The following is a 71,861-nucleotide window of genomic DNA, read 5'->3' on the forward strand; positions in this document are numbered from 1 at the left end:
TCTAACCATGTCAATATCAATTCTAAGTACGTTGTGTTTATTGGTCTCTCTCATTGTGAACCAATGTCCAATCTTTTGTTGAATTTGATTGAGAGCCTATCGTGGCGCGTTAAAAATCAATGTATGTACTTCAAACATTCAATGCAACGAACATTTGATTCCAGTGTCGTCAGTATTCTTGTATATGTTCACTCTTGGATCTAATGTTAATAAACAAATTAAGACACCCTCCTCGGACGAGGATGCCGATGAAATTCTCCTCGAGATTTGAAAGATGATCAGACGAGAGGAAGAGCGTCGAGCAAAGCCACTTGAAGATGAAATCGATACCGTGGATAGTGGTATCCAAATCCGAAACTCGGGAAATAAGGATTGGCAAAATCTCCCGAAGAGCGCAAAGAATCGATAAACCTATTTAGAGGGTTCAAATAAGTGTTGTTTGGTCCTATGAGGATAAACCGGAAGCGTATCTTGACACTATTCAACGTGAGTCACCCTCAGCTTCAGACATCAGGTCGAAAAAAGCGAAAATTTCAAACGAAGAATACCAGACATCAAGTGAAGTTAATGAAAAATTGAGAGAAGACTTTCGGACAACAAAGTCATGAGCATAGAACATGAACCCCAAAAAGAATACTTGGGCTATACATTCCGATGGAATTCTAAGTCAAAGTAATCAAAGAGTAAGGGCATTCCAGCATTTCAAGTGAAAAAAGAAGAAAAATGAACAAAGAGAAAAGAGGATAGAATCCAGAGAAGAAAGGAGAAGGGAGCATGCCCCACGTCAACTCCTCAAGAATGTCAGAATCTCAAAAAGCAGAGCTGATAAATAGACTAAAAGATTTCAAAATCTTCAGCATTTAGAGAAGACCCAGAGTCGTAGAATCCCGAATATCAGTGCGAGATCCCAAAGAAAAAGTGGGAATTCAATCAGTCTAGCTTGCACAGTGCAGATGAAGTCTTGCCAGGAAATGCCGCCAGACTCCTCAAAAAAAAAAAAAAAAAGAGAAAGAGAAAAAGTTCAAAGCCATTGAACCTTAGCCATTCAAGAAGCTTGTATGCCAAAACACCAGAAGGCCATCCTTGGACGCCTGAGCCTTAAATGCCAAAATCCCAAGTTTTTAAAAAAAAAATCCTTTTGCAAACACCTTCGAGCCTCAACAAAATCAAACATTATTTTCAAGCACCCACAAACCAGGGGTAGTTCGTTCCGAACTACGTCTGACCTGATCCCTTTCTACAGGGTACGTAGGCAACCTGATCAATTCAGGTTCGGTCAACCTTTGGAGTAAAAGTCAAATTATTCCCTTTCAACCTTTGAACTTAAAGCCAAATCATTATGTTCCAAACCCCAGCGAACTACGCGGACCTGATCCTCCATTTTGGAGTACTTAGGCAACCTGACCAATCCAGGTTCGGTTGAAACTTTGAAATCCAAAAGAAATATCCAACCCTTTTGAACCCAAGCCCGCCTAGAAAGTCTTTCTGGTGAACAAGCAGAGGTTCAAAGTCAAGAAGAAAAAATGATGGAGTCTGAAGACCCGCTAGGCTGAAAACTCGAGAGGGCGGTCTAGGCAAAATTTAGGGTCATTCACCCGCTAAGTTGACAACTGAAAAGTCGGCTTAAGCAAAAGTTAGGGTATCAAGCCCGCTGGATTGAAAACCCGAAAGGGCGAACCAGGCAAAAGTTAGAGCAAGCGTTCCGTTAGATTGAAAACCTGAAAAGGCAATCTGGTCAATGGCAATGACTTCCAAAAAAAAAAGAAAAAAAAAGCGAATCATTGTGATGGAGAAACAGTCTTCAACCAGGGTAAAATCTCGGAGTCCAAGTAGTGCCAGCAAGCTTACTTTAACATTCCTCTAAACTAGGGGCATTGAAACCGAGCAATCCGAAAGGGATAATGACCATGACATAAACACCGAAAGAGGAGAGTAGTGCCTCTTGACACGGTCTTCGAAATACTCTAAGAGTGGCTAAGCCATACCCTTGAAAAATAACGCATCAGATCCAAGAGTGAGTCGAAAGCAAGTCGAGTCCTTCGAACAACAAGAATCTTCTTTGATTGAGTCCTTGGGAATCTTTTCCTCGTTCACATTTGTGTTCCCTTTCCTTGCAAAGTCCAAACTGTCGGGTGCTGGAAGAATGGGAGTGTGTCCTCCAAAATGCAAAGAAAATTCAGAGTAAATCCTGGTTTAGGTATCAGAAGGGGCGGGAGACATCTTGTTCAAACCTACCAGAGACCTTAAGCCTCTAAAAGTGAGCAATGCGAAATAAGGGATTCTCAGACTCAGCCATCATGGTAATTGTCCTACTCTCTCCATACAAAAAAAAACTGTGCAACCTCAAGCCTTCATGAAATGAAGCATCTTTTCTTCAACCATCATTGTCCTGCCTCCTTAAAACTCTTGTCATGGAAACACAATATACTAGGGGCATCTTTTATGACTTGCGTCATAAAAGATGTCAAGCACACAAAGGCAATCAGTAAACAATGTCTCCAACAAGTTAAGATAAGAAGGGTACGAGCACATCTCAAGCCAAGCCTCTAAACTCCTCAGTTGAGTCCACTCTTCGGAAGAACCAATTCTCCAAGAAAATCAGTTTCCCTAGCGGAGTCTAGAATTTGCTCGCGCGGCCTTCAATCCCCGGCAAAATTCAGTTCTCTCAGAAAAAATGGTCAATACTCAAAACCTCAGCAGGTTACATGTGTCTGGTTCTCAACAGAGATCGCGCACTCCTAAAGTTCTCGGCAAGAGACAATCAATCCTGTAATGGAATCGATCGAAATCTCAATTTCTTGAATCAAAATTGTTCCTCCTTGAGTTTCGTGTTCTTGATTCCTAGAGTGGTTTGATCATGATGCTGTCTAATCATTCCGCTGTGTTCATCTGTCAAGATGCTGTCTTCTCAGATCCCAATTTAGGTTTGATCATGATGCTGTCTAATCATTCCGTTGTGTTTTTCTGTCAAGATGCTGTCTTCTCAGATCCCAATTCAGGTTTGATCATGATGCTGTCTAATCATTCCGCTGTGTTTATCTGTCAAGATGCTGTCTTCTCAGATCCCAATTTAGGAATGATCATGATGCTGTCTAATCATTTCGCTTTGTTCATCTGTCAAGATGCTGTCTTCTCAGATCCCAATTCAAGTTTGATCATGATGCTGTCTAATCATTCCGCTTTGTTGATCTGTCAAGATGCTGTCTTCTCAGATCCTAATTCAGGTTTGATCATGATGCTGTCTAATCATTCCGCTGTGTTCATCTGTCAAGATGCTGTCTTCTCAGATCCCAATTCAGGTTTGATCATGATGCTGTCTAATCATTCCGCTGTGTTCATCTGTCAAGATGCTGTCTTCTCAGATCCTAATTCAGGTTTGATCATGATGCTGTCTAATCATTCCGCTTTACAATCTCCAAATCCCTGAGTGGCTTAATTAGATGCTGTCTAATCATTCCATTCTGCAATTTGTGAGAGTCTGTCTCACTCCCCGTTGAGAGTCCATCTCAGTTTTCTTTTCGAGATTCTGTCTCGTCAATCCATCTTATCATTCCCTCTCGATGAGAATCTGTCTCGTCGCGTCAATCCATCTTATCATTCCCTCTCGATGAGAATCTGTCTCGTTGATCCATCTCGTCGCCCCTTGTATCCCTTCCGCTTGAAACTTTGGGCCAGTCAAAATGTGTTGTCTGTTCGGCTTTGGCTTTAGTGCGACAAGCGCACTCTGCCAAAGAGGGGCATCTGTAGACACCCCATTTTGACCAAGCCCCAAAAACAAAACAAAAAAAAAAACAACAAAAAAAAATTGAAAAATCCCTGAGCAGCTGGACCCGGACAGGTCCTCGAGAAAAAAAAAAGAAAAGAAAAGAACTAGATAATAATAGCCTATAAATTAGCATCTTAAGGCTCCGGGGTTAAATCTGGGATAGCTCGAGACCGTCAGTGGGCCCCCATGAAGTTTCAACGAGATTCAACAGAATTTACCTGGGTAATGGGGTTCATTTCGAAAAATAGTGCAGAAGGGGGTCGAATTATTCAAGTCAGGAGGTGCCCTGGGCAGAGAAAAGCGAGTGAAAAAAATCCAAAAGAGGGTTGTTCTGGGAAAGAAAGGGTACTGAAAATTCGGTTGCTTCTTGGTCAAGAAAACCTCAGCCCACCTATAAAATGCCATTCAATTAGGGTTCTGTGGAGGGAGGCCTCATTTTGAAAAGAAAAAAAATTAAGAAAAGAAAACAGAGAGAGGGAGGAGGAAGAGCCGCCGACCGAATCCACCCACAGCCACCTCCCTTCTTCACCTCTACCTCCACCTCCCTCCATGGGAACCCCACCTCACATGACCATTCTCTGCATCTTCTTCTCCATTTCCTCTTTACCAGCCACCACCCCCAAAAAAACCCCCTTCTCAGCCACCGCAACCACCCCCATCTCTACCCAAAACCCATTTCCAAACCCACTTCGAAGAAAACCAAGATTCGGCCGACCCATTCTCAGCCGCCATCCCCATCTCCTATACCCTCAAAACCCCATTAAAACCCATCTCTGTCAAAACCTCCTCTATTTCATCTTCTCCGGCGGGTCTTGCCGGAATCCGGCAAGCCCATCACTGTTTTCTCGACCACCATAGCTGCCGGCCGAGCTCCACCACATCGAACCCATTTCACGGCCATTACATTACCCATCATCTCCATTTAAAACCCATACCCCACCTCCTCTGCCACCCAAAACCCATTTTCAAGATCAAAACCCATTTCAAAAAAAACCAAAAAACCCAGCCACCGTACCCCATCCGAACCATCTCCTCCACCCTCTCTACGTCTCCACCTCTCCTCTCACAGCCACTATCAAACCCCTTTCAACCATCCCCAAACCCTCTTCTCCGATCCCACTCCGCCGGAGCTCCGGCCAAACCACCATCTCTAACCCCCATCCACTACCTCCGCTATTTTTACCAAGCCCATTTCGGTTTCATCTCCACCATCTTCACCTCCCAAAAACCCACTTCGATTTTCTGCCCAAACCCATTTCAACACCCTAATAGCAGAGAGGGATAGATAGAGGAAAGCTGAGATTGAGAGAGAGGGAGGAGCTTCAGCTCTGTAGTCACCGCCACCATCACTTCTTCGATCTCCGGCAAGACCACCTCCTTCTCCGGCCAGCCGTCTCTCTTGCCGCCGGCAAACCCCCACCCATCCACCATCATCTCCATCTCCGTTTCATCTCAGATTTGGGATTTCTTTTTTATTAGAAAAGCAGAGAGAGAGAGAGAGAGAGAGAGAGAGAGAGAGAGAGAGAGAGAGAGAGAGGGGGAGAGGGGAGGAGCCCCATTTCTGTGAGCAGATGAGAGGTTCTCTCATTTGTTTTTATATGTAGAAAAAATTAGAAGGGGAGCTCGAGCTCCACTTTCCGGGCGCTCTCCGATCAACCCTGTTTCATCCGCCGAGGCTCCGTCTCCCCCATTTCGTTGACACCCCATCTCCGATCCAACCCAGCAACTACCGAGATTACCTTCATCGATTCCGGCAATTTTGCCGGAATCCGACCGTTTCCTCTCCTCTGATCTTGGATCTTTCATCATCGTCATCGCTGGTCTTGCATTCAACCCAAGAGAGGTTCTGTACATGCATTGCGTCCTCGCGGCGCGGGGATCGTCTCCGGATCGGCAACTTTGTGCGGCACCGGCAATGGAAAATTAAAGAGTAACTAGCCCAACTCAGGTAATTTCTCATCCTCTTAGGCATTTTGGTCTGAATTCGAAGTAGGGATTAGTTGTCTGGTTACGTTTTGAAGTTTATTATGATCTCTGGAAATTCTTTTGGCTTATTTCTTGAAATTCAGTTCTCAGGCTTTCTCTTTGTCACATCTATTCTCAGTGCTTTATGATCCAATGCACCTTGATTCATAAGCTTGAGCTTATAGTAGTCATCTTCAGATGGTGATTTTCTTTATTTTAGTTGGAAATCTATCAAATGGCTCATCTCAGGGCATTCCTTTTCTCTGCATTCCTGATGATCAACCTTTATCTTCATGTTTCCTATCTAATGAATTTCAGCATTTTAGTAGTCTTCGCGACTCAGTTGAATATTTTGATTAAGCCCAAACAGGTTCTGTTCGTGGTTCAGATCGCACATTAACAAAGGTCTCAATTGAATTGTTATGTTTTTGTTTTATTGCAAAAGAGAAAATTCCTTGTACAGTGGCAGCATGAATCAGTCTTTTTCGGGGGTTTTAGAACTCTTCGCCTCAGGGAATTTGTCTTTTTCGGGCGCGGGCTATGACGGAATGCTTCTTGAGCCAACCCTTTCCCTTCCTGCCTTAGAGTTTTCGCAGGTTAAGGGATTCCTTCTTCCTTTTTAGAGTCTGTCATAGAGAGTTTAGGAGTCTGTCCTTTCATCTTTCAGAGTCTGTCCTTTCATCTTTCAGAGTCAGTCTTCAGCATAGGAGTCAGTCCTTCAGTCTTTCAGGAGTGAGTCCTGTCATCATAGGGGTTAGGATTTTGTCCATTTCCTCATCAAATCACGTGATTTTTATCCGCTCCTGCAAGGTATAGGATGCTGTCCAACCCTTGCAGAGTTGTTATTCTGTTCATTCCCCCCGCAAAGCATAGGATGCTGTCCAACCTTTGCGGGACATCAGGAGTCTATCCTACCCTTATGATGATAGGATTCTGTCCTCTTGTGTCGAAAAAAATCAAAAACATCTAAAAAATAAAAAATCTCAAAAATATCGAGTCATTAGAGTGTAGTTAGGAAAATCTGGTCCAAACTACGGATGGCTTGATCCCTAGCTGAGGGGTACGTAGGCAGCTCAGGCATGCAGCTGGCATCCTGAGTTCAGTCACAATTTCCGCAACTTCACAACTTCACCATTTTTTGATCACCCTTTCTTTTTACACTATTTTCACACACCATTTTTGCACCCTTTCACCTTTTTTTTACATCACCATTTTATAAATATTTCTCACATTTTCGTCCACCCGAGTTCAGTCAAACCTTTTTAATAAATATTTTCAAACATTTCAAAACAAAAGCAAAAATGGGCAAGGATGGTGACTGCCAGGTCACTCGGAGCCCTCTTTTCATTCCATTTCCGGTTTTCATCGTGATTTTCGGTTTCCATCGGTTTTCTGATGTTTTATCGGGTTTTGGGACGGGCGATGACGTAGCGTGGCCCCTTTACAGGGATTGCCCTCGCTGAGCCCAACGATAGGTTATGACGATCGCGAGACTTGTCCGATCTTCAGCAGATTAGGATCGCTGGGCTTGATTCCTTTTGAATCTCCCTCTGAGCCTATCGTGTGTTCCATCTTCTTTCCCCTGGCATTTTGGCTCTCACGTGCCGTTGATTTTCCGATTTCTTTCTTTTCTTACACCTTTTAGCTTGTTGTGCGCTTATCTTAGATTTCTTATGCATTCTAGTTTGTTTGTTCTTCTAGCGTGCGATCGATTGCCATTTTCTTAGTCTTATCTCTTGCATAGGCTCGCATGCTAGTGTGTTTACCTTACTGCTTTGATTGCTTAGCTATAGCGTTTATCCATTCGTCTTAGCTTGATTATCTGTCTAAACTTAGATATTTGCTTTCCTTATCTCATTATATCTGTCATTATCTGTTTAGCTGTAGCTATGCATGCGATTGTTTATTGCTTTCTTAGATGTGATGAGTTAGGATTAGATGCGATGAGTTAGGATTTGGATGTTCACTTTCTTTGCCCATCCCCGGGTCATGCATGCTTAGATAGACGTTATCTCGGGGATGATGGTTCCCATTTCACATGATTTTTGCCCAAAACTCTTCAAAGTTAATAATAAATGGCATAAGAGACCAGGTGCTTGCACTTGGGCGAATTGGGGGCGCCTAACCCCTTCCCCATTCGTCATCAGGCACGGACCTTTTGTATCTCTGGTTATCTGTTGCGACGGAGCACAGCATGGGATCCAGGGCCCACTTCCTTGGATGGCGACTCTTTCTTTGTTTAAGGTGCGTCTCGAATCCGGGCCGGTCCCCGAATCGAGAGGTATCTCACTTCACATCGCCGCTCATGCTGTGAGGGGCACTCTTTCGAGAGTTCCTTGGCGGAGCTCTCCTTCACGTGGATGATCCGGAGACTCGCGAGGGGGGCACGTCCCCCCGCCTCTCTCGGATCGGGGTCCACACTGAGCAATCTGAAGAGGGTAATAACCATGACGAAAATCTCGATGGAGGAAATTAGAGCCTCTTGACATGATCTTCGAAATTACTCTGAGAGCGGCTAGCCTTACCATAAAAATATAACACATCAGATCTAAGGGTGAATCAAAAGTGAGTCAAGTCCCTTGAATAATCCGAGTCTTTTTTGATCGAGTCCTTGGAAGTCTATTCCTCATTCATATTCATTTTCTTTCATAGTCCAAAGTTCTCTGTCACTGGAAGAGTGAGAGTACACCTTCCGAAATGCGAAGATAATTTAAAGTAGATCCTAGTTTAGGAATCAAAGAAGGGCAAGATATTTTTTATTCAGACCTGCCCAAGACATCAAAGCCTCAAACAGTGAGCAGTGATAGAAGGAATTCTTAGATTCAACCTTTGCGGAGATTGTTTTACCCTTATGCCAAAGAAAGAACCCATGCAAGCTTAAACTCTCTTACCTATCCTGGTTTTGCTCTCCTATGAATCATGTCATGGAAGTACATCATACTAGGGGTATCTTTTATGACTTGTGTCATAAAAGATGTCAAACTAACAAGAAAATTTAGATAGCTATTCTCAGCAAATAGAGACAAGAGAAGCTTGAACACATTTCATTGAATCAAATTTCTCAATTGAATTCATTCTCCAAAGAGTCAACATTCAGAAAACCAATTTTTTCAGCGGAGTCTAGAATTAGCATGTAGTTCTCATCTTGAAAATAGTCAATACCTAAAAAAACTATCAAGTTACTTGAGTTTGGTCTTCGGCAAAGATCATGCACTCCCAATTATTCTCGGCAGGAGATAGCTATTCCATCAATGAAATCGATAAATCTATCAATTTTCTTCTTAAAAAAATCTCTTTTGATGGCTAGTCGGTGAAGTGCCAAGTAGTGGTGCGTCTAGTCGTCCTGGCAATTAGACAATGAAATACCAAGTAATGGTTTGTCTAATAGTCGCTTGGTGGAAAGTAGTTTCACCCTGGTATTGAATGTTTGGTTGAGAAGTAGTTTTCCCAAATATTTGAATACCTGGATGATTAGCAGTGAAATGTCATGTAGTAACCTGTCTAATCATCGCTCTGCAATGTACCGCTACCTAATGAATTAGGAGTCAGATAGATCTGCATAGATTTATATAGAGCCTTTTCACATGATCATATAAATTTGGGTGATCCGTTGCCATGAAAGATAGGAGTCAAGATTACCTTGATAGCTAGTACAGATGGATTTTAACCAATGGTCTATATAGCTATCGCCTGCTACTTGATATGAAGATTTGGAGAAAAGTAGTTTCTCATGGATATGAAGATTTGGAGAAAAGTAGTTTCGCATGGAGGAAGATTTGGAGAAAAGAAGTTTCTCATGGATATGAAGATTTGGAGAAAAGTAGTTTCGCGTGGAGGAAGATTTGGAGAAAAGTAGTTTCTCATGGATAAAGATTTTGGAGAAAAGTAGTTTCTCATGGATAGAGAGATTTTGGAGAAAAGTAGTTTCTCATTATGATGAAGGTTTTGGGAGAAAAGTAGTTTCTCGTGATTATAAAGATTTTGGAGAAAAGTAGTTTCTCATTATGATGAAGGTTTTGGAAGAAAAGTAGTTTCTCGTTATGATAAAGGTTTTGGGAGAAAAGTAGTTTCTTGCGATTACAAAGATTTTGGAGAAAAGTAGTTTCTCGTGATGATGAAGGTTTTGGAAGAAAAGTAGTTTCTCATGGATCTGAAGGATGGGTGAAAAGTAGTTTCCTCTTGGATTTGAAAGTTTAATGAAAAGTAGTTTCACCAATATGATATGATTGTCAAGTTAAGAGTCAGAGAGAAGCTATCTCACCAATGCTTGCAAAGTTAGAGTTCGGTGACAAGCAGTTTCACCAATATGATAAGTTTTTTCGAGTTAGAGTCCGGGTGAAAGGCTATTTCACCATTTCAAAATAAAAAAATCAAAATATAATCTTTTCAAAGCCAGGTCGGCCAAAATGTGTTGTCTTGTCAGCTTTGTCATTCATGTGACAAGCACACTCAGCCAAATAGGGGCATCTGTAGACACCCCAATTTGACCGACTATACCTCATGTTTTAATAAAAATCCCATTAAATAAATGAATTAGTGTCCCAAATTTTACCCTAAAGTAGTTTAGAGTCCCAAGTACGTCCCTATAAAGTTTTAAGAAAATCGGATAGGAAATGGAGAATAAGAGGAGCGTAGTTAGGCTTGTAGCGCGAAAAGGGTGTCAATACCAATACTATATGATTAGTTAAAAGAGGGAACAAAAAAAACAAGTGGGAGTGCAAGTAACAAAGCAGGGGTGTGTCAATAACATATTTAGGTTTAATAAAGAAGAAAGTGTTATTTGGGCCACCCCAAGGATACTGGGGTGTCCATGGGGGAAAGAGGGGTGAAATATCCAACACAGGAGTGTCACTACCAACCCCATGAGCAACAAAAAAACAAGAACTTAAATACTATCCCTTTTCTTGCTCAGACCACCCCTTATATAATCAAAGAGTTGTTGTAAATACACTATGGGGGGAGTCTGTCTATAGGTAAAAAATGGGGGGGAAATTTATCAGTTCTCTTTATAAGGCCATCGAGTGAGGGATTCAAAGGGGGCTTTTCATTTTCAGAAAAAAATTAGGCGGAAAAGGGGAGAGAGAGAGAGAGAGAGAGAGAGAGAGAGAGAGAGAGAACAAAGGGGGTTTCTAAGTCTTCATCTCCGGCCAGGCTTGCCGGAGCTCCGGCGGTACATTCCACCACATGATTTCATCATCTTCTACCTCTAATACAGTCTAGTTTTCAACGAAGCCACCACTTTCTCTTTGTTTCCTCACTTGAAACCCTAGATCCGAAGCCCAAACCCTAATCATTTAGCCTAAATCCAAGATCCATAGTGTTCTAACCAAGATCTGTGCTGTTTGCCTATTCTAAACCTCGAATTCTTTTTTTTTTTACCTTATTTTGCAAGTTAGAAACCTTTTATGAAGCATATCTGATATTTTTCTTCTAGAAACCCTAATTTCAAACTTTAAACTACCTATTTCACTCAAGATTAGCTGGAATTTGGGAGAACCTCACAAAACAAAACCTAAAATCATCTCTTCAGCTTTCATTGGTTCGTTTTCATCAGGAAGACTCTTTGATTCTGCTTTGAGCTCAGGTTGTATACTTTTTGTTCTTGAATGATGAAGGATTTATCGTAGAGGAAGGAGAAGAAGTAACAGTAATCCTTGCTTCAGCTATAAGGTAATTTTTTTTTTATTATTAGAATTGAATAAATACTACAATTATGTCCTTGTTATCTTCATTTTTTAAGCTAAGAGAGCTCAGAGCTTCGGGAATTTGTAGCATAGATCAGTTTTATTATCTTATCTGATGGATTGATCTATTCATATTCTAAATTTTAATTGTATTTGTCATGGATCTTGAAATTCCAAGGGTGGTCCCTAGTACGGCAACTTATGAGGAGTGAAAATTAATTAGGTTCCTAACAAGTTTTAATCCTTTGAAAACTCAAACCCAATTTGAAGATTAAGAGATCAACAATGACAATGAAGCACACGAGTAAAATCCTAAGTGCAAATGCAAATTAAGAGCATGAGTAAGAAAGAATGCACCCGAGATTTAAAGTAGTTCGGTCCTCCAACGCGAGGCCTACTCCACTCCACCAACCAAACCCGTTGATGGCTTCACTATTCGATCTTCTTAACTTCGGCGAAGATCAATGCCGATTACAATTCCGAATGCCTTTAACCTTGGTGGCAATCTTCACCACGGAGAGCGGGCTCCGCTTCTCCAAACACTTGCCCGAATACAATCTTGATAAAGAAAGAAAGAACTAAAAATAATCCCTCACAAGGGTTTACAAATTGTAGAAGATGTAGAAATTTGAGCCTAATGATCCAAATCCTAATCTTAGAGGATGAGAGGCATAAACAAGCTTTAATCACTCTTTGGATGTTCAAATGAAGTTTTTGAGTGTTAGGATTGATCATTGGGAAGATTAGAATACCCATATATATAGGAAAACCCAATATGACCGTTTGAGGGGCATTGTCGTAAATCTGGCAAAGTTCCCAACGATCAAATTCCTTCCCGTTATAGTGGTCTCGGAATTCCGAGAATTTCTCTCGGAGTTCCGGGAATACAAACAGAAGATTGAAAAATGCTACTAGACCATTTCTCGGAGCTTCGAGGAATCTCTCGGAGTTCCGAGAAGCCTATCTTCAACAGATTTTCAATTTCATGTTTCTTATTCCTTGGGCTTCCAACTCTACACCAAGTTGGGATAGCTATGAGGGTTCCAAAGTGTTGGAACACCACAAGGACAATCTCTTATACATTTAGGGGGTGTGTTTATTTACTTTATTTATGCATCTTAAAATCTAATACTAAGATTGGATCTTATACATTCTAATATGACTTCGATCTTCAATAGATTCTTCAAGTCTTCATGCGTCTTGGATCTCCGATGTCTTTGGCCTTCATAAGTGGTCTAATGAGAGCTTCTTGGCCTCAATCCAAGCAATCTTGTCTTTAAGCAATTATGATCTACAACTTAGACAATTAAACACATTAGTGATCTTAAATCACTTGTGTATTGGAATCATCAAAATAAGATGGGAATTGCCAAGGTGGGAACCATTGGGCTTACAATCTCCCCATTTTTTATGATGACAAGCACAAGAGATTTTCCATTAAAAGCATGCATATATTTCCTTAGACTAGATTTCTCTCCCCCTTTGGCATCTACCAAAAAGATGGGGTAATAGGAAATCAAGGGTGATGAAATTTACAAATTTTAAGCTCCCCCTTTTTCAAGGAAAAAGACAAACATAGAACTCCCCCTATTTGGAAAACAAATTCAATACAAGAGGGGATTTTAAATAACTGTAAAAAGATATTCAAATTTAAGTTTAAACCCCACATATGAATAGAATCATATGGGGGCTTTGGGAACCCAAGATTTCGTGGTTCCACCACAATCCCTAATTTTAGATGCACATTGGAATTGGTAATGACCATTAATTCCACAATAATGGCATCTAACATGGGGGTTAGATACACTAGTCCTATCATAATGATTAGGTCTATGACTAGTCTTCTTCAAGATTATGTCAATAATTTTATTACCATTTAAAAATCCACGGAGACATAATCTTAACCTTTCATTTTCATTATGAAGATGGGTTATTTGATTTAGAAAATCATTAGTTTCATCTTCATAAGATTTGGAAGAGCTTGCCACATTTTGTAATTGGCAAGATTTCTCATCCACATTACCCTTAAGGGTTTCAATCTCAAGTTTAAAATTTTCAAGTTTTACTTTAGCTTGAGATATGGAAGAAGAGGATTCATTTTTCAAAAGATCAAGTTCATTTTCTAATTTTGAAATAGATTTTTTTTTAACTTTATTTTTTGAAATTTGAGAATGCAAGGTTAAGCACAAATCATCATAAGATATTTTTTCACTATCACTACTTGATGAATTACAAGAGGAGTTAGAGTTTACCTCAACTTCATGGGAGAGTGCCATGAGGCAAAGGTCATCTTTATTATCTTCCCCTTCACTTGAGCTCTTTCCCGAGGTGCTAGTAGCATCTCAACCGGCTACAAGAGCCTTTTTTCTTCCAATCCTTCTTTCCCTTGTACTTTGAGGAAGATGACTTAAGAAGTGGACAATCCGGTCTTTTGTGTCCTGTCTTCTTGCAATTGTAACACTTTATTCTTCCTTCTACTTCATTTTCTTCTTTCTTCTTTTTATCCTTCTTATGTTTCTTTCTCTATAAACTTTTAAATTTTCTTAACGCTTCTTCCTCATCACTATCCGCTTCACTTGAGGATGATGAGTCCGTCTTGGAGGCCTTTAGAGCTAGAGATCGACTTTCTCTTTCTTTCTCTTTCGGCTTCTTCTCTTCTTGACGGCTAGTGAGGAGCATCTCATGAGTGATAAGAGATCCTACAAGCTCCTCCATAGTTAGCGTCTTGAGATCTTTTGATTCTTGGATGGCAGTGACTTTTGGGTCCCAATAAGGAGGAAGTGACCTAAGCAACTTACTCACAAGCTCATCAGTAGGATAAGATTTACCAAGATTTGCTAATTCATTAGATATTTTAGAAAATCGGGTATACATTTCGGAAATACTTTCATTTTGACCCATTCTAAACATTTCATATTTGCTCTTTAACAAGTTTATTTTGGAATCCTTGACTTGTGATGTTCCCTCATGGGTAACGGCAAGTGTATCCCAAATAATCTTGGCGGAATAAAAAAGAGCTACTCTATTAAACTCCTCCGTAGATAAGGCGCAAAACAAAGAGTTTATAACTTTGTAATTTAAATTTGCATGCCTTTTCTCTACAGTATTCCATTCTTCAAATGGCTTGGAAGGCAAAATGTATCCATTTTCAACAATATGCCAAAGCTCCACATCTATCGAAAGAAGATAGATGCGCATCCTTGTCTTCCAATGTCCATAGTTGGACCCATCAAAGAAAGGAGGTCTAGTTGTGGAATGGCCTTCCGGAAGTCCGGTTCCATTTTTGTCTGCCATTTCACAATTAGAAAGTTGCCAAAGATCTTATGATCTTTCCCTTGTTGAAATTTAAAAAAAAATTCCAAAGATTTTTAGAAAAGAAAATCTTTTAAGAGCCAAGGCTCTGATACCAAGTGAAATTCCAAGGGCGGTCCCTAGTACAGCAACTTATGAGGAGTGAAAATTGATTAGGTTCCTAACAAGTTTTAATCTTTTGAAAACTCAAACCCAATTTGAAAATTAAGAGATCAACAATGACAATGAAGCACACGAGTAAAATCCTAAGTGCAAATGCAAATTAAGAGCATGAGTAAGAGAGAATGCACCCGAGATTTAAAGTGGTTTGGTCCTCCAACGCGAGGCCTACTCCACTCCACCAACCAAACCCGTTGATGGCTTCACTATTCGATCTTCTTAACTTCGGCGAAGATCAATGCCGATTACAATTCCGAATGCCTTTAACCTTGGTGGCAATCTTCACCACGGAGAGTGGGCTCCGCTTCTCCGAACACTTGCCCGAATACAATCTTGATAAAGAAAGAAAGAACTAAAAATAATCCCTCACAAGGGTTTACAAATTGTAGAAGATGTAGAAATTTGAGCCTAATGATCCAAATCCTAATCTTAGAGGATGAGAGGCATAAACAAGCTTTAATCACTCTTTGGATGTTCAAATGAAGTTTTTGAGTGTTAGGATTGATCATTGGGAAGATTAGAATACCCATATATATAGGAAAACCCAATATGACCGTTTGAGGGGCATTGTCGTAAATCTGGCAAAGTTTCCAACGGTCAAATTTCTTCCCGTTATAGTGGTCTCGGAGTTTCGAGAATTTCTCTCGGAGTTCCGGGAATACAAACAGAAGATTGAAAAATGCTACTGGACCATTTCTCGGAGCTTCGAGGAATCCCCCGGAGTTCCGAGAAGCCTATCTTCAACAGATTTTCAATTTCATGTTTCTTATTCCTTGGGCTTCCAACTCTACACCAAGTTGGGATTGCTATGAGGGTTCCAAAGTGTTGGAACACCACAAGGACAATCTCTTATACATTTAGGGGGTGTGTTTATTTACTTTATTTATGCCTCTTAAAATCTAATACTAAGATTGGATCTTATACATTCTAATATGACTTCGATCTTCAATAGATTCTTCAAGTCTTCATGCGTCTTGGATCTCCGATGTCTTTGGCCTTCATAAGTGGTCTAATGAGAGCTTCTTGGCCTTAATCCAAGCAATCTTGTCTTTAAGCAATTATGATCTACAACTTAGACAATTAAACACATTAGTGATCTTAAATCACTTGTGTATTGGAATCATCAAAATAAGATGGGAATTGCCAAGGTGGGAACCATTGGGCTTACAGATCTTGCTTGGAAAAGTAGAAAACAATTTAGTGTACGCTAGTTATCTTTTGCATTTCTTTAGTTTTTTTCTAAAAAGGGGGGTTGTAGTACAGTCAGAGGATTTGTTGTTACTCATTTGAGTGTCTTTTACTAAAATTTCTTTGTAATTAAGTGATTAATATTATTAGCCTTATTTTCTGCCTAATCATTAGTGGATTGGAAAACTTAATAGTGTTTTTATAACTCCTAAAAAACTGACGTATTAATTGATCCAATATGTAAGAGTTGTGCATGAGATCTATCATTTGTTTGAATTCCTTGTAGTGTAAAATCATGATGTTTTGTTGTTCATAAAAAGAGAAAATTAATGCCTAAATAAATGTATGTTTTATTTTCTTATGATAAGAACAGGTTATGTATTATTATTTTCTTTTTTGAATTGAGAAACACGTTCTATTGATGAATTTGTTGTCTAGAACTTTTGATGGATTGATATCAGAAAATTTTCAAAAATGTCTCTTTACTTTTTTATGACATGAATTTGAAAGAATTTTAAGGATTAGTTTTGAAAAGGTGAAGGTTAGATCTGAATAGCCTCTCGTGATTAGATTAGATTAGATATCATAGATTAACATCCCTTGCCATGTGTGAAAGGATTTCATTACAGCCATCATTCACTGAGCACAATGTTTTTGGTTCATAAGCTTGTGACTAGTCAATTAGAATTGCACATTAGTTTGGGTGTGCTTTCACAGTTACAGGGTCTAAGGTTTGCATCTTATGGTTGACTTTTGAAAGGCTCAGAAAATATGTAATGGTTTCAATGACTTATGAGGGTATTGGAGTTGATCATTGTTAAAGTCACTTGTTAAATCCTTAAAACACCTGGATAATTTATGAATGATAAAAATTGTGACTACTTATGATAGTTGATTACCATTTTTAAATTGTTGCATTAATGAGAATTCTTAGGAATTGTTTTAGAGAATTATAATGATATTTCATCATTCTCAGAACATTAGGAGAGTTGTAATGTTATTTACACAGTCACAAGTTTTTTTTTGTTAATTTTTCATCCCAACACCTAGTTGGCTCTGAGTTGCAAGGTTTCAGATGATGTATTGGTTTTGTTTCTTTCTCTATGGAATGAGAATATGATCAATTTAGCTCACCTTGGTTTGAAGACAACACACGTTCTTCCCTGACACTATTCATCTTGTTTAATTCCGAAGTTGAATTTGTATTTCCGTTGATTTTGTTTATCCATTGCTTATTGATCCAAGTCCCTTGTATTATAAGATTTGAAAGAAATAGCTAGTTTCCCTTTAGTTTGAATGATAACAATTTAATCAAATCCTAAAAAAAAAAATTAATTTCTCATTCTCTCTTATAAGAAATTGGAGTTATTCCCAGTTTGGTTTCTGAACACCGAAATGAGGTGTCCAATTGATTGTTAGAACATGTGAAAGGTAGCATTTCTTTTTCCTTGATTATGATGCTTCGTGGAAAATCGTAAAAATTAGTTGCATTATTAGTTTCTGGAATATGGTTAGACATATGGTAAGTAGTTTAATCTTAACTTTTTTCAATTTTCAACGGAATTTTCTTTTATATACATGGTATATTGGTCTGATGATAACGTTGTTATATGTTAGAGACAACATATTTGAGAGTTAATGGTGTAAATGCTAAATGCTTGCATTACTTTTTAAAAGCATATGAACAGACATTGAACTTCATAAACTTTAAAATTGGGAGCTTCTTTCCTGGTTATGTATTTGCATTCCCTGGTGATATGATTGGGTATATTTAATGAAAATGTTGACATCTTGCTTATATCAATGTTTGGATTATATTTGTGGGACCTTGGGAATTAAGTGTGAGTATTTAAGCTTGAAGTCAAATTAATGCATTTCTTTACATCTGTATGTGAGAATACTTGGGATTTTAATAAGAAATTTTTATTAAGCCATTAGCTCATTAGGTGTTTTTTTTAAGAATTTGAGATTATTATTAAGTCTTAATAAAAGAAGGATAGAGAAGAATCACTGAAGAAGTTGTAATGTTATAATAGCTATATTAATATTTTGATATGCTAATCAGTAAGTTCAGTATAGCCTCTGATTGAATTGAATTTACCATCTTTTAGGTGGTCAGTGTAAGGTTGTTGTAAGTTTTTTTTTTTTTTAATTCCTGAGGATACAATAATTCATTGACATTATCTTTCTTTTTCTCAAAATTGCTTTTATTGTTGTTATGATTGGGTGCCTTGTTGGATGGTATAAGCCTCTATTTTGTGTTTTGGTTTGTTTGGAGCTTTAATATTGGTAGATTACCTTTTGGATTGCCAAAGTAGTTATAGGAAAGGGTCTCTAACTTAACACCTGGTAATAACATAAAATCTGGTTGGCTTGTCTCATTAAAGCTAAGTTTCTTTCTTCAATAGAGTTTTCTTGTTTTCCCTTGAAGAAGTTTTGATGTTTTATCATGGGTAAGTGCACTAAGAAAGATCGATTGATTTTGTATTATTATTGAAAGCGGCGGTGTTCTCATTAGCATTCCTTCATTATTTCCTTTTAGGTATTATTTAGCCTTTGTAAAGTCACAACCAGCTTTTATCTTGCGGCCGATTTGGTTTCTTATGTAATCAGGTTCAGGGATTTCAAAGCTAGTTTAGTAGTTTAGTTGAGAATGAGTTTACTGCCATCGTGTAGATAAGTCGAGGGTCTTTAGATTCTTCCCCAATACCTTGATTTTTAATTTCTCTAATAAAATTGCTTGAATTTGGAGGTGTTATAGCTCTCAAAGGTATAGTCAAGTTGATTCCATTTTACTTAAGGGAAAAGGGCAAAATGAAGATAAATATTCTAGTTATCTTAAAGAATTGTTTGTAATTTTAGTTTGGCTTTGAAGGAATAGAAAGAGATTTTGTTCTTAAGTTGAACTTATGCATGCATTAATGACAGGTATATAGTTTATTTAATATATTCTCTTTCTTGCTAACATATAAGTAGTATAGTAAAGGTAATGATATTGAGATGCGTGTATTGTTTATTTTGTCTTGAAGATAACCCCTGATCATTATTTCATTTGTCGAAGGTTGATAATAAAGATATGAATAAGAATGACTTTTGTGTCACAATTGCGTAGAATAAACACTAGTTGATTATTCTGAACATTTTAGGACTGGAATATGATTGCTTAATTACACAGGTTTTGAGATCATAAGCATAACATATTCAATTCTGAACATATATGGGTGCTTTGATTAGTTTATAGTTCTAATGGAAAGTTCATCGTAGGACAAGATGCCTTTATAGTAGAAATAATATCAGACTTTCGATTTAAGGCTAAATATGGACTAAATGAATATTGTTGGATTAATGTAATTATAAAACAGATACATGAGTTCATGAATTGTTTTCTATCTAGTAATGATCATGGGTAATAGTCTGGTGAATAAATTAGATAAATAAGTTAAACTTTTGTGCTTATTTTGATCATATGCCTTTATCCCAAACATTAAAGGTTGCAATGTAATCATGTTTTTTTATTATCTTTGGCCTTGGTTGACCAGGATAATTTGAAGTCCAGATCTTATTACATTTTCTTATTGAGAGACAGATTTTATCTCATTAGGTAGTCACCCCTTTAGGAGACTTTGTAAGTCTAATTAGCAAGTCGTGTATAGGAGACTATCCAAGTCTCATTGTTAGAACTCCCATGCGGGTCTTCTAGATGCCCTATTTTCTATTTATCATTGAAGGGGAGATGAAGGAGTCATCCCAAGCCCATCTTTAAGGGGACTTGCTTGGTCCTAGTAGCATTCCCCTCTTTTTCCTTTTTATTTAGGAGACTTGCTTAGTCCCTGGAGATATTCTTAGTTATCTATCCCCTCTCTCATAGCAAAGGCTATGATGGAGCTATCTGGAGCCTTCCCCTTTAGAAGACAAGCTTTGTCTCATTAGAAAAGTTCTATTTAGGAGACAAGTTTTGTCTCATTAGAAAAGTCACACCTTTAGGAGACTGTCCAAGTCTCATTGTTAGTTGCACTCCCTATTAGAGAAAGACTAACTAAGTCTTTTAGACACATATTCCTTATTTACCATTGCAAGGGCAATGATAAGGTTACTTGGAGCCCTCCATAGGAGAGAGGCTATTGTCTCATTAGTGATAGCTATTTGCTTTATATTTAGGAGCCTAGCCTAGTCTCATTAGTACCCTTGTTTTCTCTTTCATAGAAGACATGCCTTGTCTCATTGGCCCTGATGGTTTTCTCTTTATTAGAGACAAGCTTTGTCTCATTAGCTCTACTTGCTTTCCCTTCCATAGGAGACATCCTTTGTCTCATATGTCTTGGTTGGTCTCTTCTTTTAGGAGACATGCCTTATCTCATTAGCACTCTCCTTTATAGAGTCTTCTAGCATTCAGAGTCTAGTATTTGACTTAGATATTTCACCTCTTCATAGAAATTAGTTCAGTTTTGTTAGTCTTTACCTGCTTGGGATCTTATCCATTTCATTTACCTTTGGACACTAGTTCACTTGTTTTAGGGATTGCCCTTTAGCTCTAGGGATTCTGTCCTTTAGTGTTGACACTCCGCCAGGCTGTGGATCACGGGGTGTGGTCATATAGGTTTCCTTTGGCTAAAAGGGTGAAAACACTTTGAAAATACAAAAAACATTGAAAACCTTAAAAATACAAAAACACCAGAAAACTTAAAAAATATTAAAATGTATTTTGGAAAAGCTATTTCCGAACTACGCTGGCTTAATCCTCTTCCACGAGGTACGTAGGAAGCTTGGGTCTTCCCAAGTCCAGTCAAACCTTTTCAATAAACCTTTTAAACAAAAACATTTTAAATCTTTTAAAATCTTTCAAATTTTCTCAATGTTAAAACATTTTCAGCTTGTTTTCAAATCTAATAAAACGAAACGGTTTTCGAAAACCTAAGAAAAAAAACAGTTTTCAACCAATAGCAATGAAGAAAAGGTTATTGTCGACGGCACTTTGAAGTCAATACTCTTTTGAGAGTTGATTTCATTGGACACAAGCTGTAGGTAAGGGCGATTGCCCTCTCGAGCCTACCGGCCCCTTTTCTTCCGCAAACCCTTTTTATTGATTCTTTGATTCTTTACTTGTGTGTTGACATATTTAGCATATTTTTTGCCTTAATCACATGCTTACTAGTGTTTTATTATAGTGTTATCTGCTTCTTTATTGCATTGATCACATACTTAGTTGTAGTACTATTTACTTCATTGTTTTGATCATATGCCTATTCACATGCTTAGCTGTAGCATTACTTATTTTAGTCCCTCATTTGATTATATGATTAGCTGTAGCTCTTTACTGTTTATCTTATTGTTATCTCCTTTGATTATCTGTTTAGCTATAGCTCGTTATTACTTATTTGCTTATGTCTGTTCCCATCACATGATTTTAGCCCAAAATTCTTCAAATATAGTAAAAATGACAAAAGAGATCAAGTGCGCTCGGACGAGTGGTGCCTAACACCTTCCCTACTCGTAACAAGGTACGGACCTTTTCTTCTCTAATTATCCGTTGTAACAGCGTATATTTTATTAGTTCCATGGCCTTAAACCATGGATGGTGACTCTTCTTCATATTTTAGGTACGTCTTGGTTCCGGGTTTGTCTCCAAATCAAGAGGTATCGCATATACCACCATACTCATACTGTAAGGGTATCATTTCGAGAGGTATTTGGTAGAGCTCTCCTTCTCATGTGGAGATCGAAGGATGAGAGGGGGATCAGTCCTCCGTCGTCCAGGATCGTGGGTCCACAAAGGGGTATGGTAATGGGATAATAATGTTGGGCTCGTTGTAAGCCCAATAAGGTATGTGGGCTTATTTGAGGAATGAGGCTCTGTAATGCGTGGACTCTAGTGTTTCCTTTAACTTATTATAAATATGGGATTGGTACCTACTCTCACACATAAGGTTGTTATTTCTCCCATTGGAATACACATAAGGTCGTGGAGAGAGTAAAAGACCGCCCAAGGTTGTTTCCTTGTCTTGCAGAGGATCGGATCGTGAAATCATATTTGTCGAAGAATCAAAAGCGTACCGAGGTATTTATGCTCCATCTCTTCTCGTATTTAATTTGCTCAATCGCATGCTTATGATTTGATCACGAACTTTAGTTTTACAGAGCCTTCGAATGAGCAGTTCCCAACCAGAATATAAGAAGGAAAATCCTCTAAGGAGCTTGAAAGTCACCCATTATAGCAGTACATGACTGCATCGGGCCATCAAATTCCGTGAAAGAATTGTTCTGTGACAGAACATTAAGTTTCATGACAGGATAGAAAGGAGCTGAGCGCTCCATTCAAGTCATTCATAGTTACAAATATTAATTCTGTGAAGCAAATGTTCAAAAATCTGGGAAATGTTTGGGAAGAGATTGCAAAAAAGTTAAAAAAAAACATGTATTTTTTTAAAAATTATAATATATCTATCTGCTACATAAATGCTTGTTTTTTGAAAAAAAAAATAAGATAGTTAAAAGTAGAGGAAATGACAAAAATGGACTTTGTTATGACAATGACCTGGCAATTGGGGAGAGTTCGAAATAACCATCCAGAGTATTTTTGACCAAAATGCCCTTATCGTCCCTCTCTCCCTCTCTCTCTCTCTCTCTCTCTCCACCTATCAAATTTTGGTGATGATTACATTTAGCAGAGGCTTTTCGAAAATGAAAAACTACTTTTCACACACTTTTGAGCCTCTTCTCTCTCTCTCTCTCTCTCTCTCTCTCTCTCTCTCTCTCTCTCTCTCTCTCTCTCTCTCTCCGGCCCTCTCTCTCTCGCCTCTCTCTCTCTCCGGCGTCTCTCTCCGGCCCTCTTGGACCACATCTCTCTCTCTCCGGCCTTTCTCTCTCTCTCCAGCCCTCGCTCTCCAGCCCTCTCTCTCCCTGTCGCTGGCGTCAGAGCTCCTCAAACGGCGGGGTGATTCGCAGGTTGGTACCCCTCTCACTGTCACTCTCGCTCTCAGTTTTTTCAATTAGGGTTCCTATAAAGTCTGGAAAACAATGCTTTAAACCAATATATGTGATTGAAACCCATAATTTGAGAAAACTTCTGATTTTTGTAAAATGTATGGCTTAAACCTATAATTTCTCACAGATTAATGGTTTAAACCCCAAAATCTTGAAAAATCAATAGTTTAAACTAATCATTTGGAAGAAATCATTGGATTAAACCCCTAATTTTTGTAAAATGTATGGTTTAAACCTATAATTTCTCACATATTAGTGGTTTAAACCCCTAAATGTTGAAAAATCAATGGTTTAAACCAATCATTTGTGAGAAATCATTGGTTTAAACCTATAATAAGTAGGAATCAGTTGGTTTAAACCTCTAATTTTTGTAAAATGTATTGTTTAAACCTATACTTTCTCAGAGATTATTGGTTTAAACCCCTAAATGTTTAGAAATCGATGGTTTCAACCAATAATTTGTTGAAAAACCCCTAATTGTTGAAAAATCAATGGTTTAAACCACCATTTCATTGCTTCCTTTGTAAGGGCATAAATCACCATTCCATTGCTTCACTACAAAGTACTATTTCATTGCATTGCTGTAGACACCCTCATTTTGCTACGCTTTAAAAAGCGAAAGGTTTGTTTGGTCTGTGTCAGTCATCTGCATTAGGTTAGGCATTCTTGCATTTTAGGTTGAATTTTACCTCATTTTAGGTGTTTTAAAGTTGATTCGCAATCACGATGGTCTCTAGGTGGCTCCATTAGTCTCCGGAAGATTAGAATTCAAGTTTCCAATCAAGTAAGAAAACCTGCTATTTTTGGAATTTCTCAGGATTTTCCCTAGTTTTATCAATTTTTGCACCACAGGGGTAATTTGGTCATTTCCAATGGGTTTCATTTAACCCCGGGATTGTGTCTGAAAAATCTTGAGTGATTCAATGAATTTTGAAAAACGAGCTAAATTTAGACCTCTCAGGGGTTTCGCACGATTTGAAAATTTTGAGTGTTGAGGGCATTTTGGGCATTTTCAGGGAATGCCAAATGATCCTGTTTGATATTACCCACCAAAAGAAGCAAACTTAAAAACTTTTTATTTTTTAGACCACAAAGACTTTCCATTTTTAACTTTCCCCTTTAAGGGTGAACCAATTTGAGGGTATTTTGGTCGCATTTGGATGTGTAATGGTCTAATAGGGCCATTTTGGTCTAAAAAGTTATTTTCCAAAAAAAAAAAAGATGGTTCGATCACGTGTTAGGGGTGCACCATAAATGTCAAATGGGCTTGGTCCATATATAAAATATTGAATGTAAAAGAATTTTATTAATTTTTTATGAAAACCCAAAACCCATGTGAGAAGGCCCATTGGGCAAAACCCACATAGGAAGGGGCCCAAGTGGACCCACCCATGTGGGTCGGCCACATAAGTGGGCACCCCACATGGGTGGCCCACTTAGTTGGGTGCCCAACATGGATGAGGTGGGATGGTGATGTCATATTTGATGTGTTTTGGAAAAAAAAAAAAGAATGAAAAGAAGGAAGAATTATAATTAGAAATTGCTAGTAGGATCATGTTAGTAAAATGGCCATAACTTTTAACCTTCTTGTACAAAATTCATAATTATACTTGTTTCGAACGTCTCGAAAAGATCTACAACTTTCTAGTTTACAACATTTTCGGAATTAGCCTCTAAATAGGTCAAAAACAAGCTCAAACGTTGGGCAGCCCTCTTTGGACGAAAATCATTTATAAAAGCTAGTTTTATATGTGAGAAGGCTTCTAGATTGATCTTGAAAGATCTCCATTGTGTAATTTAGCATTGCTTAGCTTGCAAGAAACAAGGTTTAGAAATAAGTTCAATATCGAAATCAAAGAATGAGAAAGTCGAAGCACAAATTAGAAACAAGTCAAAAGGAGAGAGCTCACATTAAAAACTTTCAAATTCACTCAAACCTAGGCTTGTGCCTATAAAAGCAAACCCACTCAAGGCTTTTTCGGCGGTTGAAAATTGGTCCCTCTCTCTCTTCCTTCTTGGAATTCATTCCACTTTCTTTGGTGCTTTGGTGCTCATCTATTTCACTTAGTTCTACACAAAGTGTTTTCATATATTAAACATATTAGAGGTCATATTATTATTCTTCTGGGTTTTCTTTTACGATTAAAAGGGTAAGTCAAAACGTATATCCAGGGATTAGTTACCCTAGAAATACGGAGAGCTAGCAAGGTTGGTCTTCTAAAACCCTATTTCATGTAGTTTAAACTAGAAGCATGCTAGGAGTAAATTTAGGATTTTCTTTGAAAAGCTATGAAGATGAAAGTATTTGCATGTGAAATTTTGAGGAGATAAGATCAGATTTATGTTATTTCATAATCTAAAATTTTTCTTGGAAAATCTATTTTTTAATATTAAAATCTGATTTTGAAAATAAGAGGGTTTAAATCTATTTTACAAAGCAACTCTAATAAGCCTTTGAAATTTCTTAAAATTTTCAATCTCTGAGTCTTTTGTGTATTAAAAAAAATAGAAATCTGAAATTTTTAGAAATTTTGACTTCGTTTTGACTGCGATTTGACCTTTTTAACTTTACCCTTAAAAGAGTAAAATTCCAAATATCGAATTTAAAAAGATATCAAACAGATCCAAAATCAATGAAAACTTAAACATAACAGACTTTTAAGGTTTTGAAACAATACGAATTTTTTGAAGAATTTTGGATTTAATTTAAGAGATTTAGAAATTAGTTTACTTCTAGGGGTATTTTGGGTAAAAACCAATTTTCGAAAAGTATATAGGGTTTCCATAAGTAAAATTTGGATGGGAAGTAACTAAAATCTGATCTGACCTCCTTTGAAGTTTTCAATCTGATCTGACCTCCAAATCAAGCATGCCATATTAAATCTAAAACAAATAGTAAATTGCAATAAAAAATTCTGAAAATTTTTGATTAAGCTTTACTGCTGGAATTACATGTTTTCAGAAAGTTTGGATTGATTAGTACTATTTTTCCTATGTGTTTCTTTGTAATGTCATAATCTGGACAGATATCTTTAAAATAAAAAATTAATAGCAACTCATCTTGAAAATTCATAAAAAATTTACAGTAATCTTCTCTAGTCAAGAGAACGCTACTGTAAACATTTCAGCTCATTTAGATTAGATTTGCTACAAGTTGAAGTGTAAATCTATGATCTTGACAGAGATCTTCAACATTAGAAAATTGATAGTAAAACACATTTAAAATCTATGAAAATATTACAGTACCCTTTTCTCGTCAAGAGAAAGCTAATGTAAAAATTTGAAATCATTTGATTAGATTTGCTACAAGTCGATGTGTAAATCTATAATATGGACAAATATCTTCAACATCGGAAAATTGATAGTAAATCATCTTGACAATTCTTGAAAATTTTACAGTAATCTTCTCTGGTCAAGAGAAAGCTACTGTAAACATTTCAGCTTATTTAGATCGGATTTGCTATAAGTTGATGTGTAAATCTATAATCTGAAGTGAAAATTTTAAAATCCTTAAGAAAATCAAAATAAATTCAAATTGTTATAAAATTTTCCAGAGAATTCTAATTCTCCATCATGTATTCAACCTTTAAACTACGGAAATAGAAACTTTAGGAATCGTTGATTTCCTTTGCAAATTTGCTATGCTATGCTAGTTTAACCGCCAAGATCGCATTCATAATCGTATTCCAATTGCAATTGATCCTTGATAATTTGGGTTTGTAGTTGGATCCGAGGTTATAGTCCACGAAAATCCTGAAAACCATACCAGACAATAGTATACTATAATTTATGTGCTAAATTGTGCAAGGGGAGAGCGCACGATTCCCTTTTATGAATGCGATCTAAGTACGAAATTCGTCAAGCCCTAGAGCCTTTGGTATTCCTTAGATGTTAGGAATAAAAAATCTTTAAAAAAATTAAAATTCAATAACTTCAACAAACAGAATTAATTTAATCCATGTCTTTCGAACCGTTGGATAACGGTATCTCTTCATAGGAACCCTTAAGGCCCTTTAGGAAAATTTACGTCACGTTATGTTCTAGGTTTTAAGATGTCCTAGAGTTTGGAGTCTAGCCTCATCACGGCCGTTTGCTATGGATAACAACCGTGTCATAGATCTAGTTACACTAGTCAAACCATCTCCCTATAGGACAAGCCTAGTTAACCTAGGATGTAGGTTCACCTGCATTAGTTTAGGGAACGTCTTACATTTAGATAGGACCATATAGTATCTTAGATGGAGTCCTAGGATAAAAAATCTATTCAACTTGAACTAAATAATCTCTCTTAAACTGTCAAAACGGTCAGTCCAGTCTAAATCAATGTCCTAGATGTCTTAAGTATGTAGCTTAGTTTAGGCCACCGAATTACGTCGACTCTGATCCCAGTGAGGCTTGGGTACGTAGGCAGCTTGGATGCTTGATGGCATATCAATCACCAGTCGACCCCACACACAATCAATGGGGTTTTTTAGGGTAGTTTTTATTTTCTTTCATCATTTAAAACCATAGATTAAAATTGATTAAATCACTTAGGACTTTTTCCCAAATTAGAATTTTAGGAGAACTTTCACATAGATTGAATCCAAACGAATTAAGAAAATCAAGATACACATTAGGAAATGCATTGAAATTAGATCTTAGGATGCATGTCATATAGTTTGCACATTATTATAGAGTTAAATGAGTCATTTAAAAGAAATTCAAGAGAGTTAACTTTTGGAATTGAAGACCGGATTTTCAGGCAAGAATGGTGCATGTGGTGGTAACTCCCCATACCTTCCATTCTCGTAATCAGGTAACGAATCTAGATTTCTGGTCAATTATGGGTCCTAAATCTCTCACCTAGGTGGTGACTCTGTCATTCTCTTTTGCGTGAAATTCGAATTTCTTTAGTGATCCCAAGTTCACGAAAAAAGATGAATTAAATCAATAATAAAAAAAACGGCACACGCCATTCGCGTGGGTATGAGAGACCAAGAGAGAGGGTCACGCGCCGCGCCCCTCTCGCTAGATCAGGTCCCACAATTGCACCAATACTAACCTCCATTCCATGAAAAGCTATGTAGTTCCCTCCTCATTCTCCTATCTCTCCATTTTAATCACGTTTAAATTGCTTTAAAAAACTTATAATCATTGTTTAATTTTTTGTTAACATGATAGCAGAACGAAGAGCTTCTTTTGTCTTACACGTCGAAGGCTTTCTAAAGGATGAGGTATCATTTGAATACGTCGGCGAGAGGAAGTTGCCTCTTATTATGGGTCGGAGAACAAAATATAGAGATTTTGACACTCTAATTCATAGGAAAATTGGGACCAATCGAAGTGAGGTTTTTTTATCTATAAAGTGTCGATATATTTTAGACCCATCTCAGATCATCTTATATGATATTCGAGATGATGACGATCTTGATCTGGTAATGATGCTCTTTGATAGTACTGTCATTAACTCTCTGAATCTATATGTAACTAAAGAGTACAAATTTGGAGGAAACAATTTTTCTGACCCTACGAACGTCGGCCGGCCGTATTTAACTGCGAACACAGAGGCAGTGGGTCCCAATGTCGACTGTAGAACTGCTCTACCAGTGCAAGGAAATCGTTGTGGAGATCCTCTTGGAGGAGGAAGAAGTTGTGATGGACATACCAGTCATAGGAAAAATAGCTGACTGTTTACAATCCATTCTTGGAATTGCCTTCCCTTTATGCTTATTCACCTTTGCACAGATATGAAGCTGAGTTAAGTGAAGCTTATGAAGATCATATCTGTAACCAGAACGTTGGTGTCGCAACGATTCCTTCCTCATTTGCAGAGGCTTCGAGGTTGAATATTAGTACCGTCCCCGCGCTCCCTGCATCACCGAGACTATCGATCGTTGCTCGAAAAGAGAAAAGAACGCTTTGCGGTATTCATACCATACATCGGTAAATTATAGTATTGAACAATTGTTGGGTGCGATTCATATTCCTTCGTTTCATTTCTAAATCAATTACTTTATCTCTAATTGGCAACCGATCTGCAGGTACGAAGTGGACTTGAATCAGGATTTCGAAGATCCCAATTTGAATGAGACCGATGCAACTGAGACTGAGTTTGCGAGAACCCAACTAGGCAGAAACGATGCGGTGTTGTCTAGGAATTTTGGAGGTGATATTCATGTTAATGATTCGATTGGACCGAACGATGGCAGTAATAACGACGATGATGAGGAATTCAGTGATACAAGATGAGAGGACTTCGATGATGATGAAGAGGACTTCGGTGATGATGATGAGATGGGTGACGAGGAGGATGAACCTACTAATTATCTAGGCGATGCTTTGAGAAATACCTATACAAGGCAGCCAATGGAAGCGGATGAAATGGTTGTAGGGGGTGATGAACTAAATGTGATCATGGGACCTGAGGTCGGGGCAATGTTGCCAAATCTTAAAGTTTTTCAGAAGAAAGTCAGAGAGTACGCAATCCGGCATTGGTTCGTGTATGTCCCACAAGAGACAAATCCCACAAAGTACGGCGTTAGATGTAAGGAACGTACTTGCCCATGGCGTATCACAGGGACCACTTATACAGATTATGTTAAGGTAAAAACATTTATCCCCCAGCACACATACTCAAGCACAATGAAAGGGAACGATCATCCCATGGCCACTACAAAATGGGCTGCTAAATGCTCTCTAGCCTTATTCAAAAGCCTAGAAGACGTTAGGGCTCCTATGATAAGACAGTACATCAAGGTCCAGTGGGAAATAACAATTTCGTATCGGAAAGCCCACATGGCGAAGATGATCATACACGAAATTATGTTCGGGAATGCCAAGGCGTCATACCGCATCCTGCCTGCGTATGCTGATGAGTTGGTAAGAAGGAATCCTGGCACAATAGTGCGGTTATGCCGATCTCGAGAGCTACGGCCAAGAGGGGATGATACTTTTGTGCGTTTCTTTTGGTCATTTGGCCCTAGCATACGTGCGTTCAACCAAACAGTTAGGCCCCTCGCCCTAATTGACGGGACCCATCTGCGGGGGAAGTACAGGGGGACTCTACTAGCCGTAACTGGGATAGACAGCAGCGGAGGGTTATTCCCGCTGGCACTTACAGTAGTCGAGGCTGAGACGTATGAAAGCTAGGTATGGTTCCTGCATTTGTTCCATCAGAATTTTGGGACGGCAGGCCGAGATGTCATCACGATTGGGTCTGACCGGATGAAGGGGTTGCCTAGAGCCGTAGCGGAAGCTCTGCTCAGGTCGCACCATTTCTATTGCATCCATCACCTCGGTGCCAACTTCCATGCAAAATTTAAGAGTGAAGATCTCCATAAACTCTTTGTGAATGCTGCATATTCCCTAAGGGAGGGTGCCTTTAAAGATGCAATGGAGAGTATTAAAAGTAAGAGTAAAAGCGCAGAGAAATGGATATCGGAGATTCCTAAAGAAAATTGGGCCAGCGCGCATTTTGAAGGTTGTAGATATAACATGCTAACAACTAACACGGCTGAGAGCTTCAATGCACTTTTAAAGGGCACAAGGGAGTTGCCCATTGCAGCACTTGTCGAACTTACAAGATGAAAACTTTCTGACTTCTTTCAGTTCCGTCAGAAGGCAAGTAGCAAGTGGACGACTCGTGTGACAGCAAACGCGGAATCCTGGTTGGCCGATGAACATATTCTAGCTGGTGGTTATATGGCGCACCAGTGTGGTTGGACCGTATATGAGATAAAGTCCAAGTACCACGTTGATGAGGTGGACTTAGATAAGAAAACATGTACATGTCGTTTGTTCCAAACGATGGGAATGTCGTGCTCCCATGCGATCGCAGCCATGGGGCTGGACCACCGAGATCCATACAGTTACTGCGAGGATTGGTATCAGGCCGATACGTATCAAAGGACTTACGATGGAGCAATTTATTCCACGTTAGACCGATCGCAATGGCCGGAGCCTACCCATCCTTTGCCGTTGGTATTGCCGCCAAAAGTTAGACGACAGCCACCCAAAAAAGTGAGAACGGAGTGAGGGCTGCAAAGAGGAGTGCATCATAAGTGCAGTACTTGCGGGCAAGTTGGACATAAAAAGCGATCGTGCAAGAATCCACCCATCGTAATTCGTCACCCAGACGCGGCTCCAATCGGGCCTTCCGCACCAATGGAAAACCGGTATGTATGAGGTGGACCTGTGTTTCTCTTATATTATGATCCTCGATACAACCCCTGCCAGCTTTAATATATTCTTGTAAATTATATTGCAGGCCCGATGTATCCTGCCTACCTCCGTTTCTCTGTTAAGTATGATTCTTTTTTTGTATTTTTGGGAGCATTTGAATTGAAGGGACCTGGATTTCTATGAGAGAATTAAGGGTATAAAGCTCTGTTCCCAAATGCTGAAACTGCAAGATTTAAGAAATCAAAGCTAGAGGAGTCATTCTTTTATGCAGTCAATGTAGTAAGCATCTATGGATCTCCTCGATTATGTATGTATTGCAGTCAACGTGTGTATTGCTTCCTCACTTAATGTTACGTATTGCTTTACATTCCTTGATCAATATCCCATTTTCTGAGTTGCTTGCGCTTGTTCTTTCATTGTTTAGGGTCATGAATCCAATGGTTTTGGGGCGCATAGCTGGCTCCGCTCTACTAAGGATGGCTGCATCACTTGCTTTTGAGAATAAGAAACAGGCGACACTCACTACAGATTTCATCGACGCTCACTACAAATTTCAGAGGATATATGCCCCTCTCACATACCCAAGGAAGCTGATTTCAAACTAGATGGCTATGAATTTTTAGCATTATGTTGTATGCATTATCCATGTAAATTATGCCTTACAAAACTTGGACTACTATATATCATTCAAAAAATGTTGGACTATTATAAGTTGTTGTCTTATTGGCACTTGAAGCTGCAAACCAGAGAGAGTTTTATCGAACTCAAGGGGAACTGATACTAGCAAAATTCATGAACAAGAAAGAGTTTTATCCAACAGTGCACGGAGCTCCGAGGGTCTCTCAGAGTTCCGATGGTGGGCTGATGGTGCAAATTAATATAAACAACTTATATTAAGATGGTGCAAAGTGCAACCCACAGATGGTGCAAACTGCATTAATGTCCTACAATAGTCTCTTATTATTCTTGAACGGAATTAATGTCCTATTGGCAAAACAGACTAAACTAGAATAGACTGATTTGCAAATAAGAGTAAATTAGAATAATCTTATTCGCAAACAAGGAACAGTTTTGATGGTATCCAAAGAGGAAGTAAAACAACCAAACTGAAGAACAGACATATCATATATATCATGGAAGATTACATCTCCATGTGCTACACAAAGCACAGTATTTACATACAAACATTGCTCTTTACAACTTGTTTAATGCCTTAGTCTTACAAACACAAAAATCCGGGTCGGCCAACTGAGATTCCATTGTCGTAAGGCATTCTCAGTTGTCTACTAAAACCTGCCCTACAAGGCGAACAGTCCTCGCCACCTCAGGGCCCTTCTCAGCCCAAAACAGAAGCTTCCCAATGAGTTCCATACTATTGTCTACATGCAATCGATGAGCCACGACATCAAGCAACTGCTTTCCTCACTGAACATTTTGAGGAACTACCAGTACAACTAACTTCCCAAAGCATACATTAATCCCTACAAAAACAACATTAAGGGTAACAAAAATTGCACTAGCAACCCATGTCTTGCCCTTAATCAAAGCCCTGCTCTTCTTCATAGCTGAAATCCCATAAACCTCTTCCAAAACTGATACCACACTAGCCAAATGCCATACAACACTAATATAAACCACCCCAATCATATAAAAGATAAAGAGAATTATTAGGCCTGTAACTCTAGCTTGGTTGGGGCCAATTAAGAGTATGGAAGAATGAGAGCACTCTCATATGGTGAATTGAATCCACAACTACATGTTCACAGTTTGAAGATGAAATAGTAACAGGATTAATGAAATTATGAATATCTGCTAAAAAAAATATTTTGAAATGAATCGCATCATTTACACCATCACTACGCATGCAACGAATCACGTAAGGATGAAAAAGTGGCTAAGAATGAATGATGAAAAAAATTTGAAAGGAGATTGTTTCTTATACCAAACTTAACATACACACCTTCATTTCAAATGGAATTCATCCTCGCGAAGCCTACCAGTTCATCAACTCCTACATGTTCACAACCGTGCCACACCGGCCTTCTAAGAAGTCCTCCAACAATTGTCCTCTCATCAGCTCTAAATCTGCCTGAGTGAACTCTGCCGGAATGTCACGTGCCAGGTAGTCCATCTCCTTAAGCACAAACAGCCTGTAATCATTGATGCAAAACAACAACACATCATCGACCACTCTCTCCCACAATGAATTTAAACTTCCAAACTGATTTTAAATGAAATTTAATACCCGTTGAGTTGTAGGGGCCTCTTCTCGTGTTCTACCAGTCTAAACTTGCTTACATCCAACTCCCACCTACTTAAGTATAGCCCTTCAAGGTATTGTATCTATAAAATAATCCATACAGGCTAAGGATTTTATATACATTGAAATATAACCAAGGAAGGTGGGACCCGAACTCACCAATGGTACAACATCTCTATAGAAGACCTGATCTTTCAAGGAGTTGAAGATGTAGAACTTCTCTTCCACCATATCGAGGACCAGGAGAATCCAATGTTGAGGGACATGCACCGGCCTCCTCGACCTCATCTGCTGCGGCGGATACGAGACCCTCTGAAATGGGAATGTCGTGGACGTTTTCCTCGTTTCTGACATGTTCTATCTTAGCAACCTACGAACAATTAATGAAATTTAAATAACCTGAATATAACAACCCTATGCAAGAAAGAGAGTGATGTCGTTACTCTCCCATTAGAGTACCAGCCTCCTCGACCTCATCTGCCGCGACAGATATCAGGCCTCTTCTCGAGGAGCTGCGACGAATAGGGGGCCCTCTTCTCGAGGAAGAGGTAGTAGGCACCTCACAACCTGAAATCGAATAGTTAATCTCGGTTAGAATAAATGAGTACTAGGGGAGTACAGAAGCTCTAGGTCTAACCTGGGTCTTCTTTAGCCTCCCATCACGGATCTGTTTGATAAGGGCTGCCTGGTCACTCCTCCGTGTTTCGATCCTTGTGATCCACTTCAACAGGCGTGGATGTGCATCTGGAGCTAAAGGTGCCCACAAGGTAGTATGCTCGAATAGACACACTTAGAATGAAGACAGACATTATTTAGAGAACATATAACCAAACTTACAAAAGACTAATAATGTATATAATATATGTACTATTTACCTGTAGCACAATAGAGCATCCAGTGATATATCCCGTCTTCCCGTTTTTGGAATATGAATCCAATGACTCTACCAGGAAGTCGTAGACGGGGTATGCCCAAGCAATTCTTCCCATGGTCTCTACTCCTAAGTAAGGGAAGAGGAGGGATTTCATCCTGTGATCCACAGGGTCAGCCCGGGCAAAAAGAACAGCGCAGCACAGGAGCAGCAACACATGTCTCACTGTCGCCTGGACCGATGCAATCTTATCCGATCTGGAATCTGCCCTGATAACATCTGCAATCTCACCAAATCTCGCCCGAGCACCGGCAAACCTCCAACCTTCGACCTCCTCTGTCGAATGCCAGTCTATCTGTATTCTATCCCCTATAAGGCTTAGGCTCAATGCCAATGCTAAATCCCTGACCTCAAAGGGGACTAATATGCCACCTATTTTAAATGCCCTCGACTTGGGTATCCAGGATCGCATGAGGACGGTCAATATTGCCTTGTGCAATTTGACACCTTCAAGATTAAGCAAGGCCCCAAATGGGCTTCTCTCTAGCATATCGGTATGTACTTTCCTCAACTTCAGGAACTTGAAAAAGTCGAGAAACTTGGAGGTGCAGCATCTCGACGTAGCATAAGACGCCTCAAAATAAAAAATTATCAAATATATACAACATTTTCACTATGTGGAAAAGATGGAAAACAAGCCTTAAAAGAATAACCGGAGGCATTACCATGGTTTGACAAGATAATCACTATGTGGAAAAGATGGAATCCAATCCATTTAATCAGATTTGGACCTGTTCAGACAGAATTTGAGGAAAAAAATTAACAAAGTTGTTACCAAAATTCTTTAACAACCAGAATTTTACCCTTTTGATCCATTACGGATGAAAACCCAAGATTCTTCTTAACTGTGATGCCAACCATATAGAAACTATAGGTTTTTCAAAACATAGAGGTTTAAACCAATAATTTTTGAGAAACTATAGGTTTAAACCATATATTTTCCAAAAACTAGGGATTATAGACACTGATTTCTACAAATATTGGTTTAAACCATTGTTTTTCAAAACTTAGGGGCTAATTTCAGAAATAGTAAGGGTTTAAACCAATGATTTCTCACAAATGATTGGTTTAAACCATTGATTTTCAACATTTAGGGATTTAAACCACTAATCTGTGAGAACTTATAGGTTTAAACTATACATTTTAGAACAATTAAGGGTTTAAACCAACTGATTCCGAATTTTTAAGGGTTTAAACCAATGCTTTCTCACAACTTATTGGTTTCAACCATTAATTTTTCAAGATTTAGGGATTTAAATCAATAATTTGTGACAAATGGAGTTTAAACCAATGATTTCTATCAAATTATTGGTTTAAACCAAACTTTAGAGATTTAAACAAATAATTTGTGAGAAATTATTGCTTTAAACCATAGATTTATACAAAAATTAGGGGTTTAGTTGTTGAGTTTTCCAACTATAGGGTTCACTCAACTGATTTGGGAAAATATAGGAAAAATTCTAAACTGATTTTCTCAAAACTGTAACTTAAAACTGAGAGGGAGAGAGTGACAGTGTGAGAGAGGAGTTTAAACCAATGACTTCTAACAAATTATTGGTTTAAACCAAACTTTAGAGGTTTAAACCAATAATTTGTGAGAAATTATTAGTTTAAACCCTAGATTTATAAAAAAAATAGGGGTTTAGTTGCCAATTTTTCGAAATATAGGGTTTTCTAAACTGAGTTTCTCAACTTTAAACCAATGATTCCTAACAAATTATTGGTTTAAACCAAACTTTAGGGGTTTAAACCCATAATTTCTGACAAATTAGGGGAAAATTAGGGTTTAAACCATAGGTTTCCTAAAAAAATTAGGGGTTTAAACCAAACTTTAGGGCTTTAAACCATAGATTTCTAAAAAAATTAGGGGTTTAAATCAAACTTTAGGGCTTTAAACCTTAGATTTCTAAAAAAAATTAGAGGTTTAAATTAGGGGTTTGATTACTCTCTCTCTCTCTCTCTCTCTCTCTCTCTCTCTCTCTCTCTGATTTTTCCAACTGAGAGAGAGAGTGTCAACCCTAACTTATTTGTTTGAGTCTAAACTGATTTTCTCAGAAACCCTAATTTTTTGTTCCTAAACTGGTTTTCTCAAAACCCCTAATTTTTTGTTTGTAAATTGATTTTCTCAAAACCCTAACTTAAAATCTCAAAAAACAACTGAGAGGGAGAGAGTACTAACCTGTGAAAAGGAGGTCCTCTCAAAATCAGAGGCTGCCAGAGAGAGAGAGAGAGGGCCGGAGAGAGAGGGTGCCGACGACAGAGAGACGGTTGTGAGAGAGAGAGTCGAAGAGAATCACACCAGAGAAGGCTAGCGAGAGCGAGTGAGAGCCGGCGAGAGAGGGCTGGCGAGAGAGAGAGAGAGAGAGAGAGGTGAAAATGAAATGTGCAATTGCAAACAGTAAAAAGTGTAAAAAACCGTTGAATGACTTTAAGGGTAGTTTTGTCCTAAACCTACACAAACCGGTCACCATCACTCGGGATTGGTAGTTTCGAACTCTCCTCAATTGCCAAGTCATTGTCATATCAAATCCCTTTTTTTTTTTGTCATTTCCCCTTAATAGTATGAAAGGATTTTTAAGTGCACGTGTTTGCTGGAATAGGATTTGAGTTCAGTTTTCACCACAATGTTGCTTTCATTAGTTTTAAATTTCTAACATTATTTATAGATAATATATGAGGAGTCAATAAATTACTTTCCAAATTCGTGTTGAATTTAGAAAAAAATAGGTTTGATTCAGAAAAATTGCACTTAAATTGAATAATGTGAGAAATTTTAAATTATTCAGCGCTTTTAAAGCTTAAAACAAGGCGTCAAACATTAGAGATTGTTTTCAAAAGCAAGAAAAATTGTTTAGAGAATTTTGTAAGTACAGCGGCAGTTATGGAACTGCTTCTTGGTGGCAGCAACTTGCTGCCACCAATCAAACGGTTTTCCAACCAGTCGAGAGGGATTTGCCCCCTTGAAAACATGGTTTTAAATTTCAGTTTCGGTACCGGTTTCCAACCCCACCGAAATCGAAATTTCGTTCGAAATCTGACGAAATAAAAAACACAATTTTTTATCCCGCTAGAAATTTCGGTAATTTCGCCCGAAATTTCAGGGAAATATTAAATAATGAATAAATATATTTTTTTCCAAAAATTTTAGACCTTGCAGGAAATCGAAATTTCTACCGAAATTCTCAAAATTTTGGCGAAATAAATTACCATGTCTGGTATTAGCTGTTTCGGTGTCAGTCCCGACCGAAACCCGAAATTTCGGATTTTGGTCGAAATTTAAAACCATGCTTGAAAATACAAGGCTTTTGGGGAAAACATTATAATAATCCTACAAATAGAAAGCAGTTTGGCAATTTTGATGAAAAATGGTGAAGGAGTATTTCACCACTTATTTGTAGGAACACTTTAGGCCCAAACAGTAGCTGCAGATGAAATTACCTCTTTCGAATGAAAATTCAAGCTGCACATAGATAGGAAAGTATAAAATGTCTTCTCGAATACTACGTGAATACCCTGATCTACATTTTGGATAAAATATAAATGATAAAAAAAAATAAGAAAAAGAATATGGTGAAAGCATTTTGACGAACACTTACCCTTTGAAGTCCTGCACTCTCATTTTATTTTCTGAAAAAGGCATCCTTTCGACAAGGGACAAGTATTCAACAACCCATTTCCCTTCTTTCAAAACTCTATGTCGGATTATGGGGATATGACAAACTTTGGGACGGTCTCCGTCTACATCTTTTCGTAATCCCTCTACCAGTTGCTCCGGCATCTCCCATAGATATAGCTCTTTAAGGGTACTAACTACTAAGGTATTCAATAACCCAAGGGAGCATCTTCAATTCCACACAATAGATAAGAATTATTTCTTCTATGCTTTTTATTGCTCCCTCCTCTATCCTTACCGAATTCAATTGAGTCATATCTCTCAAGTACAGCATCTTGAGTTTAGGGAAGTCTCCAGCATGGAAGCACAATTCCTGCCCATCGTATGCCTTATGTAAAGCAAGGCAAGCAAGATTAGGGAACAGTCCTAGGAAAGCAATTGAGTCTTCTCTTAGTCGAGACCAATACAAACTCGCTTGAGATTTTCATGGGTGCCAACCCAGTGAGGTATGTTCTCAATAGGCCCAAACAACGAGATTTTCTGAAGAAGGGGAGGAGGAGGCAACGATTCCAAGTCAAGAGCTTCTTCCTCATTCTTTGTCATTACTTTCAATCCGAGAAGGTATTTCATCTTTGGTAAGGATGCACACAACTCTGTTCCATCTTCCCTTCTCCCCATTGTAATTCCAAACTTAGTTGGGTCAAGTTCCCAATATGCTTTACTATCTCCCCTTTTGCTTCTATCATATAAAAACTTTGTAAGCTTCTTAATTTCCAAATTCCTGTAGAAAATTGCACCCCAGCTACTCCATCTACATAACGAAAATGGGCAAATGTCTTAGCAGTAACCCGACTTGCTACCAAATGTTGCAATTTCTGTAGCTTTAATATTCCACTTGGAAGCTTCTATGTTGGTCCCCCTGAGATCAAAACTTTGGAGGTTACAAAGCATCCCCAAAGATTTTGGAAGTTTCCAAACTAGAGTGTTCTTTAAATTCAAGCGCCGTAAATTAAATAAATCACCCAATATATCTGGTACATTCTGAGTTGCAGAATTCTCAAGATCTAAGACCTTCAATAATCTAAAGTTTGATGTTATTTTATTCAAAGTAGATGACGGTAGTGGCATTCACAAACAAAATGAAAGAAGGAAGATAAGATGTACGCATGCTTGATGGAATATTATCACTAATTTTATGGACAGATACGCTGCGGACTCTGCAAGCCAAACTTGCTTCTTGCCCATTGTATACCATGGAAACTTCCGCTTTCTCGGATGTCGACAGAGCCAAGTCACGCATAAGATCGTGCATTCTGCATGCTTTCACTCTTCCACCAATATGATAGAGTTAGTGCCCTAAAAGCTAGTACATTTCGTATATCTTGTCACATTAAAATTAATAAAGAAAATAGTTCATGACATTTATTGGTTAATAAATGATTGAGTATGTAATGTGCTTATTATTCGTCACATATTCGTCCTTAGGTAGCAAAGTATGAATACAATGCTCATGGATTCACATATCCTAAGGAGCAGGAAGATATGGTATCCCGGTTCTTTGCAGACCTTAAAAGTTTGTGGTTGGAGTCGAGATTGGACATCTTCTCCTGTACACAACCAGCATCAATCTTGTCTGCATGCAAGTGTCGTGAAGTAGCTTATCTCAGTCACTTGGGTAGTAGACCCTAAGCAAGAGGAGTGGGTGTGACAATAGGGATTGCGCACTGAACAGGATCACACTAGAATAGCCTATGGACAGGAGTTAGTAAGGCTATTCTACCAGATAGGACCCTTTACATGTCCTTAGACCTGAGGGGTCATATTGGTCTGTGGGCCTGGCCTTGATTCTTAGCCTATCTAACCGTGGTCCTTCTAGAGATCACCAGAGGGTAATACTAGAGTCTTGGACAAACCCACGAAACTAATAATGATACCCGACATGGAATTCTCCACCCAACTACGGGAATATCATCTACAGCTTTGTTCGGAGCACTAGGCCTATAAAATAGCTTGACCTAGCGGATTTGATAAATGGTTTATCAAAGGTTTTACTAAAATACTTTATAGTTTTTTAAATAATTTTGCAAATGCATTTGCGGGCCCTAACTGCTTGACTAGAAGTATACCATGAGTAGGCCCAGGGGGGTAGTAGTTGTCAACCCCCCGTAGGACTCAACTCAAAAAATGTGGAATGGAGGAGGGACTTGCACATATTAGATGTGATTAGGGGTATGATGATTTGACGATCATCTTGAGGGTTACGTCTCGATGGAGGCCACTAATCTAATGTGATTGTAGTTGTTAACTACGGAGCAAGATCGCAGCAGGGCCCATCATTGGGTTCTGTAGGATCGACTGTCGGATTCCTGCAACGATCCCACTTACAACTCGAATGACCCAATTATATCCTTTGGATAAGGGTCCGGCATTTACTAGATGGCACGGACAGACTAGATTCGTCGCATTTGATACGAGGAAAAAGATATACGTAGTTCCTTTAGTGTATACACACCGTATGACGCATTTGAAATACACAAAGAGTTAATTGTTAACTTAGGAGTATTTTGAAAATTATAGAATATTATGGATGGAGCTTTTATCCCATTGGATGGGAAAAAATAAGTTTATTTAAATAACATGCTAAAATCTTTGCCAAAAATGAGTGTGTAAGTACTCGTTTCGAACAACTTTGAAAGTGCTATAACTTTCTAGTTTATGACTTTTCCAGATTCGGCCATCTAATAGTTCAAAAGCGAAGTCAAAAATTGGCCAGCAGCTTTGCAGTGGGAAAGTGGAAAAAAAGAAAATGTAGGAGAGATTTTAGGAGATTGTTTTTAAAATTTGATTTGAGCCAATTGCGAATGTTTTTCAGAGTGGAAAAATATATTTTCACTTGTGGGAAACATGTCCAAATTAGTATTAAAGATTTCTAATTAAATCTTGTAAAACGCTAGTTTCCTGAATTAGCTACCTTTAAGGAGAATTAATTAGAAACTTTAAAGGCGGAATGCAAAAACTATATAAACGCATATGAGAACATTTTCTACAGATTTTTGGCTGGGAACAACTTTCTCCCAAAAAATTTATCCTCTCTTCTCTTCGTTCTCTTCTAGTTCTTCTAGTTTCTCCACTTCTAGTTGCAGTTTTTGGAAAAATCATTAAAGCTCCATAAAAAACAATTCATATTTCCCATCCAAAGGTGCTGATATGATCAGCCTACACAATTAAATAAAAGTTATTCAATTTTCCTTCGCGCAACTTGGAGGAATCCATCACTTCAACTTGCGGGTCTGCAGCGATAAGATCAATCGCGACCGTTCGAGGAGTAGATCAAGTAGAGGCTACTATCGCGGATAGCCACAATGGTAATAATTCTAACTTTTTGTTTTATTTAAATCACCATCAGATCATCTAGACCATAGGATCCTAAGTTTAAGGGTGAAATTGACGAGAAAATTTTTGTTCGACACGATTTGTAGTTCCACTACGCATGGCGATTTCGTCCGGGGGCTACAACCCTTAAAAAAAAAATGAGTTCATTCAGTTAGTGTTATGCAACCTCTTCCATCGTCAATCCCTTTCTTTCTTCTACAAAGCCTTCTGAAACCCATGATCTGATTAACCTTGTCCTCCTAATTTGATAATCCACAGGAAAAATGCTACAATACAAGAAAAAATGTTTACGATAGGACTGCAAATCGTTGAAGCTAAGCAACAGGATGTTCTTCAATCTTTCCAATATGGTATTATTGCTTAGTTCTGAACCGAGGCTATTTTCAACTCGTAGCCATTCAAGAATGGCCGTCTCTCTCAGTGCCATGAGACTACCTATAGCGACAATTGCAAGCGGCAAACCTCGACACTTTCCCACAATGTGTCGAGTTGGAGACTCAAACTCTCTCGGACATCTTCTTTCCGGGATGTTCCAAAAGGCTTTCTTACAAAATAAGGTCAAAGCCTTATCAACGTGCAGAGGCTTAAGGTGGAAAACATGGCTTCCAATTCCTCCTAAAGAAGAAGAAAAAGAAGAAGCTACGTCTTCTTGTCTAGTTGTAAGCATGACCCTACTTCCACATTTATTATCTGGAAATGCAAATCTTAATAGAGACCAAACCTTCATATTCCAAACATCATCCAAAACAACCAAGTATCTTTTACCCTGCAAATGGCTGATGATAGTTTGAAGTAGTTGCCGGTAGTCCATCATGCCAATTTCATTCAGAGCAGCACCTCTGTTCTCCTTGAACAATTCTTTGATCAAACTTTTGAGAAGCTCCTTGATTCGATAAGATTGAGAAACAGAGATCCACGTGTGACATCGAAAATGTTTCTTCATGGCTTGGCTCTTGTAAGCTTGAGTGACAAGGGTGATCTTTTCCAAACCACCCATTCCTACAACCGCATATAACTTTACTGAAGCTTCTTTTGCTATCAACCATCTGACTAGCATGTCCTTATTTTCCTCGATTGCTAGGAGATCATCTTCCTCGGTGAATAATGAGGATTCCGCATAATGTCGCCATCTTTCTGTATCATCATTTGAAGTTGATCCTTCTTCAGCCTTCTCGAAACCGTATCGCTTTTCCTCTCTGAAATTGTCATGAATCTCTTTTTTGACTGACTCGCAGTTTGGTGGCAAATTAATGCCTCAGAAAAATGGTCTTGGGGAGGTGAATTGCCTTGGAGGAGAAAACCTATCCTAAATAGGTGTTATCTCTGTTGCTTCTCCATACGATAAATGAACTCATCGATGATATGCTCTACTTTATATGCCACATCCCTCACTTCCATTGTCCAATTTCTTGCTCCTTCATTAAACTTTTTCTTTGTTTCAGATTCTTTGATGAAGGATTGCATGCTCACTATCTCATGTTTGACTTCATCAATGTCCCCACGGACTCCTTATAACAAGGATGCTTCTTCGTCTATTTTTGCAAACAAAAAGCTCATGGATGCCTCCAATACACTTCTAATGATAACGGCATAAGCCATCTAATCTTTCTCACTCCCTCAACCTTCAACCTTGAAATTGAAATTTTCTGCACCTGATAGTTTCCTTTTGATTTAACAAACTCTGCAAGTCTTGTCTATAATAGGACCATTCTTAACAATTCATCTAATGCCCTTCCCCAGATGCGATTCCTTTAGTACTAATATTATTATACTAAATTCATGTTACTAAAAGAATTGTAAAACTCTACCCTTCTGAAAATAAAAAAACAGAAGTGGAAATTAACATAAACACACTTCATCTAAGGTTAAATTTTCGGAGTAGCCATCATTGGCAGATTCTACTCCTACGCCATATTGGCCAGGCCGAGATACTCCCAACCGTTGGATCTCGCATATTCAAACACAATAGGCCACAGATGACAAGTTATACCATAGAAAACTTAATCATAGGCTCACATATTCTAACACAGTAGGCCAGAGATGAAAAGTCATATTAAGAAAATTTAATCATATGCAACTATGCAATCATTTCACTTGATTCCATATTTGACCCGCATGTACAGGCTTTTCGTTCTTGGTTTTTTGCTCTCAGCCCTCTCCATTTAATATTGGAAACCTTCATATTAATATCTTATTTTTTACTATTGTTTTCTTAGTATAAGTTTTTAAAAGCAGTGATTCTTTACACAAGAAACCTGGTTTATCAAATTATAAAGGGAGTTGCAAGGGAATTTCGCAGAAAGGCATTTCACAGGTGACTTTTGCATGAGAGAACAGCCTCACATCTCACTTTTCAGCAGATTTTGTCTTATTCATTTAATTCTTCCGAGGTGGCTGTTCTGTCATGCAAAGTTCACCCTTTAAATGGTTTTCTGCAAAATTCCCTAGCAAATCACAATTATAAAACATATATTCTAGAACAGAGTTGACAATCCGATATTGACAGCCAACTCAGGTTATTTTAAGCTGCTGGGGTGCAACTTGGGTCTGGCTCAACCCGAACCCAATGGGTTCAACTTGATTTTGGCTCGGGTTGGGTTGGGAAAAGCCAACCCGAATTAATTTCGTGTTGGGTTAGGGTTGAGGCCTTGACAACCCGACCCGACTTCCGTCCAAGAATTTTATCTTGATTTTCTTTGGGTTATTGTATTTTTCTGTCTAGCCCATGGCGAACCCGAACCAACCCGACTCAGCCCGACCCAATTTCGGGTTAGATGGGTTGGGTTAGGGTTGATAGATTTAGAGGCTGGTTGGGTTAGGGTTGACCATCCTCAACCCGAGGCTCAGGTTGGGTTGGGTTGAGTTAGAGTTGAGGGAATGCTATCTCGAGTTGGGTTAGGGTTGGCCTCAACACGACCCGACTTGCACCCATATTTACAGGAAAATGATTATTCTGTATTGAAAGAAAGGATCTAGAGGGGAAGAGAATCCTAATGTATTGAAATCCAAAAAAAAAAAAAGTGGGGCCGACACATGTATTCAATAATCATCAGCACTACTGTATTTTGATGAGGGCACTCCTTACTTTATTAAAGTACGGTATGGCCCACACCATAGGATTATCTAAACTGTTCATTAGATGGGCCGCCGCCTAAATAGGTTGTGCCCCAAAAATCATTTCCCTAGGTTGATCCTAACCCTCCAATCTGAAATCAACCCTCTGACATTCAGATTGGAGGGTTAGGATCAACCTAGGGAAATGATTTTTGGGGCACAACCTATTTAGGTTGTGCCCCATCTAATGGATGGTTTAGATCATCCTATGGTGTGGGCCATACTGTACTTTTAATAAAGTGAGGAGTGCCCTCGTCAAAATACAGTAGTGCTGATAACATTTCCCTAATTTTAATCTTAATAGCAAATTGAACATTATGACCTCTTAGGAAGCCATTGACCATATCATCTCTAAGACTGTTATAAGTTATAACCATTATTTACTAATAATTAAATTTAACTTCAAAACCATTTGCATATAAGATCTATAACATTAATTTTTAGAGGTATCCAAAGAGGTCCTAAGTTAGTTCGCAATTAGAATAGATCAAGAAGAAATTTCTTAAACACTACAGTTGAGCTTTCACAGCTATGGATGTAAGTATGGCAGCATTGATGTCACATATTCGATCTTATCACATCCACAGAGAAAGAAATAAAAATTAGGAGCACAGAAAAGAAAAACTAACCTTGGGTTTCGCCTAGAGTATTTCCTGAGAAATGCCTGCTTTCTTTCACTAGTTCCACAAACTGGTCAAGGGTGCCGTCAAGGATGCCGAGGACTTTAATCAGATCATCACCTTGCTGCCTTGTAAATTGCGTTTGGAGCTCACAGGACCTCTTTGGATCCAATGAAATGCCACCGCCTCCCACACTCTGAGACAGTTCTCCTCTCATGATCATGTGTATGAGTTGTACACCTTCACGCAGTTTCCTCGCCATCTCTTTCTCCTCCTTCCCTGCTTTGCTTTTCCGAGGTTTACTGCAAGTTTCCATCTCAAAGCTAGATACTGCATAGGCATAACAACAACGATCGAAATCAGTCTCAGTTTGGATGGGAAAAAAAAGAAGCTGCAGAGACCCCAGTATGAGCATGGCCATATATTCAGAAACATTGCCAAATCACATCCTTACAGTGCCCGCACAGCCCCAATTAGAGTAGATTTTTGGGAATTCGAGTTGAGCTTACCATAAAATTGGGTTGGGTTCGGGTTGATTCCAATTCATTTTTTAGCAAAATCTCAACACAACCCAACTCAACCCAAGAAGCACCCCTAGCCCCAGTGGCCTGAGCCTTCTAGTCGTGGCCCAGCACTTAGATATAAAGGTCATGATTGACAACGGCCCATCAAGAAAATAATGCTATTACTGTAAAGCATTCAACAGAAACAGAAGTCTTTTTGCATTCATTAGCATTCAAAAGCATTTGATTGATCATAGGAAGAAATGATAGCGAGAACTACTACAAGAATATGAAATGAGGATAATGCTACCTGTGCATAGTGATAGAAAGCCCAGAATTGAGCTAAAAATGCTCGTCTCTATTTCACACTTTCATCCTTTTTCAAACAAATCTTCTGACTAAAGTTATCAGTAAGAAGTTGTCTGAGTCATTGTTGACTACACATCACAAACTGTAGGAAGGTAATACAAGATCATGATGTAAGTTTAAGTGGGACCGATAATCCTGGCTTTTTGCTGATTTAGAGCCCAACGGATTGGAAGTTTCTGAAGCTGCTTTTGTTTCTACATGAATTTTAGTACAGAGGTTGTTATAAATAAGGGGTTATAGCTAGTTATTTATTTGGCATGGAGTGAAACTGAAAATGAGAAGGGGGGGGAGGGAAGTATGTTAGTAGGAATCCATCAAAAGTAGCCAGAAATAATCCAAAAGATCATAAAAAACAATACCGGAAGATAAGACAGCAGGGGAAATCAAGTAGGAAATATAGAGTAACAGGAAATAGGAAATCAACAGCAGTGAAAAATGAAAAAACGTTATCAAAGCAGGGTAAACCACGAAACCTAATAGGCAGTTTTGCCGGTATTTTATAGAGTAACAGGAAATATACCGGATGATTGCACCTTTAGTCTATCGGGGTGATTGTCGAGGGGGACTCCCGGAATGTCATAAGATGGTTAAAAGGGAGTGGTAAGCCTCCTTGGAGCTTCTCTAGTTGGATAGACAAGAAATTAGAGCGGGCTGGGAATTCGGGCAAATTTGGAAGCTAATAGATTGGCTAGGGATGGAGTTGTTAGATCAGAATTAGAAGTTTTCGACTTCCTACCCCTGTGATAGGACTCTTGTGTTTTTCTTCCATGATTGTATTTTTCTTTCTTCATTGCTGACCTTCTCGGTCAGCTCTGTATTTTTCTCCTATCTTTACTAATGATTCATTATCCTTCAAAAAAGAAATATACCGGTAGGTTTGATGAGGCCGCCTTAATCAATGTGATTCTCCCTCCAAATGATAACTATTATTTCTTCCATGCTATGATTTGGCCGACACTCCAAATTTATTGCCAATTCACGTGTCCGACACGACACGCGGGTCCGACACGTGTCGACACTCCTTTGGACACTTTTACTTGCATTGCTGGAAGTGTTAGACTTAATGTGCGTGTGTGGACATGTTTTTGTACCGTGTCAAGTGTGACATTCTGTTATTTTATTGAATATTGTGTTTACCTCATTTAGACAACTCGTATCCAAGTCGAAACTGGACACACGAATCCCTATCCACAAATCATGATTGCATATACTTTCTATTTTAGCTGTGTCCCTGTTTCTAAAGTTGGGGGGTTTGCCGTGTCCGACACTCCGTGTCCGTGTCGACACATGACACTCGTGTCTGTGTCCACAAATCATAGCTTCCATGCCACTAGTTTTCTTTCCATCCTTTCATTGACCAAGCCACAAAGGCTCGCTTTAAGCGCTCCAAATCCCGATGGAAGTCCAAGATGGGTGATGTGAAGGTCTTCTACTTTGCACCCTTTTATAGATGCAGATATTGTCACCTCTTCCAGCTACATGTTATAGCCGAAATTAAAACTTTTTGAGAAGTTTATCATTAATCCATATATCATCTCAAATCATTTGAAGATTATTTTTTAGGTATCTCACATATTCCGCCTCCTCTTCCAGAAAGATAGGGGCGTCATTGGCGAATTGTAGATGGGATATCGTTTGACCATTTCTACTAGGCACTAATCCTTTGATGAACCCTCTCTCCTCCGCCTTTGCCAATACTAAGCTTAGGGCTTCCGTCACCATAGTAAATAAGTGTGAGGAGATTGGATCACCTTGCCTAATTCCTCTGGACCTGTGAAAAAAAAATTCGGGGCTCCATTTAGTAAGATTGAGAATGATGCTATAGATACACACTCTCTTATCCAATTCCTCTATCGCTGACCAAAGCCCATCATAGGTTGTATGAATTCTAGGAAATTGCAATCCATATGATCATTGGCTTTTTTCATGTCAATCTTACATAAGATTTCCCTTTTCCCTTCTCTTTTGGTTGAGTCAAACACCTAGTTAGCAATCTGTATGTCATCCAAAATCAGGCTACCATCAACAAAAGGCCCCTGGAAATTTAGATATGAGTTTCCCCATGACGTTCTTGGCCCTTCTGGTATCTTAGCCACGATTTAGTACATGACATGTGCAACATCAATGTTACCTGGAACGCGGTTCGTTCCGATGCGCGGTACGGGTAGATGGTAGCTCGGTACGCGGTACGATGAGGGTAGGCATGTTGGCTCTCTCTCTCTCTCTCTCTCTCTCTCTCTCTCTCTCTCTCTCTCTCTCTCTCTCTCTCTCTCTCTCTATGTGTGTGCATCTCTCTCTTTCCCTCAGGTTGCCATTTTTGGCAATCCAAGTCCCAAACGACTCCCGTTTGGGATCGTGCGAGTCTGGATTGCTGGTCAAAGAGTGGGATGGCGACCCCTTTAATATTGTGCCAAACTAATAGGTCTGAAATCTTTCAACTCTGTGGCCCCATCTTTGTTATAAGTGTAATAAAAGTGGTGTTGATTTCCTTCCCCAATTTGCCTCTAGTGAAACTCCTCAATAATAGTCATTACGTCCGTTTTAATGAGTTACCAACTTTGTTGATAGATAGCCATCAGAAAACCACCAGGTTCTGCTGCCTTCTTCATACTTAGGATTGCAAGCCTCAATTCCTCCCCGGAGAACTTTCTCCAACCATTCACTTTGGTTGCGGGAAAGCCGTTTAAACATTATACCTTCTAACTTCGGCCTCCAGTCATATTCATTGGTATATAGCTTTGAGAAGTGTGGTATGGTGAGGACTTAGGATGAGAGCCTTGTCTTCAATTACCTCCTTGCCATCCTTTAAGGAATTTATGGAGTTGATTCTTCTTCTTGTGGTCACCATCATCCTATGGAAAATTGAGTTTTTGTCCCCTTGAGCCACACTACTCTTGATTTTTGTCGCCAACTTATTTCTTCCCTTCTTAAGGTTTCCTCATATTCCAACTTCAACAATATTCTCTCCTTTTTTTTCATCCTCTTACAATGGGTGCTACTCTTCTTTTCTATCGAGGCTTGCTATTTTATGCAAGACTTGATCTTCACAAAATCTCTTTCCTTCTTCGTAAGTCTTTTGCCATTCATTGATTTTAGCTTTTATGGCTTTCAACTTTTGGCCCAGTATAAAACCTTTCCATCCTTCCAACTTACTTTCCTACCACCATTTTTTAATATTTTCATTGAATTTTGATACCTCGGATAGGGCCAAATCTCGCTTGAACGGCCTTGGCATGCCATCAAATGCCTTCATTTGCAGTAGCACAAAGCGATGATCAGAGCTAGGGTGAGACGGCACCCTCTGTAGTATAATTGGGCACCTTTCTTCACATTCCTTTTTTTTTTGTTGGGTAAAATTGGGAGAAAGCATGGACGCCTCCTTCTCAAGGGATCCTAAAGTTGAATTTTAATAGATCAAGTATGGGAAATCCTAGGTCTTTCGGACATTGGTGGCCTTTTAAGGAATGTCTTGCTGACAATGGTGGCCTTTTGAGGAATGAAGAGGGGGAGGTGATTTGGGCATTTAGAGGACCGATTGAAGTAGCAGTTGCAAATAAGGTGGAAGTAAGGGCAATTCACCAAGGTATCAAATTTCTTCAGAACGCTGACCAAAAAAAGGCGGTGGTGGAAGGGGATTCCCTTAATGTTATCAGATGGCTGGAGGTGTTAAAGCGATTCCTTGGAGGTTCGCCTCCTCCTTGGATGAGATTCGAGATAGAATTGGTGCAGCATCAATATCCTTTAACCATGTCAGGCAATCAGCTAACGGTGAGGCGGAAGAGAGAGTGTTGAGCTCGTTGACTTCCTTCCTCCCTAGCTTTTTGTTTGATGTATATTTGATCATGTCTCTCGTGTATGCTTAAGTGTTGTACCTTCAAGGACCTTCTCGGTCTCTGTTTTTCTTCAATGAAATCTCTTTACCATTCAAAAAAAAATTTGCGAGAAAGTATCTTTTTTTGTAGGTAAGCTGGGATCGAACCTCCGACCTCTAGGTTTGAGAACAAAGCCTTAACCATTGAGCTAGCGGCTCAATCCCAAAATATACTCAAATCTCTGTTTCATTGGTAAACTGGGATTGAACCCCCGACCTCTCGGTCAAAGAACAAAGCCTTCACATTCTTTTGATACAAGAACACGATACAACCTGCTTAGAAGAATATTTTCTCAATTGTTGGACCACATAAATCTCGCCCCTTCCAGTGGTAGATCCACCGGCTCACTACCCTGATTGAACACAGATAGCTTCTCCATGCTTCTTGTTGTTTTACCCCCCTTGTTCTTCTCATGAGTAAATCAGATTGTATTGAAATCTCCGTCTATAATCCATTGCCCTTTCTAGCTTTCATAAATCTCCTTAAGCGATACGCCGATACCCAAGCAGTTCTGCATCCACGCTGATGGAAGTCTGTAAAAGGCCGGCATTTTCCATGGTATTGCTAGATCATCAATGGGTATAAGTATGGAAAGAGTGAACACTTTAACCACAATCTCAAAAACGTTAAGGGGCTGTTTGGATACGCGGATTTTAGAATCCAGTTTTTTAGTTTGAAAACAGTGCAAAAGAGGGTTTATGACCAATCTGTTGTATACTGTCCTGACAGCGTTTCTTGGATTTTAAGTGAGAAATTCAGGTTTTAAAAATCTCTCCCACATCCTGAGATTTCTAAAACCTGGAAATATGGGAGGATCTGCTACCCTCTAGCTGATGGAAAGAAGGGCGAGAAGTTAAAAACGACGGGTGGTCCACTTCTTCTCTTGTCTCTTAGCTACAGTTTTGAAGAAATCCCGGATTCTAAAATCCGCGTATCCAAACGGCCCCTAAATTTAAGGCCTTTTTCAGCCTCTATTCCTTCTCCCCCAAAGAATATTAATTTAGGCCTTTTCACCCATGTCATCTTTTATTCCACAATGACCATTATGAGGCCTGATGGATCAAGGGCTTAGGATCATCCGATCAATGTGATCTCAATGTTGTTTGACCACTTTCATAGTTGCTGCTCGGATCAATAGATTTGATCATTGTGTGTATATTTGGTTGTGTCCCGTTTCTATTTTGGAGGGTTGCCATGCCTGACACTCCGTGTCTGTGTCCAAAAATCACAGGAGAAAAGTGTTTGCCTTTTTTTGGAAACTAGATCCAATGATTTTATTTTTTTTGGGGCCCTTTCTAGCTTTTGTAAATTTCCTTGAACTCTACTCAAAAGCAGTTCTGCATCCAAGCTGATGACGGTCCGTAAAAAGCCGGAATTTTCCATGGTATTGCTAGATCATCGATGGTTATAAGTATGGAAAGAGTGAACACTTTAACCACAACCTCAAAAACTTTAAATTGGCCTTTGTCAGCCTCTATTCCTTCTCCCCCAAAAGAATATTAATTTGGGCCTATTTTACCCTTGTCGTCTTTTATTCCACAATGACTATTATGAGGTTTGATGGATCAAGGGCGTAGGATCATCCGATCAATGTGATGTCAAGATCATTTGACCGCTTTTATAGTTGCCGTTTGGATCAACATATTTGATCATTGTGTGTATATGTGGTTGTGTCCCGTTTCTATTTTGGGGGGTTGCCATGCCCGACACTCCGTGACCGTGTCCAAAAATCACAGGAGAAAAGTGTTGGCCTTTTTTTGGAAACTCAATCCAATGATTTGTTTTGTTTTCGGCCCTTTCTAGCTTTCGTAAATTTCCTTAAGCTCTACTCAAAAGCAGTTCCGCATCCACGCTGATGGTGGTCTGTAAAAAGCCGGCATTTTCCATGGTATTGCTAGATCATCGATGGTTAAAAGTATGGAAAGAGTGAACACTTGAACCACAACCTCAAAAACGTTAAATTTAAGGCCTTTGTCAGCCTTTATTCCTTCTCCCCCAAAAGAATATTAATTTGGGCCTTTGTCACCCCTGTCGTCTTTTATTCCACAATGACCATTATGAGGCTTGATGGATAAAGGGCGTAGGATCATCCGATCAATGTGATCTCAATGTCATTTGACCGCTTTTATAGTTGTCATTTGGATCAATATATTTGATTATTGTGTGTATATGTGATTGTGTCCCGTTTCTATTTTGGCGGGTTGCCATGCCCGACACTTGCTCCGTGTCCAAAAATCACAAGACAAAAGTGTTTGTCGTTTTTAGGAAACTAGATCCAATGATATGGCCACACCAAACCTAAGATGCAACCACTATGCAGCGGCAGCCTGATGATAGAGATACTATTTTCATTTTCTGATCACCACTTGCCCCCACAAGTTTGGAGGTGTTGTTTCTTGTGTCTATCAGAATGAGAGGCAGTTCCTCAGTGTGTTCTAGATCCCTGGAAGAGTTGGAGGACTATGAGAGCAACAATAAGTTTAAATCTCTTTGAATCATTTCCTTCTTTCCTACTTGCTAGGGCACTTGGTGTGAGATAACCTTGCAACGCTTTGAGAAGTCTCTCTAATGAGGTACCTCTCATCTGTGGTACTATATGTAGAATGTAGACATATCAGAATGCAATACTCCCTAAAGGCTTCTCATGTGTTGGGCTCTGCATAGGAATATATCCACTAAATTGAACTTAGGAAGATTCAACAGAGGCATTACTAGAAGGGAGTGCTTTTGTGACCCAAGATGGACCTTTTTACTCTATTACATGAGCCCATTTGATGAAATGAGTACCGAGATTCCTAAAACAGAAGCAGTGCAGCCTGGTCTATGATACATAAGTTGAGCTAACAAGGGCTATTTTAGGGAACTCCAATATCATGTGCTTCTCTAGCAATAGATTTGATTGGCTTATTTACAATTATTTGATTCTTTGCCATTCAAAAGAACATGGATTAGACAACCCGTGGCGGACAGTCTCTGGAAGAGATTTGGACTTGATTTGGGGCTTGGGAAAGGTCAAGATATCCCACTCCTACAGACACCAATATCCCAGCCCGAGGGTATGGCTCACTTTGGAGTTGAGCTGGCCTATTTTTTTCTGATCAAACTCTACTTCCTTTGGGAAGCATCTTGAGATGTATCGTCTAAGACCAACAAAACCCTGAACTAGCAAAAACCATAAAGAGAAACGCAGAGAGAAGATCCAATCAAGTAGGAAGCCTCCTACGTAAGGATTGATTCAAGTCCTTTGAAAGTTTGGCGTCATTAGATTGACGAAAAACAATCACAACCAGCTTTGGTGCTGCATTTTAAGCTGAATCTTCCACAACCTTCATTGTTCCCCAAAGCAAGCAAAATGGATGTGACCTCCACTTAATGCCAAATGACTTCTGCTCACCAATCCTAAAGCACTCAATTGCGTAGTTTCAAACATTCATGAACACCTAAATTTCTTGACCATAGTTGTTGCGGAAACGCCTTGGGTGGCTGGGAAATGCGTTCCCCCAAAATGTTAAAAAAATATATATTTCTGAAAAGTGAAAAGCATTTGGAAAAGCATTTCTGAAACGCATGGGAGACACATGAGAATCATATGGGAAACTTATGTGAAACATTCTGGAACACATGAGAAGCGTATGGGAAACATGTGTGAAACATACAGAGAATATTTGCAGAAATCACAGTTAAAAATTATGGAATAATACTTATAAAAAAGAAAATAATAATCTTATAATAACAAAAAATTAAAAAATAAGCAAAAAATCATGTTAAAAAATAAAATATGTAAAGAGCATACATAAATCATCTATGCACGTCTCTAATTTAAATAAAAAATATGAAAAATTACAAACGCATGTATTTATACGTAAGATCTTGTAAAATTTTGAAATTAACAAATTTCAAGTCTGCAAATACATATATTTTGTTTTTCAAATGTGTTTCTCTTGACATTTCTTTAGCATTTTTAAAATGTTTCTGATGTGTTTCTTAAGATGTTTCTCAATGTGTTTTCTCTTACAATTTTCCATCGCTTCCCCTTTCTCATTTCTCTTCTAATATTTTCCCTAGTTTCTCGCTTTCGTTTCACATTTCGATTCTAGAATCCATTTACCAACCCGGTAACTACGATCTTCAGAGTTGCCAGAGTGGGAAGCGAGTGCGAGAAGCGAAGCGAGAAGCAAGAGATTTAGAAAAGAGAGAATGTGGGAAGCGTAAAACCTATAAAGAAAGTAAAGAGAGTGTGTGGGAAGCATCATTCAAAGTCAACATGAAGCATGTAGTCAGCCTCAATGGAAGCGAATAAGTACATACAGAGAGTAGGATTGTAATAGGTTAGGGATGAAGCGTTAGTATAAGTAAAGTTTACAAGTAGAAAATAAGACTTCAGGACTAAATAGAATTACAAAGTTTAGGAATTTACAGTTCTCACTGGTCTGATCATCATGTGCATTCTTTTGCTCTAAAGGTGTTACATTTGGCTCTAGAAAGACCTAACTAAGCCTAGTTACCCTGGATCAACTTGAATAACCATTAATCATATTGTTAATATAATTGATCCAACAGCAATTGACTTTTTCATATGCTGTCATTGAAATGTTGTATGTTGCTATATAAATAGCATTCTAGTCTTATATATGACAATCAGGGATCATTGTGTGAATTCCAGTTCAAAGTCACATTTGTATCATCAAAGTCTTCATTGTTTATGTCTCATTTTGGGTGGCAGCTGCCTTCTCACTTGAATAAGCGACTCGAGATGGTATCTGATTTTAAATTTGTAATTGTTTATGCGTAACAGTGACCCTACACTGGATCAAGTTTATAGCAGCATTCAGTTAACAAGATTTTTTGTTGTGCCACGAGCTTACTCTTGCTTTTGAACCTCATAGTATAGAAAGTAAAATGAATTACACATTGAAGATGATGCAATTCATTGATTATATCCTGCTATAAATCTTTATTTATAGTGAAAATACTCTAGACCTTGTTGACAATCTTCAGCAAAATGTCTTTACCAAAATCACCTCATTTGTTTTATGGTCACTCATTGCCTGTAACGTTTATAGGACATCATATAAGAAAAACTACATCTACACAAATTTTTGTTCAAGTTGGGTTATGGTTTCTCTGCATTTTAAAACATGATGGTGATAATTTTTTTCTATTGCCTTTGTTATCATAGGTACCATGTCTATTTCAAGATCATCCAATTGTTTATCGCTAACTTATTCGCTAACTTATTATTAATTCTTTTTATAGGATAAATTGAAGTGTTGACGTGAAGAATTGGCGGTTTACATGGGATCTTGATGGGGTCTATGTTTAGATTTTCTTGGTTGGTCGATAGAAGATTGAAGTACAATCTTCTTTACTTCGGTGTATTTTGGTGTTAATACCCAATCTCTCTAGCTCTCCCATTGGGTTTTATGCACATATGACTGTTTTTGTAGCTTTTATAGTAATCAGGTGTCCACTCACGGCCTTTAATAAGTTGTTGAAACCGTCTTTTGGATGATTCTTCTACAATTTTAATTGAAGTTAAAACCATCATAATTTTGTTGTTATTAGTTCCTTGACCTGTTGAATTCGAATTTAATACGTGCAAGCCTCCTGCTTGATAAAATGGGTGGTAGAAATATGCACTCTTTGAAAAATAGATCTATCATGGGTGTTTGATAGAATATACAATGTGTGCTCTCATAGCAAATCTTTTGATAAAATGCCAAGTAGAAATATGCTCCCTAAGCTCTGTGTACCTAATTTCGTGACAAGAATTAGCAAGCTTTTGCAACCAATTGAGATTAAATCAGAGAGGTGATGGTGTATGCTATGTGAGCTCTGTTGCTCTAAAATTAGTCATTCATTTATTTTTAATTCTGTTAAGATTAAATTCTCTATTTTTGAAGGTTACTTTACAAATAAAAACCTATTTGACAACAGGTACACATTGCATTTTAAATTACATTGATCCTAATTAGAAATAGAGAATTTGCATACACAATAGGACCCAAACAATAATATGGTGTGGATCAATCCAACATATGGCCTATCAAATTGACGGTATGGATCAATCAATGGTGGGGCACATAATTTAATAGCATAACAATAATACGGTGTGGACCAATCCAACACATGGCCTATCAAATTGACGGTATGGATCAATCAACGGTGGGCCCATAATGTAATAAGATTGCGCCTTCTAAAGCATTCCTCCTACCGAACAAATGTGATAGGACACATCCACAAAGGTATAGTGCGTCCCACCTTGGAATTATCCGATTGTCCATTTGATAAGTCTTGCTTTGGCCCTATCCAAAGTGAAATGACTACTTTAGCAGGACCCACAAATGCACAATATTACTTAGATGTTTTAGAAGGGCCCACAAATCCATGAGATCATGGTAAAAATTGATTCTTTTTTTTTTTAATAGTAGTGAAAATTGATTATTAAAACTCTAGGACTTCAAATTCATGTATTTGTTGATGACTAACAGGTGATTTGAATGTCCGCATGACTCTAAAAAGTCCCTACCGGAGTCCCCAAAGTCACAAGTGTCCGCACATTAAAGTCCAAGTCCTCAAAGATTTATGGAGTATGGACAATATGGAGAAGTTCGCGCATTAGTGTCCGCACATTAAAATCCCGTGCGACTAACCCCCCCTAAGTAAATGTTGGATCGTTTAATAAAAAGTATATTTTTTTAAATATTTGATTCATATAATTATTTCTTATATTTTTTTAGTAATTTTTTTATTTTTTAAATATTTAACTATTAAAAAAAATTCTCCAACCCTTCACACTTCCCGCTTCCCACCTTCCTGAGAGCCTTCGCTTCCCGCTTCCCGCTCTAGCAATCTTGGATTAGCTAGGGTGGGTGATTTAGAGGAAGTGGTCAAGTGGGTTTTCTATCAATAATAAGTAGTCTTTTCCCAAATGAACGAAGAAACTTGTTGTATAAAGTGTGTCTTTGTGCACAAAGGAGGACCGATCCTTCCCTTGAAGTGGGTCAAGAGGCTGATCTTCCCTCTAAGAAGATCAATCACACTGCGAACCGATTTGGGTTCGTAACAACCCAACTCAGCACAGTTTCCAATTGGGCTATCAGCTCAACCCCAAAGCTTATTTTACTACTAATTTACAGTTTTTTTTTTTGTGCTTCTTCCTCTTCTTCCTTGACTGCCTAAAAATTGTAGTATGTGTGACTACTTACTAATGTTTCTCCATACACCACAATTCTTTAATTAACCAATTCCAGATATTAAAAAGAAAACACCTAACCCTACAACTCAACTCAGCATTGAATCAAAAGGGAAACACAAATAAATCAGCAACATACGCACCAGGATCGACCGTGACCACCACCATTCCTTCATCGATCGCAACCATTCCTTCATCGATCGGACTAATTAAAACCTCATCATCCATATCCGAATCTGATGAGCCTGCTTCTTTAGCCATAAGAAAATCATCAATGGATACAGACAATTCCTTATCAAATAAACTTGGAAGCTCTAATTCCTTCTTCTTCTCCCCAGGCAAGGTCCAATAGGACTCCACCCCAGATTGGGATTCCCAGTCCTTAATCTTCTTGTGATCGACAAGCAAATTGTCCCATTTTCTTCTGCATTGATTTAAAGATCGAATGACCCCGAATGAGTAGCAATTATCAGAAATCATTTTCCATTTTTGGTCAGAGGGTAGGGTTTTGAGGGGGCCTTCATTTAGGGCAGAAATCTCATCCACAAGGGTGAGCATTTCTTGTATAGTCCATTCGGGTTCAAATTTGGAACGGGTGAGACGAGTAGTTGAGGGCGGGGATTGAAGGGTGGGTTTGGATTTGGATTTGGATTTGGATTTGGATTTGAGTTTGGGTTTGGGTTTGGGTTTGGGTTTGGGTTTGGGCTTCTCAGTGTCTGGGGTTTTGAAGGGAGTAGTTTCTTCTAGGGTTTGGACTGGTTGTATAGGTGATTGTTTCTCGTTATCTGTTGTTTTGATGGGAGTTTTTTCTTCTAGGGTTTGGACTGGTTGTAGAGGGGATTGTTTCTCGTTATCTGTTGTTTTGATGGTAATAGTTTCTTCTAGGGTTTGGACTGGTTGTGGAGGTGATTGTTTCTCGCTGTCAGTTGTTTTGGTTGGAGTAGTTTCTTCTAGGGTTTCGACTGGTTGTAGAGGTGATTGTTCGCTTGTTGGTGGATCCATTAGATCTTTTTAATTGGATGTGTTTTTCTCTTTTCTGTATCCAAGAGCGTGATGGGTGAAAATGAAAATATAGAGGATCAGGTTGAGGTGGAGAGCGCCACTCGTTGCAGAGAGTTAGAGTCTCTCTCTCTCTCTCTCTCTCTCTCTCTCTCTCCCTCCCGTGAAATGCCTTTTTGGGATGGACCCTAGCAAATCCCTTATTTTGTAATTACAAAGTTGTTATTCCAGAGTTAGTTTTCTTTCTTTTCTTTTTTGGGAAAATCATTACAAAAATGCAAAGTTTATGCGAAATTGTGAACAAAGGGTATTGCTTTGAAATTTATAAAAAGGTGTTGTCAGGTGAGAGAATATGGCTTTTAGGACAAATATACCCCTCCTACATCTTTTTTCTCTCCACCTTTTTGCACCTATCCCTGTGCACTTACTACCTTCTCACCTACCACCTTCTTCTTCCTCAAGACTTTTCTAACGTGGAAAACTTCATGAAAGGATTTTGAAGGTTGCCATTTACAACAGGGCTTGGTAATCATGAGGGTTTATTCATGATAAACTTATCGAAGCAGTATTACAAAATGCAAAGAAAATGAATTTTGAGCTTAAAACTGAATTTTGTTGTTTTCCCCATTTTCAAGATAAATTCATTTTCTTTGCATTTTTTTATTCTAAAACATCAAAATCAAGCTTCAATTTATGGTTGCCTGCATGACACTAAGATCATAATGTATATCCCTATTATCCTTCGAATTTTTACTCAATTTGAAAATAAAAATCTTTGGAATTATCCCTATTCTACTGGCTTCCGTCGGAAGTCCGAACAAAACTTTGGACTTCCGAATGGAAGCCATTATACATAACCAAAATATTGGTTCCATTCGGAAGTCCGAAGGTTTGTTCGGACTTCCGAGTCGGACTTCCGAACAAATGTTCGGACTTCCGAACAAATGTTCGGACTTCCGAACAAATGTTCGGACTTCCGACGGAAGACGGTCAAACTTTGTAGTTCGGTAATTGTCATATGTTAGTGCATCATTTTGGTATTTTTTCGTAATTTTAATACTTTGCTTCCATTTTTTCGTAATTTTTCATTTAAAACTTAGCACTTCAGCTACAAATCCCTAATGATTACTATTTTTTGCAAGTAATGATTACTATTTTTTGCAATTATGCTTTTGCTAGCCACCTTTGCACCCATATTACTTCTGCCAATCTTTGCATCAAAGGATGGGCCACAAGCCGAGAAGTTGCCTTGGCAAAGGTGGCTAGCAAATTCCCATACAAAAAAAGCGAAATGTTATCCACACTACTGTATTTTGATGAGGGCACTCCTCATTTAATTAAAAGTACGGTATGGCCCCCCATAGGATGATCCAAAGCGTCAATTAGATGGGCCACAACCTAAATTGGTTGTGTCCCAAAAATCATTTCCATAGGTTGATCCTAACTCTCCGATCTATAGAGGGTTAGGACCAACCCTCTAACATTCTAATCAGAGGGTTAGGATAAACCTACGGAAATGCTTTTTGGGGCACAACCTATTTAGGTTGTGGCCCATCTAATGGACGGTTTGGATCATCCTATGGTGCGGGCCATACCGTACTTTTAATAAAGTGAGGAGTGTCCTCATCAAAATACAGTAGTGCAGATAACATTTCCCAAAAACATCTTAAAAAATACGGCAAAAATCCGAGTGACACGCGGGTCGACCCGGCCCGTACAGGCCCAGCGTGGGAACCACATTTTCTACCCCGGAACCACTAGGGAACCAAATTTTATACCTCGGAACCACTAGAGAACCACATTTTATACTCCGGAACCATTAGGGAACCACATTTTCTACCCCGGAACCACTAGAGAATCACATTTTATACGCCGGAACCACTAGGGAACCACATTTTATACCTCGAAACCACTACGGAACCACATTTTATACCCCGGAACCATTACGGAACCACATTTTATACCTCGGAACCACTATGGAACCACATTTTATACCTCAGAACCACTAGGGAACCACATTTTATACCTCAGAGCCACTAGGGAACCACATTTTATACCCTCGAACCACTACCGAACCACATTTTATGCCTCGGAACCACTAGGGAACCACATTTTCTACCCCGGAACCACTAAGGAAACACATTTTATACCTCAGAACCACTAAGGAACCACATTTTCTTCTCCGGAACCACTAGGGAACCACATTTTATACCTCGGAACCACTAGGGAACCACATTTTATACCCCGGAACCACTAGGGAACCACATTTTATACCCCGGAACCACTAGGGAACCACATTTTATACCCCGGAACCACTACGGAACCACATTTTATATGCTAGAACCACTAAGGAACCACATTTTATACCTCGGAACCACTACGGAACCACATTTTATACCTCGGAACCACTAGGGAACCACATTTTCTACCTCGGAACCACTACGAAACCACATTCTATACTCCGAAACCACTAGGGAACCACATTTTATACCTCATAACCACTAGGGAACCACATTTTATACCCCGGAACCACTAGGGAACCACATTTTCTACCCTGGAACCACTACCGAACCACATTTTATGCCTCGGAACCACTAGGGAACGACATTTTCTACCCCGGAACCACTAGGGAACCACATTTAATACCCCGGAACCACTAGGGAACCACATATTATACCCCGGAACCACTACGAAACCACATTTTATACCTCGGAACCATTAGGGAACCACATTTTCTACTCCGAAACCACTAGGAAACCACATTTTATAACCCGCAACCACTAGGGAACCACATTTTCTACCCTGGAACCACTAGGGAACCACAATTTTTACCCTAGAACCACTAGGGAACCACATTCTATACCCCGGAACCACTAGGGAACCAGATTTTCTACGTTGGAACCACTACGGAACCACATTTTATACCCCGGAACCACTAGGGAACCACATTTTATACGTCGGAACTACTACGGAACCACATTTTCTACTCCGGAACCACTAGGGAACAACATTTTATACCCCGGAATCATTATAGAACCACATTTTATACCCTGGAACCACTACAGAACCACATTTTATACCTTGGAACCACTAGGGAACCACATTTTCTACCTCGGAACCACATTTTATACCCCAGAACCACTAAATTCTAACATGTAACCAAACATGATTGTATACATAGAGAGAGATAGAGAGAGGTCAAGATAAACATTGCAACCAAACAAAGAGTCTCATAAATAGGGTGAAAAAACGTTGGCAATGGTAATAGAGTTTGGAAACATTGGCAATGGAGCTTGGAAACGTTGGCAATGGAGTTTTTTCCCAAAACTACAATGGCAATGGCAAGCTTCAAAAACCTTCCATGAAGCCTTGAGGAAGAAGAAGGTGGTAGGTAAATGGCAACCTTCAAAACCTTCTCATGGAGTTTTCCACGTTAGAAATGCCTTGAAGAAGAAGGTGGTAGGTGAGAAGGTAATAGTGTATAGGGATAGGTGAAATAGTGGAGGGAAAAAAGAGGTAGGAGAGGTATATTTGTCCTAAAAGCCATCTTCTCTCACCTGACAACACCTTTTTATAATTTTTAAATCACTACCCTTTATTCACAATTTCGCATAAACTTTGCATTTTTGTAATGATTTTCCCTTCTTTTTTTGTGAAATGAGGTTATAGAAAAGGAAAATGGTATGGAGACCTAGAGCAGGACCTAAAACGGGACCGGCAATGAAAATATGCCATGTGTTACAGAAAAATTTACGTTTTGATGATTTTCCTAAACTTAAGAGATTGCTCACGTCACTACTGATGTTACTTTCGATTTCCCTAGTATTACTCTATAGAAAATCCAATACAGCAGCTAAAAGATCAAGAGAACAGATACAAAATTCCTCAGCGTGGAAGAAAAACAAAAAATAAACAAGCTCTCTTATTTTAGAGTTATTTGTGTTAGGGTTGTGGGTGTTAGTTTTTATTAGGGAAAATTCTCAAAAAAATGTAATTTTTATCCGAAAATCTGAAAAAAAGTTGAGTTGGCTACATTCTCAAAAGGGTGAGACACATCCCAAGGAGTGTTTTAAGACCAAAATGCCCTTGTGTTGGTCTTCCCTCCAAGAAAGTAAGCAACGGATCCCAATGCATTTCACCTAACATTTTTACCTTTTAACCTTCTTCTTCCCCACGCCAAAATGAAACTCCATTGTCTGTTGTAAATATCCATTGAAATTTCATTGGGCTCTGTTCACTTGCCTTCTTGAGAAAGGAAAGGAGAAGAAAGTAAGCCAAATTTTTCCGTGATTAGACATGATTTGACATTTTCCGTCGTTCACTTGTTTTCTCGGGAAAGTGAAATTACACAGGTGGGAAATATAAATAATGACGTGGAAAACCAACTTTCTTGCACTTTCCCTCTAAATTTTCTCGCCAAAAGGATGGGAAAATCACTTTCCTGAGAAAACCACTTTGCCTGCATACTTTCTTTTCCTTTCTCGGCCAAGTGAACAATGGAATTTTCTCACAAAATAAATTTTCTCACAGTTTCTTTATCTTTCTTTTCCATTTTTCACGTCAGATTCTTTTCCTTTCTTTTCTTTTCCTGCAACTAGAAAACAATTGAACAGAGCCTTGCAGAGAGGTGAAACTCCCCTCTCCTAAAATCTAGATTTTATTGGATCTCTTTATTTTTCTTTGGCTATGAAACCTATGTTTCTCTGGTAGGTCCATTGTGATACATTTGCATATGTTTAACATGTTCCTTACAATGCTATGGTGTATTGTCATCATCTTGTTTATTTGTTAGGGATTTGTTATGGTTTTGTTAGGCATTTGTTATTGTCATCATCCTCTTTACAATGCTATGGTGTATTGTCATAATCTCTCTCTCTCTCTCTGTCTCTCTCTCTCTCTATTGCCCTCTATGTTTCTATTTAGAGTAAATCAGGATGAAACTCATGTCTATACAATTACAACCACTATTTAAATGTGTAGAAGCAATATTTTGTTCTCGGAACCACTGTTGATATCTGGGAACCAGTTTTAAACACTCAGAAGCACCAATTATACCTAGGAACCATTATTTACCACTATGTAGTGGTTCCGAGGTATAAATAGTGGTTCCAAGGTATAAATAGTGGTTCTGGAGTAGAAATATTGCTTCACACAATCTAATAGTATTTCATTGGGTGTCATGTCAGATTCTTTTCATTTCTTTTCTTTTCCTGCAGCTAGAAAACAAGTGAATAGAGCCTTGTAGAGAGGTGAAACTCCCCTCTCCTAAAATCTAGATTTTATTGGATCTCTTTATTTTTCTTTGGCTATGAAACCTAAGCTTCTCTGGTAGGTCCATTGTGATACATTTGCACAGGTTTAACATGTTCCTTACAATGCTATGGTGTATTGTCATCATCTTGTTTATTTGTTAGGGATTTGTTATGGTTTTGTTAGGCATTTGTTATTGTCATCATCCTCTTTACAATGCTATGATGTATTGTCATAATCTCTCTCTCTCTCTCTCTCTCTCTCTCTATTGCCCTCTATGTTTCTATTTAGAGTAAACCCGGATGAAACTCATGTCTATACAATTACAACCACTATTTAAATGTGTAGAAGCAATATTTTGTTCTCAGAACCACTGTTGATATCTGGGAACTAGTTTTAAACACTCAGAAGCACCAATTATACCTAGGAACCACTATTTACCACTATGTAGTGGTTCCGAGGTATAAATAGTGGTTCCAAGGTATAAATAGTGGTTCCAGAGTAGAAATATTGCTTTACTCAATCTAATAGTATTTCATTGGGTGTCATGTCAGATTCTTTTCCTTTCTTTTCTTTTCCTGCAGCTAGAAAATAAGTGAATAGAGCCTTGTAGAGAGGTGAAACTCCCCTCTCCTAAAATCTAGATTTTATTGGATCTCTTTATTTTTCTTTGGCTATGAAACCTAAGCTTCTCTGGTAGGTCCATTGTGATACATTTGCACAGGTTTAACATGTTCCTTACAATGCTATGGTGTATTGTCATCATCTTGTTTATTTGTTAGGGATTTGTTATGGTTTTGTTAGGCATTTGTTATTGTCATCATCCTCTTTACAATGCTATGGTGTATTGTCATAATCTCTCTCTCTCTCTCTCTCTCTCTCTCTCTATTGCCCTCTATGTTTCTATTTAGAGTAAACCAGGATGAAACTCATGTCTATACAATTACAACCACTATTTAAATGTGTAGAAGCAATATTTTGTTCTCAGAACCACTGTTGATATCTGGGAACCAGTTTTAAACACTCAGAAGCACCAATTATACCTAGGAACCACTATTTACCACTATGTAGTGATTCCGAGGTATAAATAGTGGTTCCAAGGTATAAATAGTGGTTCCGGAGTAGAAATATTGCTTCACACAATCTAATAGTATTTCATTGGGTGTCATGTCAGATTCTTTTCCTTTCTTTTCTTTTCCTGCAGCTAGAAAACAAGTGAATAGAGCCTTGTAGAGAGGTGAAACTCCCCTCTCCTAAAATCTAGATTTTATTGGATCTCTTTATTTTTCTTTGGCTATGAAACCTAAGCTTCTCTGGTAGGTCCATTGTGATACATTTGCATAGGTTTAACATGTTCCTTACAATGCTATGGTGTATTGTCATCATCTTGTTTATTTGTTAGGAATTTGTTATGGTTTTGTTAGGCATTTGTTATTGTCATCATCCTCTTTACAATGCTATGATGTATTGTCATAATCTCTCTCTCTCTATATATATTGCCCTCTATGTTTCTATGTAGAGTAAACCCGGATGAAACTCATGTCTATACAATTACAACCACTATTTAAATGTGTAGAAGCAATATTTTGTTCTCAGAACCACTGTTGATATCTGGGAACTAGTTTTAAACACTCAGAAGCACCAATTATACCTAGGAACCACTATTTACCACTATGTAGTGGTTCCGAGGTATAAATAGTGGTTCCAAGGTATAAATAGTGATTCCAGAGTAGAAATATTGCTTCACACAATCTAATAGTATTTCATTGGGTGTCAAAGTTGCAATGAATTTATGAACAATGACTTAAATAGTTGTCTAAACAGTCAGATCTTATGGTGGTTCATAGTTTAGATGGCAATACTTGTTCCTAGAGTTTAAATTATGAGATTAAAAAAGTTATGCAGTCAAAACCAGTATAAAAAGTGAGAATGACTGTTTTTATAGGGTTTTAAACACTCAGAACCACTAACTATACCTAGGAACCAGTATTTACCAATATGTAGTGGTTCCAAGGTATAAATAGTGGATAAAAAAGGTCGACCTGCAGGTCGACCCATCAAGACTTTTCGAACCTGTTTGACCAGATGGTGAAAAGGTTGACCTGTAGGTCGACTCGTGAAGGCTTTTTGGTACCTGTTTCTCCAGAAGGTGAAAAGGTCGACTTGTAGGTCGACCTGTATTCGTATTCAGTACCTATTTGAGCAGATGGTAAAAAGGTAGACCTGCAGGTCGACCAGATACTTTTTTTTTTTTGGAGGTAGATGCTAACATGATCCAATTGGGGCGGGGGGAGAATATCCAATTGGGGGGGCCATGGCCATGACCATTACACTATCCAAGCATGAATACACAAGTGCAAACCAATTACATGAACCTGTACAATGACATGATCTGTCATGCATGAACCAATACAATACATGAACCAACAATACAAGTAAAAGCCATCCAACATCTGTCATCCAAGACAAATCAACATTTGTCATGCATCAATCATCCACAATATGTCATCCATTTAGAATCTTCCAATACAAATTAATTACAAGCATCTGCAACAATTTTACAAATCCATTTACATCCTACACGGTAACTCTCCCATATACCCTCTGCAACATTTCGGATAACAGAGACACTCATAGCCGTAATATCTAGCTGGCTGAAATCAAAAGTGGCGTCACGGATGAGGTACTCCATTTCCTTCAAAACGAACAACCCACAATCATTTCTGCTAAATAGGAAGAGTATTCAACAATAAAAAAAACACAATGTCGACCTACTAATAATAGTTAATTCCGTGCAACATCACCTATTCTTTTGTATGGGCCGATTAGCCACTTCTTCCAAAGGGAATGCACTTATATCAACGTCATTTACCCTTTTGAACCATTCAACAAGGTATTCACCCTAGGAATCAATAATTAGTAAGTTAGCGTAATGCTTCCTACAAATTAACCTTTCGCCTACAAATAAACCTTAGGGTTCTACTCATAAGAGGTTGTGTTGTTTCAGAAAACTCGGGACCTTTAAGAGAGTTGTATATAAAGAAGGTTCGTCGAACCATATCCAAGACTAGAAGAAGCCAATGACCCGTATGTAGACACCCCATTTTGACCGGGCCCTAAATTACCAAGTTCTAGTAAAAACCCCATCAAATTAATCTTTTAGGTCATCAAATTTTACCCTAGGTTAGGTTAGGGTCCCGGTTAGGTCCCTGCAAAATTTTGTCAAAATTCGAGCAACAATGCCTAATAAGACGAGTCGAGTTAGAATGATAGTGTAACTATGGGAGCGTATTAGTCATTAGCTTAGCCAGCTTTTACACTAGAGTTAAATGGGGGGTGAATTATCCCACTCTAATTTTTTTCTTATTTTTTTCCCAGACCACCCATTTTGAGCAAAATCAAATATAAAACACATACGAGAGTGTCTTAAGGTAATAGAAGGGGATAAAATTATGTTAATTTTTTACTTAAAATTTTCTCCTTAGACCACCCTTTTGCAACCAAAACCAAAGTAAATTTTTTGAAAAGAGATTGTCCTATAAGCTAATAGGGACAAAAATTTAGGAAAAACTCTATAAATAGAGCCTTTGGGCTCTCATTTGAAAAAAAAAATTAGGGCTCTTAATTTAATTTTAGAGAGAAAGCTTTCTAGAGAGAGAAAGAGAGAATTCCAGAGAGAGAAAGTATGAGATCTAGAAAGAAAAAGAAAGAATTCTAGAGAAAGAAGGAGATCTAGAGAAGAAGCTTTCGCGGAGAGATCCAAGAGAAGAGTGCAAGGTTAGTAGATTTTAAATTTTCTTTGAAAATCTAACCTAAAATGAGAAATCTATGTGGAAAATGCCTAAAAATGGTTAGATCTAGCAACCTAGGGCTAAAATCTTCCAACATATGTTTAAAAATGTCTCATATAAAGATCTAAAGTAATTCACCTTAGATTTTGAGTTCTAGTTGAATTTCGATGTAAAAATAGCAAAACTAGATGCTGTCCAGCCTCATTTTTACCATTTTTATTAATTTTTGATTGAAATTTATAGAAAATTTTCATGTAAAGGTGTAGAGCTTGTTAAGATCTTCGATTTGGCATATAATGGCCCAAAATCGGCCAAGAAACAAAAAAGTTATGCCAATTTTAAGATTTCAGCTCAAAATTAATTGCAAAATGGTGAATCTATGTGTGTTTTTGTGAAAATCCGTGTAAGATTTGAAATCTGATGATAAAATTGGTAGATATAGGTTTAAATAACATGTTTCATCATAAATTTGAATGAAATCCCATAGATCTAATTTTTGGATGCCTTTTAATGTGAAACTTCAACAAAAAGCTTGAAAAATAGTAAATCTATGCATTTTTTGTGAGAATTCCTTAAAGATCTTTAAAATTGAACCTAACATGGTTAGATCTAAGCTTAATTAGCATGTATTAACATACATTTATGTCAAATTCTCATAGATCTTGTGTTTGAATGAAGTTTTGATGTGAAATGTCATGAAATTGTGTTGAATTATATGTTGTCCAGATTTTATTTTTAATTTTTCACTAAACTCCGATTAGATCTAGCAAAAGTGATACACACAAAAGTTGTAGATCTTTCCGAGATCTTCGATTTGACATCTTTGGGATCTCATAACGATGAAAAATGAAAAAGTAATGCTACTTTTAAGATGTCAGTAAAAAACACTACATTTCCAGATTTGGACTTGATCGGAAATGGCCGTTTTCCGGCCACTTCCAGCAAGATCCAACTGAAATTGTCAACGGAGAAAAGTTTATTTGATTAATTTTCTAAAACTTTGTAATTGAATACTTTTCTTTAAAATGTATTTTTGATCCTCTGTTTCAAAAAATTAAATCAGAACTTTTGAAAAGCAAAACTGCAAAATTTAAATCAGAAATTTTCCCGGAGATGGTCATTTTTTATTCCTTCCGAAAAAACCCGGCCAACATGCATAACCAATCAAATGTTTCCTGATGTGTCCCCTACAACTTTAATGTGTATCACTTTTGCTAGTTTTGCCATTTGGATAGTGTAATTTTCAATGTAAATTTTTAGCTTCCACGTAAAATACAAATGCATACTTTTGATACTCGATTCGTGCTTAGCCTAGGGCGATGAAGGCGTTAGCCCAAGCCCATCCTCAGAGGGACTTACCTGGACATGGTAGTACCCTCTATCTTCTTTCCTCTTCCTCCTCTTTCTTTGTATAGAGTTTTTTTCAGTCTTTTTACTTTTATTTAGTTGGCTCCCTCATTGCATGGGTAATGAAGGCGTTAGCCCAAGCCCATCCTTTGGGGACTTGCTCGGTCCGAGTAGCGCCCCCCTCTTCTATTTATAAGACTTGCGCAGTCTTTTAAAGTCATGTAACTTTGTACATTAGAAGCCCATTCATTGCAAGGGCAATGAAAGAGTCATCTAGAGCCCCCTTTTAGGAGACTGTCCAAGTCTCATCATAAGTAGAAACTCTCTTGCTATGTTAAAGACTAACTTAGTATTTTAGATACCTTATACCTTATTTATCATTGCAAGGGCAATGATAAGGTTACTTGGAGCCCTCATAGGAGACGGGCTTTGTTTCATTTGCCCCAGTTATGCTCTTATTCTAGGAGACATGCCATGTCTCATTAGCACTCCCCTCTTAGGGTTATGCACTAGGATTCAGTCCTTTAGTATATGAGTTTGTCCTTAGCTAGAGAGTCAGTTTTTAGTTAGAGAGTTAGTCTTTCAGGAGTTTGTCCTATCATCATAAGGAGCTAGGATTTTATCCAACCTTCCCAAGTCATGGGATTCTGTCCAACATCCGCAAAGTATAGGATTCTGTCAAACCTTTGCAAATCTTATGAGTCTGTCCTGCCCTTACAGATGTTTAGGAGTCTGTCCATTTCTTTTGTGTGTCTGTCTTCATATAGGAGTTCCCTTTTAGCTATAGGGATTCAGCCCTTAGCACTGACACTCTTTCATGTTGTGGATCACGGGGTGCAGACATATGGGTTCCCTTTAGCTAAAAGGGTAAAAACATTTTAAAAATTAAAAAAAAATATTGAAAAACTTTAAAGAACAAAAACATTGAAACACTTCTAAACATCAAAACATCTGAAAAATAAAAAAACATATGAAAAGTTATGAGTCATTAGGAGTGTAGTTAGGAGAGTCTGTTTCCGAACTACGTTGGCTTGATTCCCTTTCACGGGGTACGTAGGCAACTTGGGATTCTTATCCCAAGTCCAGTCAAACCTTTCAAAATAAACATTTTCAAATCATTTAAAAACACAAAATCTTTTCAAGCAAATCTTTTGCAACCATTCTCAAAAATATCTTTCCCTAGAGTAATGAGTTTGTCCTAGATGTTTGGGATGTTTTAGAGTTAGGAATTTGTCATGGTTATGTTAATGCTTTATGTGTTTTGTGTGAGTGTCCCTAGAGTTTGGAGGGCTCGAGTTGTGGTCGGTTAGACACTTAGTCGAACCGATGGCTAGATTAGGATGCACTTAGTTAACCCATTATTTTTCTTAGGACATACAGCCTAGTTGCACATAGGATGTAGGGCCCACCTACATTAGTATAGGATTAACTTGCATTAGTTAGGGTATATAGAGAGTCCTAAAAGTTACAATTCATTTGAACTTAAGCAATCGTACAAGAAGCTTTAAAAACTAGTCGGATCTAGTTGATCGAGTTTATGATAGCGATCTTAGATGGTTAGGCATCGTAGTTTAGAATAGGCCACCGAACTACGTTGACTTTGATTCTTCCCGAGGATGGGATATGTAGAGAAGCTGGGATGACTATCCTGATCCGAGTCAAGTATCAAATTAGAGTCTTAGGGTTTGTTGTTAGTGTTTTTAGGGTTTGTGTGTGGCTATTACTGTTTCTTGTATAGAATCATGACATGTGCATTTTCTTTCAGATTGTGATTATTTCGTTACTTGCTTACTCACATGCTTAGCTGTAGCTCTTTACTGCTTATCAGTTTATTGCTTTTGATTATATTGCTTAGTTGTAGCTCTTACATGCTTAGATATAGTTCTTTATCTTCGCTGATTATTATTGTTGTTATCATCTACTGACGTTTGTTTATTGTGCAGGTTGTCTCTTTAGTTATAGATGTGCATGTGTATGCTTACCGCTTTCTTAGATGCGTTGTGTTAGGATTAGATATGATTGATAGAGAATGGTAACAGGGTTATCTGTTATTGGATCCACACTAGTCTTTTACGCCTCTCTAAGAGACGGCGGATTCTAGTGTTCGTTCTAATGACAGATGATACTGGTACTAATTCTCTTTAGGCATGGATGCTAGATATGATGTATGGAGAGCGATAGTAGGATTATCCAATATTGGATTAGCATTAGCCTTCTCCGCCTCTTTCTGAGAGACGGTGGATTCTAGTGTTCATTCCAATGTCAGATGACACTGATATTAACCCTCCTTAAGACTCGTGTGTTTTCTTTTCTTTATCCCTCCCCGGGACATGCATGCTTAGGTAGACGTCTTCTCGGGGATATCCGTTCTCATTTCACATGATTTTTGCCCAAAACTCTTCAAAGTTAATAATAAATGGCATAAGAGACTGGGTGCTTGCACTTGGGCAGATGGGGTGCTCTTCGGACCTTCTTCATTCGTTACCAGGCACGGACCCAATTATCTCTGGTTTATTCATTGCACAGAGCAGATTTTTGGTTTCGTGGCCGTATTCCACGGATGGCGACTCTGAGTTTTTTTAGATACGTCTTGGTTCCGGGCTCGTCCCCGAATCAAGATGTATCTCATTTACATCGCCACTCATGCAGTGAGAGGCACTTTTCGAGAGTTCCTTGGTAGAGCTCTCCTTCACGTGTGGAGATCTCAGAGGATTGACGTGGATCTGGTATCCTCGCCAGTTTCCTCGGGATCAAGGTCCACACCGTAGTGTTGATTGGAACAAGGACTTTTCTTAGCTCTTCAATTGGGATAGCATGTAGATGTTGTACGAACCTCGTACATGCCTCAGGTCTGGGATAACCACTATCACTTATACATTGCTGCAAACACGAAAAGATGTGTCGTAATTGAATGTACCTTTATACATAGAATGCAAGAGATATAAATCAGTATTACTTAGATATAGATGGGTAGAAACGCAAAGACGTGCTCCCTTTTTTTCTTTCCGGGCATCTTCGTCCCTCTTGTTCAGATAGTCTGTATATACGTTAATAATCTACAAAACAAAGCATAATTCAATTTTTTAAAAGCCAATGAACAATAGCAAGCAACCATGTCTAAGAACTAATATCTAACTAATGTAAGCAATACCGGAGAACTTAACCACCCTCTACGTTTGGTTAGTATAAGCAAGTCCTCTGAACACATATAATACCCATCGCTATGAATGACCTTCTCAATGCAAAAGTAGTAAAAAAAACAGCTACCCCTACGGACCTTAGCTGATTTGGTCATTAGGAAACAAATGAACCTTAGCTACTCTTACATATATGGCATGTTATCTATGACAAATCAGCCATGGTAAGTTAAAAATTTTACCCCGGTT

At 38.5% G+C, this 71,861-nt stretch overlaps 4 protein-coding genes across 4 annotated transcripts; 1 reads left to right on the forward strand and 3 right to left on the reverse strand.

Moving 5' to 3' along the window:
• Positions 1–29,331: 29,331 nt before the first annotated feature.
• On the forward strand, positions 29,332–30,624 carry LOC143855896 (uncharacterized). Its single transcript, XM_077365948.1, has 2 exons — positions 29,332–30,108; positions 30,214–30,624. The coding sequence occupies exons 1-2, from the start codon at positions 29,332–29,334 to the stop codon at positions 30,622–30,624; spliced, it is 1,188 nt and encodes a 395-aa protein (XP_077222063.1).
• A 1,788-nt stretch (positions 30,625–32,412) lies between these two features.
• Positions 32,413–34,925, reverse strand: LOC143856722 (putative ubiquitin-like-specific protease 1B). The gene is made up of 5 exons (XM_077366998.1): positions 34,354–34,925; positions 34,116–34,267; positions 33,638–34,045; positions 33,464–33,561; positions 32,413–33,368 (listed from the first exon to the last, which is right to left on the reverse strand). The coding sequence occupies exons 3-5, from the start codon at positions 33,830–33,832 to the stop codon at positions 33,230–33,232; spliced, it is 432 nt and encodes a 143-aa protein (XP_077223113.1). The 5' UTR covers positions 33,833–34,045; positions 34,116–34,267; positions 34,354–34,925; the 3' UTR covers positions 32,413–33,229.
• A 2,889-nt stretch (positions 34,926–37,814) lies between these two features.
• Positions 37,815–42,879, reverse strand: LOC143855897 (putative disease resistance RPP13-like protein 3). The gene is made up of 6 exons (XM_077365949.1): positions 42,756–42,879; positions 41,646–42,639; positions 38,494–38,833; positions 38,352–38,410; positions 38,006–38,251; positions 37,815–37,869 (listed from the first exon to the last, which is right to left on the reverse strand). Exons 1-6 carry the CDS (start codon positions 42,877–42,879, stop codon positions 37,815–37,817), a joined length of 1,818 nt encoding a protein of 605 aa, XP_077222064.1.
• Positions 42,880–44,986: 2,107 nt separating this feature from the next.
• LOC143856221 (sequence-specific DNA binding transcription factor) lies at positions 44,987–58,250 on the reverse strand. Its single transcript, XM_077366368.1, has 2 exons — positions 57,232–58,250; positions 44,987–45,479 (listed from the first exon to the last, which is right to left on the reverse strand). The coding sequence occupies exons 1-2, from the start codon at positions 58,088–58,090 to the stop codon at positions 45,154–45,156; spliced, it is 1,185 nt and encodes a 394-aa protein (XP_077222483.1). The 5' UTR covers positions 58,091–58,250; the 3' UTR covers positions 44,987–45,153.
• Between the last annotated feature and the right edge of the window lie 13,611 nt (positions 58,251–71,861).

The sequence above is a fragment of the Tasmannia lanceolata genome, unplaced genomic scaffold (assembly GCF_043159265.1).
Source record: "Tasmannia lanceolata isolate RefF3 unplaced genomic scaffold, GAP_Taslan_0.1 ptg000023l, whole genome shotgun sequence".
NCBI lineage: Eukaryota > Viridiplantae > Streptophyta > Magnoliopsida > Canellales > Winteraceae > Tasmannia > Tasmannia lanceolata.

Bases quoted from the DNA above. Each gene is read 5' to 3' on its own strand.
- LOC143856221 (XM_077366368.1), bottom strand. From the start codon at position 58,090: ATGGATCCACCAACAAGCGAACAATCACCTCTACAACCAGTCGAAACC. The intron at 45,480-57,231 runs GTGCGTATGTTG...ATGCCTATGCAG, and splicing joins GGTGGTCACGGTCGATCCTG to TATCTAGCTTTGAGATGGAA.
- LOC143856722 (XM_077366998.1), bottom strand. From the start codon at position 33,832: ATGTCAGAAACGAGGAAAACGTCCACGACATTCCCATTTCAGAGGGTC. The intron at 33,562-33,637 runs GTGAGTTCGGGT...ATTATTTTATAG, and splicing joins ATAGAGATGTTGTACCATTG to ATACAATACCTTGAAGGGCT. The intron at 33,369-33,463 runs GTATTAAATTTC...CAATGATTACAG, and splicing joins AGGCCCCTACAACTCAACGG to GCTGTTTGTGCTTAAGGAGA.
- LOC143855896 (XM_077365948.1), top strand. From the start codon at position 29,332: ATGGGTGACGAGGAGGATGAACCTACTAATTATCTAGGCGATGCTTTG. The intron at 30,109-30,213 runs GTAACTGGGATA...TTGTTCCATCAG, and splicing joins ACAGGGGGACTCTACTAGCC to AATTTTGGGACGGCAGGCCG.
- LOC143855897 (XM_077365949.1), bottom strand. From the start codon at position 42,879: ATGCAATCCTTCATCAAAGAATCTGAAACAAAGAAAAAGTTTAATGAA. The intron at 42,640-42,755 runs GTATGGAGAAGC...ACTGCGAGTCAG, and splicing joins CATCGATGAGTTCATTTATC to TCAAAAAAGAGATTCATGAC. The intron at 38,834-41,645 runs GTTAATCAGATC...TTCGTTATGTAG, and splicing joins TATCAAATTAGGAGGACAAG to ATGGAGTAGCTGGGGTGCAA.